Genomic DNA, 72,089 nt, shown 5'->3' with positions numbered 1-72,089 from the left:
GAAAATTTTAAAAGAAAAGGAAAAAAGTGCAATCATTTGTGTGTAATGTGATTGCATAAAATTCTAAAAGAGTAAATAGGCAACTCTGTTTTAAAAAGAAAAAGATTTATTTATTTATGCATACAAGAGCTGGGGTACAAGCCAGAGATGGGGGGGTGGTGAGAGGATTCACCAGAGACAGAATGGGGAACAGAACAGGCAGACTTACTGAAATACACTGCCGAGGGGAACAGCTGGCGAGTCAGGAGAGGTCTGCTCCGCCATGGGGGCAGCTCCCTGACCGGCGGGGGATCGAACTCGTGCTGCAGAGGCTGCGGACAGCTTAATAGTGTGGCACTTAACCCCTTGTGCCACCAGGGAGGCCCAACAACTCTTAAAAGTAGTTTTGGAGAACATAATGTTTGCTAGATACAAGTCAATGTAAAAAATAATATTTTTATATGGCTGCTACAGCCAAATAAATTTTTTTTATTTATTTAAAGGAGCAACAAAATCTATCACATGCTCTGGAAGCCAGAAAACACTTTTACATGATGATTAGGCTCAGTGGAATCATGTATACTGGGTTTCAATTTAGCTCATTTAATTAGTAACCTCATTACATTGATCAACTCAATCTCCCTGGACATTGATATTTTCATCTGAAAAATGGAATAATAATTGGCACTTTTCTCAGAGAGTTAATGTTCATTAAATGAAATAATTTGTACAAAACACCTAAAATTATATAACCAACTCAATTTGTATAGTAGGAGTAGCATTTTTTAATATACACATAAGAAGAAAAGCACATGAAAACAAATTTCATAATAGACATAAAACAATTGACTAAATAGAAAAATATTTAGGCAAATATGACCATTATTTTGAAAATGTTGGATTTTCCCATTTTTAAAATTTACTGAGGTAACATTGGCTTACAACATGGAATTGATCTAGAGAAATGGGACCACACATTCAGGTGCAGGTTAGCACACTACACCCTCTGCCAGTCACCATCAGTCCTCCACCGACGCCCACTGTGCTCCCTCCACACTTTGTTCTCCTCCCCTCCTTTCTCACTGGTCCAACTGTACAAGTAGATTTCCAGGGTTTGTTATTGGTTTGGTTTAATCTAATCCTTTATTTTGTTGCTCTACATTCCTTATAAAAGAGACACAACACAGCATTTGTCTTTCTCCTTCTGACTTATTTCTTTTTTTTAATTTTCTATTATTTTCTTAATTTTATATTTTTTTACATCATTTTTCATTTTTCACAATGTATGCAATTTCATCTTGGTTATAGTCCCCATACAATTCCCACCCCCTCTTGTTTTGGTCCTACTCTCCCTCCCCCCCCCCATAGTGTGTCTCGTTTACAGTTGCTTGTTGATTTTGATTTTTTAAAGATTTAGTTATTTATGGAAGCCAGAGGTGTGTGTGTGGGGGGGGGGGCATGTGTGAGAGTATTCACCAGAGACAAGAGTGGGGAACAGAACAGGCAGATTGACTGAAATACACTGCTGAGGGGAACAGTAGGCTAGACAGGAGACAGGAGAGGTCTGCTGCACCATGTGGGTAGCTCTCTGGCCAGGGATCAAACTCATGCTGCAGAGGCTGCAGGTAGCTTCATAGTGCTGCACTTAACCCCTTAGAGCCCCTGGAAGGTCCCTAATATTTATTTAGTGCAACACCCTCCATCCTATTGATTTTGTCACAAAAGAAAAGAGTTTATCATATTTTTTACAGCTGACTAGTATTCCACTGCATACATATATGCCATATCTTCCTTATCCACTCATCTGTCTTTGGGCACTTAGTTTGTTTTCAGAACTTGGTATTGTAAAGAGTGTTGCAATGAACATAGGAGTGTATATAGCCCTTTGTATTAGTATTTTTGCATTCTTTAAGTAGATACCCATATGTAGTATTGATAGATCTCTGGTAGCAATATTTTAATATTTTGAGAGACCACAACGCTGTTTTCAGTCTACACTCCCACCAACAGTGGTGCGAGGGTCCCTTTCTCTCTACATCTCCATCAATACTTATTCCTGGTGTTTGTTTGTTTGTTTGTTTGTTTATGCAAGCACAGTGTTCAGTCAGAACCATGGAGGGTGAGAGAATTCACCACAGCAGCCAGAGCGGTACACTGCTGAGGGGAGCAGCGGGCGGCAGGAGAGGTCTGCATGCCTTGTGCGACCCTCCTCCTGTGGCCGGAAGAAGCCGGGGATTGAACCGGTGCTGCAGAGGCTGCGGGCAGCTTCGAAACCCAGCGTTCAACTGCTATGCCACCGGGGAGGCCCTGCTCCTGGTGTTTTTGATTCTCATAGAGCTGAAGTGGTTTTGATTTGCATTTCCCTAATGATAAGTGATAATAATGAGAAAGAATTTCCTTTGTATATGTGAACTTGAAAAAATATCATTAAATAAATGGGGATCATTTCTTCAATAAATGGGTAGACAGGTGTTCGTATGTTTTACAATCTCCAGAGTTCCCTGGGCGAAATTTAAAACTGGCTCACCTACATGGAAGGCAAGAAGAGACAGAAGAGGCAGATCACACCAAATTGAGACATAGGCATTTTGATAAGAAAGGGAATTACAGGGCCTCCCCAGTGGCACAGCGGGTTGAGTGCCACTCTCTGAAACTGTCCACAGCTTTTGCAGTGCCAGTTTGATTCCTGGCCAGCCAGGGAGATACCCACATGGTTCAGACCTCTCCTGCCTCACCTGCTGCTCCCATCAGCAGTGTCTTCAGAGCAGTCTTCAGTCCATCTGCCTGTTCTGCTCCCCACTCTGCCTCTGGTGAATCCTCTCACCCTCCGGCACCTCTGACTATACCCCAGTTCTTATATAAATAAAGAAAATCTTAAAAAAAAAAAAGAAAGGGAATTACATACAAGGTTTGTCTAGGGTGACTATAAAACAAGTAGAACTCCACATCTACCCACCAGAATCTTAAGCATTTATGTTGAAGCCTTAAAAAGATTCACTCACTATATATAATATATACTAAAGGGGGAGAGAGAGAGAGAAAGAGAGAAAGAAATATTTTTCTCTCAAGATTGCATCTTTGAAGTGGATCCTTTCTGGGAACATAGGCAGAGCATATATTCCAGGTATACATGCGAAGGAGCTTCCAATTGCCCAGTTCTACTTGAAGGTCAAATATACATCCTGTCCTCTTGCTGACATCCAACACTATGAAACATTACAAAAGTAAGTATTTAATTCACAACAAACATATTTAGCATTTGAAGAATAAATTAAAGATAAAACATTCAAACGATTAAAAAGGAAATTACCTTTCCTTATTGTGGTAAAGATCAAAATATTTTGAAAAAAATTGGATGAATTGATCTATTTGCATAAAAACCTTTACAAAATAAAATTTATGCAGCTTTTTTTAAATACACACAACACAATACTTTCTCCCTTTATATTTGTGTATCTATATAAAAGAGATAGAAAACACATCAAAATCATATTAATGATTTTCCAAAGAAAAAATATAGAAGTAGCAGATAAAGAGAGATTTAGCTTTATGGTTAGTGTCATCTTTTAATAATACTGTTGTGGTTTTGGAGTCTGTGGGTTTGGAGTGCCAGTTGGGTTCACTCAGGGAAAGGTTTCCCCAGAGCTCTCGTTTCAGCGACACGCGGCGACTTTCCCAGCGAGTTTCTCCACGAGACAGACAGAGATATTAGTTATATTTAAAGGGCAGGTTTATTAGGGAAGGGATAAAACAGACACTTGCATAGACACCAGTGGGCAGGAAGAGCTGCCCCAAAGGGGCAGGTTTGTTAAGAGAGGCCTGCATAGTTGCAGGCGGGCAGCCTTGACAGGTCATGGGCAGGCAGGAAGGCTGCTGCCCTGCGGAGGGAGAGAGTTGGTGAAAAGAAGCACCTGCAGAGTCTCAGGTGGGCAGTGGGAGTGCTGCCCTGAGCCTGTGCAGAGACTGAACTGATACAGTCTTCTTCTGTTTGGGAGGGGTCACTCCTTGTGAGTCATCAGTTGGTTGCTAATTTTGAATAATTATGTAGAATCTAAAAGGGACCTGGAGATTCTACAATGGAGATTCTCAATCTCCATATCTTTACCTTTGAGGTCAATCTCCATATCTTTACCCTTGGGCCTGCACTCTACAGAGCAGTCTGATACCTGCTCAAATGTTATGCTTTGTAATCTAGGCATCCACGCCTCTCCTGGGGATACTAGTTTCTGCAACTGTGTTGATGGTTATGCTAATCTCTTCTACCCCCACCTCCTTGTGAGCCAGGTTTCTGGTCTTGTGGCACACCTCCTTTTCAGTTGTTTTTTCTATTCTTGTCCTCCATCAATACCATCAGGGGAAAAAATGATAATCAAAACAAATTTTTTAAATCTTCACAAAATTCACCAACAGAATCACCAGTGCTTAAAATCTGCCACTCAAACTTCAGATAGGAAGGGACAGATAGGCCATGCAGCCTAGCTCTGTTCCCTACAAATTTATTTTTCTTTCAAAATTTACATCACCCATCACTATGCAAGTCTCAGTGGGAAGATTTGCTTCTCCCTCACATCGGCTCAAACAAGAACACAGTTTTATTTGACTACCTGCATCATGACTAATTTTTTTTAATGTGAGAGGAATGTGGTCCTGCGAGACAGCAAAGAGAAAATCAACCTAGTTCTGTGCAACTGTCTGAGTAAAATGGCTCCAATCTTATATCCCTCACATCCCCAACAACTGAATTGCCTGCTTTCCGCTTTCCCTCTGGTACAATGGAAGGAGTGTCATGTCAGAAAACATCCACCTATCTACCTATGACTGAATCCTATCTCTTCCCTTTCTTAACAAGGACTCTCTTCCGTTGGAGCAAAGGGGCTGCTCTATCCCTGACAGGAGGGCAATATATTAACTCCTTCGACATGAACCACAGATCTGTAAGTAAATCTGGGGAACCAGGACTAGATTTTTGTGGCTAAATTTCACAGAAAACTGGAGTGAATCATTTTTTTAACTTACTTGATAAAAATTATTTTCCAGATGATACCATGCTGAATAATAAGGGCAGACACATTCTAGAAAGTACACTACATTCATTCTGATCTGGAAGTATTTTTAATATAGATATATCCATTTGTAAATATTAGCTGAAGTTTCTTTTCTTGTAGGCTAGATGCTAAAAAAATGGTCTAGATAGGTAGCTTGCCTGTTGTCTCCTAACAAAGCACACAGCATCCTTTAAGCAACAAATCACTGTACTTTCAAGAGGTTTTTCCTTTCTATTATAACAGAGAAATCTGGTAGCATTTTTTCCAGTTAACTATCTCTTTCTAATTGGACAGAGAATTTCAAATGATTCATAACAAAAATTTGACTTCAAGAAAAGCAAAAAGCGTAGGCAATTGTTAAATGGTGTGGTTTCTTTTAACAGTTAATACTATTTTCATGCTCATAAAATTCCAACTCTGTCAAACAAGGAAGGTGGCATAAGCCAAGAAATACATATCCTACCACTTTCACTTTTATGATTTTGGAAACCATTAAATACTGGGGAAAAAAAAACTGAAATGCAGCCACATAGGAGAGAAAATGAGACTCTGTGTCTTTAAGCTAGGGAGAAAAATAAAACCCAATCATTCCAAATGTATTGCTTTAGTCATCTGGTTTCATTCTATTAATGACCTTTAACATCTGCAAAAATATTGTGAAAAGCTAATTTTGTTTGTACTGAGGTGGTGCAGAACAGTTTCTGGCTGTCATTCTAGGATGTGCTATAAAATAAAATTGTCTTTCTGGGAGTCTGACAAAAACCTACTGTACAGATACAGTTTATTTACAACATTTAGGAATGAAAAGAAAACACAATTTTACAACACGCCAACATGTGAAAAATGAATAGATCTTACACATTTGTGTGTGTGTATTAGCAAATCCACATACAGATATCTTCCAAGATTGAAGTTTATTTAATAATATTTTATGGCATTCAACAAAAATTGTAACCAGCAAAACTAGTTCTCAATAAATGTTATGTTGCTAAAAATATGAGAAAATGTTCTTCAATATTCTATGTTTTGATTTACTGCAGGAGCTATTTAGAAAGGAGAAATTGCCTCATTTCCTCATTTTGACAAGCCTTATGCTTCTATTAATTAAATCAGAATCTTTGGAAAGGAGGTGGTGTCATCAGGGTTAATGTATTGACTTTACATCCTTAGAGGCCAAGGTTAAAAATATACCTAGTGGCCATCAAAAAGAATAAATCTAGTCATGCTGGCCTTGTCTTTATATTCATTCAATCTCAACGACACTATCCAATTTTGTGAATGATTTGTGTCTCCAGGCACAGAAATGACTAGGCCTGAAGAATGCAGGAGTTTCATGGTTCAAGGGTTTGATGAGCACCCTAGGCCAGGCTCAGAAACCATAGAATAGTGGATCTCAATGTTGGAAGAAGTCTTGCAGCCAGAAGCCAAGTTTCCCATCTGACAATTAAGTCTTTCTGACAACATAACTGCCATGATGTCAAACACTGACACTTGATATCTTCTCATGAAAAGGAATTCATTACTTCTAAGGTAATATGCTGTTTTGAGAAAGCTTGACTTTCAGAAAGTTTTTAAAACATTTAGATTTTTGAGGCATTTCTTCTGAAAGATCTCCCTTGGGTCCTCAGAAAATTTCCTTCTGCATCATTGAAGACAAATAAAAATTGTCTAATTCCATTGATAGGTGACCTATGGCATGACTTCGGATCTCATTGTCTGGGGTTTTCAGTTATTTATACATAGAAAGCAAAGACGGGGATGGATAGATGATCCTGACAGATAGATAGATAGATAGATAGATAGATAGATAGATAGATAGATAGATAGATAGATAAGAAGACAGACAGGCAGGCAGACAGATAAATAGGTGATAGCTGTTGATAGATTATGACAGAGAGAGAAATAAATGGAAGACAGATAAGTATTTTTCTACAGATGTCCTAAAAAATTATAACAGAATTTAAAAACACTTTGATCAAGATTTTTATCATAATTTTGGTCATGATTAGATCATAATGCTTACCAATACTGAGCATTCCAGCTTAGCAAAGATTTTAAGATTTTCCTAACAGTTCCTCTTATTTTAAGATTTCATAACAGTTCCTCTGAATTTGCAAATATGGTTTTAAGAACCTAGCTCATAGCTTCATATCATGCGCTTGAAGCTTGATTACTTTTTTTGTTTTTTTTGTTTGTTTGTTTTTGTGGGACCCTCACGGAGGCTGGGGAATGAACCGGCACTGCAGAGGCTGCGGGCAGCCTTGCAGCCCAGCGCTCAACCTCTGCGCCACCAGGGGAGGCCCTGAAGCTTATTATTGAACTTGTCCTACAATTCCAACATACTGCAATTCTTAGAAAAACTTACAAGGAAAAATACCAATCTTTTTGGTCATCCAGCAAACGGTCAAAACCACCCAAAGGAAGGGTAAGGAAACCAAACCCTCCCATTTATACTTGCATAAGAATTTTGCTCTTGTTTTTAGCTGATCTTATTTCAGTCTTTTAATGTCATCATGGAGAAAGTTTCAAATTTATACTAAATTGTGACAAATAAATACCCGATAGGATAGAATTCTCTCTATAGAGAAAGTGGTCTATAATCAATTGTCAAGTCACTTGACATGATTTCAAGATTATAAAGTTTTATTTTAACCTTTCCTTCTGGTTACCTATTCTCACCCCACTCAGTTATCATATCCCAACTCTTTTGCAAAAGCACTTCAGAGTGATGTATTTTCTTTTCATCTCCAAATATGTACCATTCCATAATGGACCATATGTCATTTTGTGATTCCATGTAGCAACAATGCCCTAAAGGTTTGTTGTCATAGTAACCACACCAAAGTCTCCAAGGCAAAGTCTGCAGTCATTTCTACTTCCAGATTCTATCCAATACAGAGTGAGAGTCGGGGCTGAAGTTTCAGAAAATTTAAGTACCTAATATGTGCTACCTGTTTACAAGCTAGCACACATCAAGAACTAGATGCTTCAAGGAACTAGATTGCAATATTATTTAGAAGAAGGAGAGAAAATGTCATCTTTAAACTATGACTTATTTTGCTTTAGGTTAGTTTTGTTAGAAGGAAGTTAAGTCTTGCTTTGAATTCTGGATAGATACTGAGATGTAGCAATCAAACCTTTCTTTTCACTTTGCTGAAGAGCAATTTTAGAAGAGGCAAGAAAATATTCAGCTCATTGTTCATATTCTTGTCTCCTATCTCATAGTATTCCAGTGCATCTGTGCCACATTATAGCAGGATAAAGGAGCCAAAAGTGGATTCTGTGAAGAAGGGGAAAGCACCAGTTTTTAATCTTGATTTACTTTATTTCTTTTCCTTAGAGACTATTTTTTACTTATCTTTAACTTCATTCCTGTCCCATAGGCATGGAAATGATTCATTTTCTTTCCTTTTTATTTGCAATCTCTAACAGCTTTCTCAGTAGGTATATCTGGCTGGCACTGGGTGATATTGTTTCATAGGGAAGTAAGTTAAATCTCCTTGCTCTTCCTTCTACTGCCCAGTGTCTTACAAGCACTTTGCAATTTACTAATTTTAATGTGTTTTTTCTTTAATTAAGGGACTGAGATTCAATTAGTTTCAGTGACTTGTTACTCGAGTAAGAGGAGGAAAGGAAACAAGATGTAAGGATATTAATTAGGGGCTATTGCAAAAATCTGGGCAAAGAGAAGTTGGGGAAGAATTAAGAGAAAGATAATGATTGCAGAAAACAGCTTAGGGCATCATTTAGTCATTCAACAATATGGTAGGTCCCTCCTGGTTTACTATAGGGGAAGGACTGAAAAAATGGGTAAATTATAATCACTACACTGAATGTGTGGGAAATGGTTCTTTCACATGCAATGGACAAGGAGAAAACATATACTATCTGATAGGGCAATTAAGCAATAATATTCTTTGAAGTGTAACTAATTCATTTCTCTTTTATTATGTATATAATACATGTTCATTATTCACAATATTGAAAATATATATATTTAAAAATTACTGTTTCACCACCTATCATACTTAAGTGTTATCATGCATTCTAGTTTTTGTCATGCTGCTTCTACATAGCTGTTCTACATACATATTTATAATATATGTATTACTTTTCCATAATATCTCCGTAAATGTATGTATATTTATCAGATTATACAAATTGATATATATGTTAACATATTTTAAATAAATATTGTATGTGAATAAGTGTAAATTGAAAATCTATGATAAATATACATGTATTTAATTCTGGATTACCTTCCTATTGCCATAAACACCTTATATATTAGCACAGATATTTTATGATATTATTTTTGAGGACTTTAAAGGCTATGCTAGTTTTAATAAACCAAATGACAAACATTGAAGAAATAGTATCTATTAGCTTTTCCACATTTGAATTTTTAAATTTCTAGGATATAAAAATCAAAGCAGTGGGTACCAATTTGCATTTCACAACAATTTGTGATTATACTTTAGCATTCTGTTTGTTGTTCTATGGCTGATGTGTGATTTACTAAATATTAGAATTAACAAGCAAATAAATCCCTCTGGGGTCTTCTTGTTCTGCAGTTCCTCATACTTGACCATCGGTTACATAAACTTTAAATGTGTCCCTTATAACAATTTTCTCAATCAGGTCACTGAATGAAATAATCTCAATATTTCATCTTCTAGTGACTTTGAAAAATTCTGTGCCTATTCCTTCAAGCTTCACTGAATAGTGGTGACTTTTCTGACGAAAACTGATAGAATTCTACTATGTTAATTCCTGGATGATATTAGGCCAATTTAATCTTAATACTTTCAATATTCAGTCCCCAATCCAGCTCCCAGAAAGTGTACTATAATAAACCAGACTTTTTTTTATAAAGATTTATTTATTTATTTATACAAGAACCAGGGTACAGGCCAGACTCGCAGGAGAGTGAGAGGATTCACCAGAGACAGAGTGGGGAACAGAACAGGCAGACTGACAAAATACCCTGCTGAGGGGAACAGTAGGCACGACAGGAGAGGTCTGCTTCACCATGTGGGTTTCTTGCTGGCAGGTCGGGATCTAACCGGCACTGCAGAGGCTGTGGACAGCTTCACAGCTCAGTGCTCAACCACCTACGCCACCAGGGGAGGCCTTAAACCAGACTTCTTTATAAAAGTGCACTCTTTGCAGTAAACGCAAGTCCATTTAATAAAATAAAAATTATGTTTTAGACTAGAATAGGCCCCTCAAAATCCAAATGTTGAAATGCTAACCCCAATCTAACTATATTTGGAGAAAAGTTATTGAAGAAGTTATGTAAGGTTAAATGAGGTCATAGTGGTGGAGCCGTAATCCAAAATGACTGGTGTCCACATAAGAAGATGAACAGACTCCAGAAGTACATACACACTGTGGAAAGACCACATCAGGACACAGTGAGGAGGTAGACACCCACAAGTCAAAAAGAAAGGTCTTACCAGAAACCAAACCTGCCAGCGCTTTTACATTGGACTTCTAGCTCCGATAACTGTGAGGAAATAAACATTTGTTTTTAAGCCATCCAATCTGTGGGATTCTTCTATAGCAACCTGAGAAGTCTAATATAGATGTGTAAGGCTCTGTCCTCAATGTGTCTGCAATTTAGTTGTGAAATAAATGTTTATTCCATATTGCTTTGAGCCTAATAAATTCAGTCCATTCAACAATATATAAAATAACGGAACTTTAGACATTTTCCAGATGAACTTCCTATTGCAGAACATGGTAATTCCATCCTACCTTAAATTTATCCAAATAACTGAGGAAATCCTCAGGTTCTGCTGTGATATTAAAAAAAAAAAAAATTGTGGCTATTTAAACTAACCAAGTTATGGAAACCTCCTAAGTGCCCAAGGACAGATAGTAGATTACATGTTATATATAGACAATGGAATATTATTCAAGCATTTAAAAAATATGAAATCTTATCATTTGTGACAATGTAGATGGATCTGGAGGGGATTATGCTAAGTGAAATATTGGCTCTTTTCACTTATATGTGCAATGTAGAGAAATAAAACAAAGGGCCAGGCAAAACTGAACCAATTAAAAAACATTAGAAATCTAACTGTAGAATTGAGGCTCCCAGATGGAGAGTGGAAGGGGAGAACAAAGTGGGGAGGGGGCACAATGGACTACAGTGGAGGACTATGGGTGCTTGGTGGTGTATGTGGTGACATACATCTTGGGAGGTATGATCTTATGCCTCTGGATCACATACAGTGTGGTAAACCAAAGTGACTTCAATAAAAAGAAAAATGTGCTTGAATATCTCATTCTACTGGAGATGCCATAATTTTTGCATGTATGTGGCTACATGAATTCTATTAAATTCTCTAATGTCTGCTGATATCACAGCATAGAAAGTGAAGTCCAATACCAAGGTGTCCAGGTCCAAGAGATGACCAGGACCTCCCCCTCTTGTTAGAGTTGGCTATATGCCATAGGGAGTTCTCTTTGCTCCACATGTGCCATGATGCTTTAATAGTCACTTCACTAAAATGTAATGGAGAAACATTCTCATCCCAATAACATTGCCATCTGCAGACTAAGGCACAAAATCTTACACGTGCCTCTAGGTTATTTTAGAGATTTCCTTGATATAGCCCTATTGTTTATATAAGTTATGTATCAGAAGTCACCTATCACAGATCTTAGGTTAAAAACTTCATGAGCTACATGGATTGGAAGAATTAACATTATTAAAATGACCAGCCTACCAAAAGCAATATACAGATTCAATGCTGTTCTAATAAAAATTTCAATGACACTCTTCAAAGAAATAGAACAATTATTGATGAAATTCATATGGAATCACCAAAAACCCCAAAGAGCCAAAGCTCTCCTGAAAAAAAAAAAAAAAAAAGGGAATGGAGACATTGCACTCCCAGACTTCAAACTATACTACAAAGCCATAATCATCAAAACTGCCTGGGATTGGAACAAGAACAGACACACAGACCAATGGAACTGAATAGAAAATCCAGAAATAAACCCACAGATTTATGGTCAACTAATCTTTGACAAAGGAGCAAAGAATATGCACTGGAACAAAGAAAGTTTCTTCAGTAAATGGTGCTGGGAAAACTGGGTCACTACATGCAAAAGAATGAAACTTGACTTCTACCTCACACCATGCACAAAAACCAACTCAAAATGGATTAAAGAACTAGACATAAGACCTGAAACCATAAAATACATAGAGGAAAATATAGGCGAAACACTACATGACATGCACCTCAAAGACATCTTTACAGACATATCACTCAAAGCAGTGATAGTGAAGGCAAAGATAAACAGCTGGGACTACATCAAATTAAAGAGCTTCTGCACAGCAAAAGACACAATAACCAAAACAAAGAGAAACCCCACTGACTGGGAGAAAATTTTTGCACCCAACACTAATGATAAAGGACTGATCACAAAAATCTACAAAGAGCTGATGAGACTCCACAAAAACAAAGAAAATAGTCCAATCAAAAATGGGCAGAAGAGCTAAAAAGAAACTTCTCCAAAGAGGAAATGCAAATGGCCAACAGGCATATGAAAAAATGTTCAACATCACTTGCAATCAGGGAAATGCAAATCAAAACTACAATGAGGTACCATCTTACACCAGTGATGGCACATATTAAGAAAACTAGCAACAACAAATGTTGGTGAGGTTATGGAGAAAAAGGAACTCTCTTGCACTGCTGGTGGAAGTGTAAACTGGTCCAACCACTATGGAGAGCTGTGTGGAGATTTCTTGACCTACTAAACATAGAGCTTCCATATGATCCAGCAATTCCGCTCCTAGATATTTACCCAAAGGACACAGAGACATTAATTCCAAAGAGTACCTGCACGCCTATGTTTATAGCAGCACTATTTACAATAGCTAAGCTATGGAAACAACCCAAATGCCCCAAAATAGATGACTGGATCAAGAAGATGTGGTACATATACACAATGGAATATTACTCAGCAATCAAAAACAATAAACACATGCAGTTTGCAGCAACATGGATGGAGCTAGAAGGGATCATGCTCAGCGAAATAAGTCAGAAAGAAAAAGAAAAATACCAGATGGTCTCACTCATAGCAGGAATTTAGAAAACTTAAATAAGAGACCAGGGAAAAGACTAATCAATATAAAGTAAAAATCAAAATCAACAAGCAACTATCAACCAGAGACACACTGGGGGGGGGGGAGTAGGGAGGAAAGGGCAGGGGGAGGAAGGACAAGAGTCAAAATAAGGGGGGGTGCTATTGTATGGGGAATATAACCATAATGAAAATGCATACATTGTGCAAAAGTGAAAAATGATGTAAGAATTATATAAAATAAAATATTAAAAAAATAAATAAATAAAAGCTAAAAAAAAAAAAAGCTTCATGAGCTAGAGGACCATTTGAAAAATGCCGTATTTAAAATTTCCACTTTGTGGAAGTTTACTTTCTTGACTTTCACCGACCATGACACATTCTTTCCCTTGAATCTCTTAAAATTCTACATGAAAAGAGTTACTTGAAGTGCTGGCCCCACATACCACTAAATAAGCTTTGTCATGATAATGTATTTTTGAGCTGCTGCTCAAGGACACCCATTATGTAAAATATATGCATATCTGTGTATACACACATACATAAGGAAGTCTACACAATTCAGAAGCACAGTACATATTTGGTAATAGCAAAAGCTACTTTTTAATGGAACACTTATCATATATCTTTACTTGAATGCTTTTTCTGCACTTGACTAGTTAACCCTCACAACTTCCCTTCAAGAAAGCTAGATGATGTACAAAGGACAGAAGTGAAATTTAGACATACACAACTTGTCCAAAGGGAATGACTAATTCTGATTCAAATCCAGATCTTCTGACTACAGAGGCTACACTATTACTCTACAATGTATATGGCATGTGCTAAAGATGGATTATGAGTTAAAAGGAATGAGAAATTGGTAATTCTCAGAATAATGGTCTGTTAAAGAGGTACAACTTAAAGTGGCCTTTGATGAAGGAGTACATTTCCAAGATATGGAGACTAAAGATAGTTATGTTAGTTTAGAGAAGAAGATTCTGGTTAAAATCTTGATGAAGAAGGGATTCTTGGAGATTTTCTAAGGGATGTTGAAGTAACTGATATCTTCAGGTTTTGTCAACAATGGTTAAGACAATCATGTTATAATTATCTTCCCTTCCTGAACAGTGCTTCCATAGAGAATAAGAAAAAACATGGTCAAATATAACACATTGGGAATTTCAACCTCTCATAATGATGAAAAAGAATGATGAAGTAACAAAATGCTTTACCAAAGATGACTGTATTGTCTTCAAAAGTTTAAGGAGAATAGGCATTCTCTATTGCCAGTGGAAACCTGGAAAAGTTACTCTTATGGGGTTATATTGGCCCATTTTCTAGCTCATGAGTGAAATTAAGTCTTCTTTCCATACAAATCAAATTTTTTTCTTTAGAGATGGAAATGTAAGGCAGAAGAATCTGTTCTAAAAGGATATGTTTGAAATTTCACATACCTGAAGTTCGTTTACCTGAAGCTGTCAAGTATGTGTTTGTGTATGTATATCTTTGTATGCATGTTTATATATCTTTGTGTATGCAATTAAAAATATAAATGACTCTTTTTTACTTTCTTTTACATTCATAGCTTGGTTTAAAGATGATAGTAACTACCTAGGTACTATTCAGTCATTGGAAAAGGCTTCTCTCTCCTTGATAATCTATAACTGAAGTAGGGAATGATGAGCAATATAAGAGATCTGTTAACCTCTAAACCTAGTTCTGCATTCTGAAAGAGAAAAATAAAGGCTGCTGAACACATTCCTCTTACTGCCTCAATTACTTGAAGTGGATAATCAGCTTAACACTATAAGGAAGATGTTGAATATGTGTTGATTTTTCTTTGGTATTGATTGCTGTGCTTTGACATACTGTTCTCATTATTATGCACCAAGGCACCACCTGGCATCATTGTTTATCTTAACTACTCACACATCAAGTGATAATCCCTTTTGCAGTCTTTTTTTTTTTTTCATTATTTATGGTTGCCAAGGCTTATGTCTAGAGCTTGAGACAAGACATATTGGCTTAAGAAACTTAGTTTATAGTTTAATGTATTGTCTGATGAAAACTATACAGTTTTATACAGAAATCTTTTCTTATATTTAATGGCAGATTTTTCTACTGTGTATTTTTCTCAAGTTTCTCTCAAGAAAAGTGCCATGTTTCATTTTAGGTAACAGCTCAGTTCCTAAATAGGTCCAAATAAAGTTACAAGTGCTCGATGACACACATTCTTTGCATAAATCTCTTGATGTGAACAACCATAATATGTTATGTTTAGTCATTAGTAATTATAGTAAGATTATGATTGTCAGCTTCCAAAGAAGCATATGCTTAAACAGGAAACCGTTTCTGCCTACCCACCTGTCTACCTAGCAACAAGCAGGCAAAATGTGGCCCCCAATTGATCAGTAAAGGTTGTTTCCTGCATTTAGGATACCTCAGGTCCAGGCATTCCTTTTGTAGCTCCCACATCTGAATCATTCAAGAAGAAAGTGCACTAGAGGGCCTCCCCTGGTGGCGCAGCAGTTGAGCGCTGGGCTGTGAAGCTGCCCGCAGCCTCTGCAGCACTGGTTCAATCTCCAGTGAGGGTCCCACATGGTGCGATAGACCTCTCCTGTCTCCCCGGCTTCTCCCCTCAGCAGTGTATTTCGTCAGTCTGCCTGTTCTGCTCCCCGCTCGCTCTGGCTCTGGTGAATTCTCTCACCCTCCCACCCTTCTAACTGTACCCAGTGCTTGTATAAATAAGTAAATAAATCTTTAAAAAAAAAAAGTGCACTACAAACCTTGTAGCTGTCCTTGTGAGCAGCGCCCAGAAAGTCAAAATCCTGCCAAAAATCCTGCCCTAACCAGTTCCCTAAATTCAATTAGATGTGCAGAAACACAGAAACACTCTGTTTCCAATAGTTCACATTTTATTAAAAGATTGATATGGCAGTAAATAATGTTATGCCTTCTAAAGTAGAAGAAATACACCAAGCTGTTATATTTAATCTAAAATATATGTATTTAAGGCAAGAATCTCATTTATTGGTGTATCCCAGCAGAATAGACTAAATGCTTATTGTTATGTGCTTTCTTCCAACATGAAGTGACCAGATGGTTGCCTTAAAAAAATTAATTTTCCAAGCTAAGGAAGAGCCTAGTTTTAAATAAAAAGTTTCACATTATTTAGCCATACCCCCCAAACACACACACACACACACACACATACACACACAATGCACAAGTACTTCAGTTCTCTTTGGAATTGGCCAGCACAATAAGATTTGTACTTTCAAAAAGGCTAGTACTATAATTTCATTGTTTTTAAAATCAGTATAATCAATAAATTAACTAATTTTTTATTTTCATGTAGAAAAAAATTTGGCAATGTTTTTCTAAATGTATTGTTTTTCTTCTCTCAACAGAGAGAAAAGAAAAATTGCCTATTTAGCATTCAGGCCTTTTATTATCCTCTGTATAACTCATAAGTTTCCAACCAATCTATGATTACTAGATAAGCAATGAGGAAGGTGAATTTTCATAGAAGGACCATTTTGATTAAAAGGACCATGACAGTCTGAATTGCTCTTGTCCAATTTGGTGCTTGCAGTGAACCAAGAGCTAGAAACTTGAGTTGAAAGCCACATTGCAAGAAAAAAATATAGAAGTTAATGAAAAGAATGTTGCAATGGGTTTTCTCTGTTGTGCCTTCTCTCCTCAAAACATCATTCTTTTCTCTCTGGCAGAAGTAGATCTCTAGGTTTCCCTGCAGCTTTGACCCAGATTCTGCCTGCCCTTTTCTATCAAATTACCAACATGCTAGGCAGAGATTCTCTGAGGTCAGCACTGGCTTTGGCCCATAGTGTGTTATTACATCAGTGCTGTTAGCTATAGAGGAGGTCCTAACGAAATGGAAAGTCAGATCTTGATATCTCTTTCTGCTAGGACCTTCTGTGAGGGATCAAGTCACTTATTATCTGATTAATGTACACTGTTCACAATACTGCAGAAAAAAAATCTTCAGTTTTTATCATTGCCATCTCTTTCACTAGTCTTGTTTCCACCCTCAAATCAGGGTCAATATGGAGTTAAAATCTGCTAAGGCCCAACTAATGTCTTCTTACATGTTGTCTTGTGGCACTGGTTTATTTCCTCTTTTCTCCCCCCACCTTTTTATGTTTTTCTTAAACTGACTCAAGAGCCAGATTCATTTCCTGGTAATGTCTCTTATTAGCTGTGTACACTTGTGCAAGTCACTTATTGTCTGTAAGCTTCAGTTTTCACCTGAGAAAACTGAGGGAAATAATGCTTGCTTCACAGAGTAACTACGGAAATTAAATAAGATGTTTCTAAATGAAAGCATTTTAAGGATATAGAATGTACGCATACCTCCCACAATTTAGCTTACTTCTTCAAATGTGTAGCCCTTCTCTTTTCTGTCCAACCTCAAAATACCCTTAATAAATTACATCTTTAACAAAATCCATATGACCTATATTTATTCCCCAATAAGTGAGATGCTTATTAGTATGCACAACGGGGACCAAGAAGCTATTTTTTCTATGTTTGGATTTTTTAAAACCCTCTACTGCAACAGGGTGGTCCCAGGAAAGGGGGAGGTTCCCTGCAGGGAACCTCCCCCTTTCCTGGGACCACCCTGTTGCACTACTTATTTTTATAAAAGAAATCTCTTTTCCAGAATGAAAATTAACATATGATAAAGCAGTATGGCATACACATTATGCCTCCCACTTTAGTCCAGTAGTAAATACAGATCTGGATCCCATCTTAACTAGCACTAGCCTCTACTTGGCTTAGTAATGATGCAGTCAGGTATAGAAAACTAAAAGCCAGGAATTTGAAGAGGAATATTGTTGTTGAGCTCAATAATGTGAAAGAATGCATTTTGGAAAGTAAAGAGTCAAATCCCTCCCCTGCCTGAGTTATCAAGCCAGCCCATCACTACCTCTTGCTGCTATTAGCCTCTCATAATGTAAAACATTTCTTCATTTCCAGCAGATAATACTTTCAGTGAAAAGGTAATTTTTGAAGTCTATTACTTGCATTCTTAGTGAAGAGCACAATGTAGCATTTTGTTCTAATATGCCATTGAAATTGTTTGAGTAGGTACACCATAGAATCAAATACAAAATGTCAAAATGGTTTCCATTAACTATGCACATTTGCACTGCTTCCATTAATGGCCATGTTTTTGTTCTTTTCCTTCATCTTTGCATCTATAAGATGAAATGATTCAGTTGATGTAACTGAAAAGTACATTGAAAAGGTAGAGAGCAAATTACAAAAGCATCAAGCCACAATTCCACCCACATACTTTATTTTATAATGAAGTTTAATAATGATAGAAACTGTCGCTAGATTTAAACATCAGTCATTTCAGCAATTGTAGTTAATGTGAATATCTCATACCGAGTAATGTTTTATAAAAACATGGCAAGGATTGTGTATTATATTAAACTGAAATGTCATAATGAAATCTTAACTAGATGCTATTATTGTAATATATATTATGTTAAGAGAAATTTACTTCAACTTGAAAAGATAAAATAAGTACTGTGTTTCTTTCAACATTGTAAGTTCAGATAAAATCATTTTACTTGCAAAAAAAGATTTTTTCCTTATCTAGATGTAATATTAGCACAAATAAACACCCACTCCTTATTATAATAGGTACTATGTTGACATAGCTTGGTGGTAAATATACAACAAAAATATAATTATTTTTTCTTCAGAAAAAAAATCTTCAGAAATCTGTGACTTTTATACAGTACAGACTTCTGAGTCCCCAAGGTATTTGAGTTGCTCCTTCAATCTATCTTTAAAAAGAGATGATATTCCCAAGGCAAAACCCTAGTCCCAAACCCTCAACAAGCTCAATTACAGTTAGGCAGAGCCCAGGGCCAGGGCAGCACCAGGTGGCCAGGCCTGCTGAATCATCTGCTGTGGCCTTCCTAGCTGCTTCCTGATAATATGGGTTCTTGCTGATGATTGCAGAGCCAGCATTGTGATATCAAACGAAATCAGCACCTGAAGGCTCTCACTTTCCACTGCATACCCACTTTCCACCTCACTCACAGAAGTCTCTGCCCACATCAAAAAAAAAAAAAAAAAAAAAGTTTATCTAATCTCTGAGAGTGCTGAGGAACATTTCGCAACTCTGTATTCTTATGATGGAGGAAGACGTGAAGAAATTTTGACCTCTGAGTATGAGGTCCTTCTTCGTAGTCCACCTGCGTGAGTGGATGAGAGCATAGGCAGCAGCTGTCCACAGCATGTTTTTCTCGGTGCTCCACAGAAACTGAAGTTGAGGAAGAAATAAGGAAAACGGACCACCGGGCCTTGCACAGTGCGTGCAATTAAGTCATCTCATCACTTTCACATCATGAAATCATTGTTCTCGCCAGTTTTGGTTCCTTGTACTTCTTTTGTACTTATACGTATACTGTCATATTTTTAACAATTTCACAAATGCGTCTAGATAAACCCACCAGATTCCATGAAATCGCCAGAACATTTAGTCTTTGCCACCAGATGGCAGTGTAGTACCATTCATGTATCCAAGTTAAAAAAAAATGGGCTTAAGGGACTTCAGATAAGTACTACTCACTAAACTCCCTTAAAACTAGATATCATTTATTTTAAATATACAATACTGTTACATTTAAGACAAAGTTATCTAATAGCTATGGTGGAAGATCTATGCTTCATTTACCTACTGCTGTTTGACAAGTCACCTAATAAAACTTACTGGCTAGAAGGTATAATATTTATAATTTATCACAATTATATGGGCTGACTGCACACAGCTGGGCCATTCTTATGGGCTTATCTTCTTATTCATGTGAGAGAGGTGAAATCTCTCATATAGCCACAATTAGCTGGGGCTGGGGTTGTGGCTAGAATCTCTACAATGGCCTCTCATTGCCGGCTTCTCTCCCTGCTTGGTTTCTTGCTGTTTGAATCTAAGACAAGCTTTCCTATAGTATAACAAGTGATTTTCAGAAGACAGCTTTCCATGGGGACAAGATCCATAGTTCAAGTGTTTATAAAACCTCTGCTTGCTTATATCTGCTGGCCAAAGCCACAAGGTAGGGCCAGCAAGGGACAGCCTAGCATAGGCCCATAAAAGCATCCATGGTTCAATTAACTCAAAGATCATAAAATGCTCCAATTTTGATTCACATTAGAATGGTCATAAATAAATAACTTCTTTTTTCAGTGAATCATAGATAAGACACATGGTGCTGACAAGTTTTTAAAACATCAGGATGATAGACCATATGACCACTCCTCATTGCACTTCACTTGTCAGTGGAAGAGCTCAATTCCAGGCGTTAGGACTGCAAGACAAAAACTCAACTGACTGCAGATACCCATCATTAATAAAGCTTTAAAGAAACACAAAAAGTAAGTTAACTTACAAAGAACTTCATCAACCAGATGGAAATAGTTTACAAAGCTAGGTCTACTTGACTTATGAATGAAAGTTATTTACAAACCCAATTCTGGTTGAGATATCCCTTCAGGAAAACAAATTATAAATGCAAAGATTGCTTTATGAGCACCAATTTGGAACAGGGAAGCTGAATATTCTTAAGACTGATGAATTTTCCTGTATTCCACCAACATCTCTATTTTAAGAACTTAGTTCTGTTGATTTGCAGCAATATCACCTCTTAATAAGACTAGAAAAACACTGATAATATTTTCACATTGCAGAGATTATGAACAAAATTAAAAATGAAAATCAAAACTTTTTATTTATATTGAATGTTTCATAAAGCCAGTAATTTGTTCCTCCAAGATAATATTCCTGATTGCAATGCATGACCCAGAAAGCACTGTTGACATAAAAAGTTGATTCAGTAATGAATGCACTTCCATTTTTAATCTGATAATCCCCATGGCTAACAGGTTGCCACAGCCAAATAAAGCTTTAGAGTTTAGTTAACATCTGCCAATGATTGAACCTAAGAACAGACTCCATCAACAATTCCAAATCTACTTACCAACATTAAGATTAAAACTAAACATCAAAGCCTCACATGATCTAAGGCAGTTTATTAAGTGCATTTACATATACAATTCATATACTCTGAAAATGTAACTGATATATGCTGCCATTATTCCTGAAATTTCCATGACCTGAAGACAAAACTTAGTAAGAGTTTGTGTTTTTGTTTGGGCATTAAGATAACAAAAACACAGTTGCAAAATGGATTGTGTGATTGATACAGATAGCATCTCTTCACATGTAGGCCAAAATTAAAATTCAGTTTTCATGAGGGAAATGTATTTTTTTTGAGGATTGTTCTTTCTCCCATGGCAAATATTCTTCATTATATTACAGACTGGGGTTAAATGATTCATTAAATGAAGATAGATAAATATTCAACCAATTAACCATGTGCATATAAAAAAGCTTTGTCTCTTAAAATATTAAATTTCTAATGCATTAATAACAACATGCCAGCTCTCAAAAACATTGCTACACAAATTTCTCTCAATGTATTTATTTGAGCATTTATTTACTGTTATATTCAACACATGGAGAGTCATAAGTGGCTCTGCATTTTGAATCACATTAATTATTTCTGACATTTCTTGAATTTACAGCTCACAACAAAACATCTCACATTTGAATCTTTGCCATCATCTCAAAAGCAACATGTTAGGTTGAAATTAATCAGTAATGTATGTAACATTCTCTGAGAAATGCCAGGGGGTTCTCAGAGCTAACCAGGAAACCAGGTATTATACATAGAAATCAAGGCCCTGCCAATTTCCTTTTAACAGACAAATTCTTCATTCATTTGTTTTATAAAATGATCCCCTTAAGATAGTATTGATTTTGATAAAAAGGAGTCAATGTTGAGGACATCATAATTGCACAATAAACATTTATTTTTTGTTCCCTTCCTCTCACAACCCAGAATACAGTATCACCTACTAAACTGTCCTATTTCTATTAACAAATATACTTTCCCCTAGTCTTATGTGTAGAGACCCTGATTTCCTTCTAAACTCTTCCCTTTCTATACCTACCGATAGCCAATTTTATCTTTGCTCCATTGGTGATCTTTCATATGTCTCAAATTCATTCTCATTACTCTACTCCCTCTACTATCATGTTCTAACATATTTTTTTTCTGGAAGTTCAGTGACAACTTTAGATTTGAATTGCCTACCTTTGATCATTCATAGTCATCATGACAGTGTGGCCATCTTCTGCATTTCTCCTACTATGAAATATTGATACTTCATGCATTCTACTGCATGGGCATATAAAACATGTAGGTGTAATATTTTACATAAACAATGTTTGAAAAAATCTACAGTGATGCCTACTTCAACACTGTTGTGAAATTAACTTTTGTAGGGCACCTACAGGATATTAGCTATGTCGATGACCAAAAGTATGGTTGACATTGTGATTTCATTTGGTTGACATTCGATGCATACTGTAATCATGCATTCCCTAAATATTTTCCAATATACTTGCTCAAATAGTCCTTAAAAAAGAAAGTGAAAGAGAGAAAAACCTACATTTGTTTAATAAGCTTGAGAAAACAATATATTATGCTCTTTAATGTAAAAATGAATATTAACATATAAAACCTCCAATAAGTATAAGAATCCACTTAATTTTTTTATCTTATTATTCCTCAAACATTTAAAAATTAAATATCTCTTTTTTATTTGTATCTTTAGGGATTTATTAAAACCCTACATTTTTTCTTCTAAAAAAATTGATAAATGTGCTAAAGGCAAGATGGTGGACACAAATATTCAGTAATAAAGAATTCTTATTACCATATTACTTCTATTTCTAAGTGTTTCATAAATGAAGCCCAAAGTCCTTATTCTATAATTCAAGATCCTTTAACACTACTTCTATTTTATGCAATCCCCATCCACCTTTCTGGGGTGGCAGTGCAGTGAAAGCCGCCGCCTTAGTTCTGCAGTTCAAATCCTAGCTCTGCCACTTATTTGCAATTGAACCCTAGGTAAATTTCTCAGTCTCTGCCTCAGTTTTCTTATTTTTAAAAGAGGAATAATTACAGTACTTATATTCTTGTGTAGGTTGTCCTAACTCTAACACAGATCTACTAAATCCAGTGGTCTGGAAAAACCACTTATATGTTGACTTCCCTTAGTGAGTCTCATGTACCAGAAATTAGAAACACTGATCTATACAGTCTAAAAGATACTTAGTTTATATAAAATAAGAAAACTGCTACTACTTTCAAGTATTAGTAGTTTTTTAAAAATAAAAATCCAACCGAGCATGTTTTAAAGATGATTTTGGCTCATTTAATGATTGAGGAGTTGTGCAACATCAGTTTAATAGATAGAAAAGAGCACCAAGGAACTGTACTTTTAAAACCAGAAAGAAGCAGTATTGAGGGAGTTATACTAGACCAAAAAAAATTTAAAAAGTAAAACAAACCAAAAGCTGGTTATTACAAGATCACTTTCTGTTAGGGGATTGCAGGGGTCTGTCAAGCAAGATTGCCTACCCAACTTAATCAGGTGATGGCCAATTGATTGCTTTAAAGTTCCACTGTTGGGTGAGTCAAAGACATAATTGAATTAAGTCTCAGTTTGGTGACATGGAACTTACCATAAGCCTCTCCATTTGGGGCCTGATATTCCATTTTTTTTAAAGATTTATTTTATTTTTATGCATACAAGAGCTGGGGTATAGGCTAGGTGGGGGGGGGGGGGTGAGAGGATTCACCAGAGACAGAGGGGAGAATAGAACAGGCAGACTGACTGAAATACACTGCTGAGGGGAGCAGCGGGCGAGTCAGGAGAGATCTGCTGCATCATATGGTTAGCTCCCTGGCCGGGGATCGAACTCATGCTGCAGTGGCTGTGGCTAGCTTCATATGTTGCATCTTAACTCCTTGCGCCACCAGGGAGTCCCCTGATATCTATCTATTTTAACATGAGTGGTAGTGTGCAAAATAAAAGATACCATTTTATTTATACCCCAAAACAGAACTAGAATCTTGGTCAAAGTGAGAAGAGGGAAATATTAGCTCAGTATAAAGGACTTTCAAACAGCAATGACTATGCAGAAATGTATAAACTTTGTGAAAATTAGATTTCTGCCCTTGGTGTCTGGGATAATTTATTAGAGACTTTTCTGGAAAATTTTTAAAGAACATCTTTAAAGAATATTTAAGCATCTCTTGAGTTTCTTACACCACATGAATATCTTTCAACCTTATGATTCTGGGGGCACATATTTAATAAATAGTGTTCATGTCCAAATGCATTTGGTTCTTGCTCAACTTTGCTCTGAATGCTTTATCCTAAGAAGATTTTTCACAAGTTTTAGTTTAGGGAGCATTCCTTGGAAGACAGTTTCAAACCTTCTCAGAGCAGGATATTAAATCATATGTGCTAGAAATATTCCAAAAGCATAAGCATATGTCTTAGCAAGGGAAAGAACTAGGATATTATGGAAGAAAATGCAGGAGCTTCCACTGAGGGTTCAGCAAGCATTTCTTAAGCAGAGTTTTGATAATTAATCCCTGAGTCCTGAAGGAACCATTATGCTCCTTCTCACATCTGCTACTATAAGTCACATAAAACACTTTGGCTACAGAAGCAGAACTTAAATCATATGTTAAGACTAAAAACATAGCTTAAAAAGGCATAAAATCCCAATTGTTTCCATGCTACTGTAGCAAGTATTAACAAAAATACCTACACACTTTTCCAATGTAGATTTGTGGAATGATGAAAATGCTGCTATCATTTATAGTTTCCTTTCAGAATGGACACTTGTTTGTAAATGAATGGTCCTGTAATAACCCAATGGCACCTTCATAAATCTCTCCAATGTATGGGACTCTGTAACACATCTGATGAGAAATGTGTTTACTCTTTCAGGATTAAAAATAGAAAAACACAATAGAACAAGTTCATTGGCAGGTTCAGGTGGCCACTTAGTTTATAATAGAATCAGGAAATGAAAGTGCCCCGTGGTGCTGTAAAAAATTCCACCATAACCCATTTTTAGCTAACACAAGCAAAACATGTGAGTGAGTTTCCTCAGTTGTCAGCATTAAAAAAAAAAAAATTAACTGTATACCTCCTTTCAATCAGTTAAATATTTATTCAAATCTTCAGCTTGTTATTTCTTCATTAACAAGGTTTCCCCTGCTGCTCAGCAGAATATGTGAAGAACTTTGCAAATGTCAGAAGCACTCAAGTTGAATCAACCAGGGGAAGTGATAAAAACACTCATAATCAAGTGGAACTACAATAGTGTCACATTTCAAGCTGGGAAATAATAGATCAATACACATGGCTTTCTCCCATGGGATAATACTGCTATTTGTTCTTATTTTGTGATTTGTTTTTACTCATCAAATCACAAGTACAATGCATTTCTGTGTTAACCTTCAATTTGTAAATGATCATTTGTATTCTAATCCTCAGAACACTGCAACAGAGAAAAGAGGGTGCAATTTTGAAAGAAAAGCTGAGTCCTGTGAACAATGGAGAGCAAAAAAATAAGCAAAGCATTTTAAGGAAAGAATTAGTGCATTAGGAGCTCCTGGTTAGCATGTGAATATCTCCTTCCAATAGGTAAGTCAAGCCTAATGGTGCAGAGTTTGTGAAAAATGGACAAATATCTCAAAGGCGCTCAAAAACAAAAACAAAAAATACTTAAAACTTCAGTTTCATCTGGCATTAGGAAAATCTAACATGTTTATTTGCCTGTTTGGAAAAAAAAGTTTATCTTCAAATTGCAGTCCTTGTGATTTAGTAAAGATATCAGTTTGTGGGATTTTTTCCCCTTCTACCAGTCTAATACAAAATCTTATCACACTAATTTTTTATACAATTCCAATAATAAAACTTACTTCCATCAATTTACCTTATAAACCAGTTTCTTTATGTCATTTCAGATCTATATTATAGTCTAACGGTTCTCAATTATTAGAAAAATAACCTGGCCCATGAATATAAACTATCGATGTAAACCACAGATAAATACGTGGACTATTATGTCTTCATAAAAGATAACAGAACTTTAAAATATGTTCCCAAAGTCACAAACAAAGAAGCGTCAATATACAGATAAATAAATGAACTACAATGATTTTACATTCATAGTACATGTCTTCTTAGGTTATAAAAATATTGTACATGTACTTTTCTATTTCCAGATATAAATAGACACGTCTACTAAAAAAGTGCCATTTTAAAAATAAGTATGTGAACCACCATGAAAAGGAACAAGTGGCTGGTCACCCAAGTGCTTTTCATTGCTAACTGATGAAAACTTCACAATCTTCCAGAAGAATCCCTAGGCAAGAAGGATGAAGCATGGAAAACCAAAAATACGTGATATCAGTGTTTTAGCAGGACTCTCACATCTTTATCGGCAGCAGGAAGAAAGACAGTCATCAACCAGGGGCAGGCAAAAAATCTTTTTTTTTTTTGCATCCATACATTTATTCTTATTTTATCCCTGGAAAGGGAACCCCAGTGCCTGTCCATTGATAGCACCTATAAGAGTTACCTGTGCCCATCCCAGCTTGCCTTGATTCCTCTGAAAGGTGTTACTACTATCCAAAAGGGCAAACTGTATAAAAGATTGACTTGAATGAGTAGAAATTTTTATTGTTTGCACCAGGGTGCCATCTGAAACAGTTCATACAATTGGATATATCAGTTCAATGTTCCCAGGCTAATGTAATTATTTATGAGATTAATGTATAGATTGGGAAGGAGGGCATTGATGAGGTAAGGGATGAGTTATTTAATGAAAAAGGAAAAAAGTGTTATTCAAGGAGCAAAGTTTGTTTACTCTGTATCATACAGACTATTTTGACATATAAGATAAATAAGATGTTAATAAAACTTCAGAATTAAACATTTGCAAAGTCATGTTAGGACAAAGTCTTTGTACTGTACTACTTTGGGGACTACAGGTAAAATCATAAAAGGCTTGGATTAATGCTATCCTTTCCTTTATATCAAAGTTGGCTCAAGATATCCCATAAGAACGATCATTAGACATGAATTTTTTGCCCAGCATTTCCTAAAAAAAAAAGCAAAGATGTTTTACCTTACCCCAATGTCCAAGACTATCTGCCTTCACACAATGTTACAAGTAAATTTGTAGAATAAGTGGGTTCTTTTGTAAAATGAGTCTTCCTTCAAGCTGGCTGAGAAATTTTTACTTCGTATGAAAATTCTACAGAGAGCCTAATAGCACAGAATAGAGTCTGGAAATCATTTGTAATAATCAGTCACAACATGGGTTTTATTTTATGCCTCCTTCTAAGTAAGTTTTTTTCTAAATATGTTTTTTGAGGACTGACAGCACATAAAAGGCAACTATTAAGGAGAACCATGGGGTGCCCATGATGGGAAGGGCTGATTATCCCTGACAGACTCCAACTTTGGAATTCATGGAAAGGCAAACAACAAATATTTTAGTGAGACAAGCATGCATGCAGATAAATTTTATGCCACATTGCCCTCCTCTTCTTTTTCTCTTCTTTCCTCTCCCCTTTCTTCCCAGTTTCTTCTAAACTGATACATCTGTTACAGGGTGTTTCTGGAAGCTTTATGTCATCTGAATCAACAAAATAGCAGACACATCGGCATCTTTTAAAAGATGAGCTTACTTCGTCTTACAGAACCCTTCTAATTAGAATGCACTATGTTTATGTATACACCCCTTTGTACTGCATTATGAAGTATTATTCTATTATAGGATACTCTGGGAAAAGCTCTGTGCTTTCCAAACATTGAATTTCAGGGAGGTCCTCAGTAAAATCCTAAAATGAATTTGAATCTTATCCTTCATTCAGGTTTCAGGCTGTGACCTTGCACCCAGATTCCATGAATAGAACATTGTCCTCACAAGGCAGAGGCTCAATAACTGGACATTTTCTGGGTCCCTGAATTTATACAATGAGATATCAACTCCAATCTGTGAGCACAATGCTCCAGTGACTGCCAGGAATGGCTCCAATATTGATGCCTTTCAGTGTAGATCACATCATTCACCCAGCAGAGCTCAATAAAGTGATACTGTAGTTAACAAGTTTTATAACACAAAGTTACTTTAAAACATGGAACTAATCAGAAGGAAGCCTGTTTATGCATGTCACCACGACATTTAATTGTCAATAAATAAACAAAGATTTGCTTCACCTATTGTCATGTATATCAAGTAAGTCATTAATCTAAACTAATGAAGCTTAAGATATATGACAGACAGTTTTTATGGAGCGCCTTCTTAATGATATGTTTGCTTTTCATTTCAATGCCAAGAGCCCATTATCAAGAAAGCAGCACATTATGGTCCAAACACATTGAAATCTATGGCACTACTCTTTGTTCAGAGTTCACAATAAGCAGCGCTTGCACTTACATATTCATGTACTCTCTGAGATGAAAAGCATTAGTTAGAAATGAATAAGGGGGGGGAACAATGCATCTCATGCTCTTGCTCTGTTGTGAGTTTCTCTCTTCAGATTTTTAAGCTCACCTGGAAAGAAAAAGAAATCTAAATCCAATCCAATTCATGCATACATCCATTTTGAAAAATGTGAGTGAGTGTGTATCATAAGCACAATGGTCCTAATCACTAAAGAACACCCTGAATCTCCAAAGAACACAAACCCAGAATGCCAAGCTGCAAACAAATAGCTACTGGATAATAAAAGCAAGCATTCTACAATTATTTCAATGTTCACATTAGTCCTAAAGCTTTGATGGTTTCCAAAAATGAAGCAATTATTTCTTATTCTTCTTTTAGTTTGGAAAAGAATAATATGGATAAATTAACATCTATCAAACCATAATACTTTCTATACCTGGTGACATGATAAGTTCAAAATAGTTCATCTTTTGAGTCAACACTGCCAAGAGGCTGCTGCAGGCTCTAAAGACCAAATGAAAGATTCAGTCATGTTGCACTTTGGTTTACTTAAATCTGGAAAAATATGTCGTAAATGGAACAAAATTTTTAGAGGACACAATATGTCCATGTACAGAGAAGGGCAAAGGAAGATGTTCTTAGGTATGGCCAAGAATCTTGACTGTTTTCTTTCTTGACCTATTTCCAGCATCTTCCATAGTCTCTGGCCTCTAGTGGTACTTGGTAAATATTTGTTAACTCTGTGAAATCAACCATGATATAAGGATCAAAATGAGTTTTTGAAAACTAACTTTTCAATTCTCTTGCCTCCATGGAGGAAGGCCGCCACTATGAATTGCTTTCTCTTCTGTGTTTCAGGGTCATGCAAGAAAGAACTTTATGAAGTCATAAGTCTATTACCAAAATGACACTGATAGAAAGAAAGAATGATCAGAAAGTTTTTCCCAGAAACAGTAAATTCATCAAAGGACTCCCATCAAAAGTCCCAGACCTAGAACTTTAAATGGAATTCTACTTACCCTACAAAAACTAGATGACCTCAATGCTTCTTAAATTATCCAAGAGAATAAATTTTCTAATCCCTCTCTATAAAACAAGTGTAATAAATATTCCTAAACATGAATAAGATTATAGACATATAAACAATCTCACATATAAATGTCAATGAAAAATTACTAAATAAAATATTAAAAAACAAAATCCAAAAGCATATTTAGAAAAATTTTAATATAGCTTAACTAAATAAATTTATTCCATAAATAAAAAAATTGTTTATGCTAAAAGATATTCAATGAAATTCAACACTCATGTTAAAGATCATTATAGGGCCTCCCTGGTGGCGCAGTGGGTTGAGCTCCGTGTTTTGAAGCTGTCCGCTGCCTCTGCAGCACCAGTTTGATTCCCAGTTGGCCAGGAAGAAACTCACATGGTGCGGCAGACCTCTCCTGCCTCACCCGCTGCTCCCCTCAGCAGTGTCTTCAGTCCGTCTTCCTGTTCTGCTCCCGGCTCTCTCTGGTGAATTCTCTCACCCTCCTGCACCTCTGACTTGTACCCCAGTTCTTATATGAATAAATAAATCTTAATAAATCAATAAAAATCATTATAGACCTTTTGTCAAGGACTAAGAGAGGGAGACACTGTCAAATTTGTTTTTTTAATTGATAAATAGGAAGTGACTTTAGAATGAGGATTTGCCTCTATACTTTCTTAACAAGTGTGCCTTCAGATGTGGCAGAAGTGACACAAATGCAGCAGACATGGTGTCTGCAGAGATGGTAGTGAGAAGAAGCAAGAGTGCGTGGTTTCCACTGGTTCCAAAACAGTGAAGTGGTATCCCCCTGTGGAAGCAGAGGCAATACCAGTGTCTGAGAGAGGCTATGGGTCTCCTCCATTGTAGGTTACCTGACTTTTTCCTAAACGTAGAGCAAAAATCACCAAGTGGGCCTCCCTGGTGGCTCAAAGTGTTAAGATACAACGTATGAAGCTGTCCACAACCACTGTAGCACAAATTCGATCCCTGGCCAGGCAGCTACCCACATGGCACAGTAGACCTCTCCTGAATCACCCTATGCTCCTCTCAGCAGTGTATTTCAGTCAATCCACCAGTTCTGTTCCCCACACTGTCTCTGGTGAATCCTCTCACCCCCTGCACCTATGGCCTGTACCCCAGTTCTTGTATGCATAAATAAATAAATCTTTAAAAAAAATCACCAAGACGATGATAGAGGAGGTTCCCATCTTCCCTACCAAGAATAACATCTAATACTTAACAAGTGGTACAGTGCACAAAGAAAGTCCCACAGTTGGAAATGAGACTTGATTACCCATTGGATATCAGAGACCTGGGCAGATTCACTATAAGTGACACTGAAAAGATACATGCTTAGCTGAACAGATAGGTGGAGAGGGGCATGGAGGTCATTGTTGGGCAGGGAACATGGATGGCAATACAGTTAGCTCAGACAGGCAGACTAGGGAAGGGGGAAAGGAAATGATTTACAAACATACACCCTTGAACAAGGGGAAAACCATAAGAGGGATATGGTGCTACACATCAATTGGATGTCCAGTAAAGTTAAGAGGAGTGTAGGCCTGCACTTCTTTTCCCCCAAACCCCTGGAATGAGTATTAATCTCTTGAAACGCACTGAGAGAGCATGGACTACCGAGACTCTGACCTCAGACCCCACAGAGGAGAGAATTGGTGGTGCCACGAACATGAGTCAACATCTTCCCAGCTCATTTACACCAACAATTGGATTCCTTCAGACCCTTTCTCCATCTTGCTAACACAGCAACAGTGTTGCTACTAAATATACACATCCAGGAAAATAGTTCTAACTACCTACAGATGTCTGCAAAACCAAGAAAATAAAATCAAACCAAAAACAAACATACAAACAAAAAAAGCAAGACCACAGTGCCACCTGAAGGAACAGAAAATTAGTTCTCTGTAGGTATGCAGGAGGGTGTGTGCACATAGGAGGGTATGTGCACACAGCTGCTTCACATGCCTCCGGGGCATCTGTGGAGGACAGAATAGTCAGAGCCACATGAAACTGTGAGAACAGGTAATGTGAAAGAGCCTTGCTTCCTTTTAGGAGACAGTACACAATGGATCTGCTACTTGTGACTTACATGGCAGCAAAGGAATGTTCTAAATATGTTTTTATACTAACACCAGGTTCTGCAGTGAGAGAGAATTGCTGCATGTCTGACCAGGTCCTTGGAATCTCCCTGCTACTTAAAATTTTCTGGGTCCCCTTTTTATAATGAGAGATTCATAGCTTTCAAAATGGAGTCCCAACATATTCCAAGCAATGGGAATATAAACATCACATGGAAACTCTCTTCCCACTGGCACTCCTACAATTTTTAATAAACTACAAATGTTTTCTGTATAAGGAAAAAAAAGAAAAATTAGTTCAACCCTACATGTTACTGTTACAGATCTTTTTTAAAAGGGGGAGGAATCACATGAAGTAGTAAAATTGGTAGACAAAAAAATATCACACATAGCAACTTGAACCCTCAAGGGAGTATAAAAATCTTAAGGCAAAAACAGCTCTCCAGATTCCAACCACAAAGGCATGGGAGATTATATTTTCCTATCAGATAGAAAACTCAGAAATGCTATAATAAATAAATACAAGAAAACCGACAAAAACTTAGAACAGTATGTCAAAGTTATACAAGACAACTTAGAAAGAGATAAAATATCTAAGAGATACAACAAAATTTATAAATAGAATTGAATTCAGAAATAAAATCAATAAATGAAGGTAGAAATTGAAGCTTTGAATAAGAGAGTAGCAGAAATTCAGCATCTAAAGAGCTCAAGAAATGAGATGACGAAGTCAAAAGAAAGCTATAAAAAAAGAGACCAAATGTAAGAATGAATAGGAACGTCAAAGACATAGTACACAAAGGACACAAGGACAAGAAAAGAGAGAAATGAGATATGGGGGAGAAATGAAGAAGCACTTCAAATCAAGTACACTCAATTAGGTAAACCAACATGAAGGTAATGGGTATCCCAGAAGAGATGAATAAGGGACTGGAGAGTTTATTTGAAGAATTAATAAAGGAAAATTTCCAACAACCTGGCAAGCTACTAAATGTACACATACAAGAAGCTAAATGAAAACCTGGTTATTTAAATGCATGAGACATACACCTAGACATATAGTAGTGAAACTACCAAGAGTTCAAGGCAAAGAATATTGAAGATGATTACTGTAAAGTAATAATAATTAAAGCAGCATCGTACTAGCACAAAAAGCAGACAAATAGACCAATGGAATAGAATTGAGAGCCCAGAAATAAATCTACATCTATATGAACAGTTAATATACAACAAAGGAGACAAGAATATACACTGGAAGAACTGTATGTTCTTCAATAAATGGTGTTGGAAATATTGGACAGTTATATGCAAAAGAATGAAATTAGAATACTATGTCACACCACCCACAAAAATCAGTTCAAAATGGATTTAAGACTTAGCAAAATAACCAAACAGGACTACATTATAGAAGGGGGTCCAGGTCTACATCACCTGGAATACTTGTAAGCCTTATTTCTACTTTGCGGTGGTATGGGAGTGGAAGGGATATAAGCCACAGTATTTTTTTTCCTTTTCTCATCATTTATCCTACTATCAAATTTAGAAAGTATGGTTCCCAGAAAACATACTTTTGTTAGGAAGCCTTGAATTGAACTTCATAAAATTAAAGCACATATAGATAAAAATTTAGCATTTTTAAAGTGAAGACATCAGTGCATAATTCAAAAAGTAATTTTGAATGAATTGTTTCTGCTACACACCAGAAAACCCATATATAAGATAAATGCAGAGAGGTGAAAATTGTGGTTTTTTAAAAAAGAAAATCATATTAGTTTTATAAAAGACAAGCCTTAGAAGTATTTCTGAAACAGAGAGAACAAAAATGTAGGGAGATAAGATAAAATGAAATAACAGATGTTGAGGAAAATAACTAATACCAAGGAAAATAAGTGATAAACAGAAATGAAAGTGAAATAAATCCACAAGATACAGATCAAAAGTGTCACTGTGTTCTAGAAAAAAAAACAATGGAAAGAAACAAATGCCCTGACATAATATTGGGCATAATATATTTCAAGAACAGAAATAATTCTGTAAGTATTCTTTTAGGGGAGAAAAGAATACCTTAAAACCATGAAATACACCCAGAACCATGACTAAAATTTTATGATAGCCTGGCTAAAAGTATAAACTTTGGTGGATGCAGCATGGCACTGACTTTCATGATAAGCCTCTTGGACACTTTACATGACTTGGGCATTTAATATATCTATTCTTTTATTTCCTCATCTGAAAAATAGGAAGGAGTAATACTAGTGGTGTTAATTTCATTAAAATTTTGGAAGAATTAAATGACATGCTTGTGCCAAGTGACAGTGCTTGTCTATAATAAGTATTCCAGTATGGGTGTTTTGGTGGTGGGAGAAGTATGACCATCCCTAAGGGGAGACGTCCCGTATTTTCAAAATATTAACAAAAGTGTAAAACAATGGTACTTCATTGACAAAAAAAATTTAAAAATAAAGATTTAATCAAATCAAAAAGGTACTCCATAAAAGATAATGAATGTTCTTCTTATTCCTAGTGAAAGTGAGGTAAAACAGACCTCTTACACACAATGGTTTAATAACAATTTTTCAATATGGTATCAAAATTCAGTCTTTATATTTTTAAGATTAAAAATTTCTTTATAAATTTATCCCTAGGGATTGGAAGAAACAACATTGTCAAAATGGCCATCCTACCCAAAGCCATTTACAAATTTAATGCACTTCAACAAAATGACAACAAATATTAGTGAAGTTCATGTGGAAACAGAAAAGATCCCAAACAGCCAAAGCTCTCCTGACTAAAAAGAGGAAAGACAGTGGTATCGAACTTTCAGACTTCAAACTATACTAAAAACTATAATAGCAAATGGCATTGTATTGGAACAAAAACAGACACACAGATCAATGGAATAGAATTGACGACCCAGAAACAAGGCCACACATTTATGAACAACTCATCTATGACAAAGGAGCAAAGAAAATACACTGGAACCAGGAAAGCCTCTTTAATAAATGGTGCTGGGAAAATTAGACTGCAACATGTAAAAAAAATGAAACTAGACTCCAACTCATACCGCACATGAAAATCAACTCAAAATGGATAAAAGACACAGATATGGTACCTGAAACCATAAAATACAAAGAAGAAAACAAAGGGAAAACACTCCATGACATAAACTTCAGAAATATCTATGAGGATTCATCTCCAGCACAAAGAAAACAAAGGAAAATATAAACAACTGGGACTACATGAAATTGAGAATCTTCATACAGCAAAAGAGATGGCAACCAAAGTGAAGAGACACCCCACTGAATGGTAGAAAATATTCACACACCAGACATCTGACAAGAGACTGGAATTGAAGTTCTACAAAGAGCTCATACAGCTCAACAAAAAGAAAACAACCCAACCAGAAAAAAGACAAATAGGCACTTCTCCAAATAAGACATATACATGGCCAACAGACATATGAAAAAATGTTCAGCATCACTTAGCATCAGGGAAATGCAAATCAAATCCAAAATGAGACCTTACCTCACATTTGTGAGAATGGCCCATGTCAAAATTACCAGAAACAAGTGCTGGAGAAGGTGTGGAGAAAAAGGAATCTTCCTACATTGTTGGTGGGAAGGTAGACTGGTCCAGGCCCATGGAAAGCAGTGTGGAGATGCCTCAAAAGACTACAAATGGATCTGCCATGTGACTAGCATTTCCTTTCATAGGTATCTACCCAAAGAACACAAAAACACTAATTTGAAAGGAAATCTTCACTCCTATGTTTATTGCAGTACCTTTTACAATAGCCTAGATATAGAAACAATGTCAATGCCCCAAAACAGATGTATGGAACAAGATGGGTATATACATACAATGGAATACAACTTAGCTATCAAAAGAGATAAACTCATGCCATTTGCAACACATGGGTGGAGCTGGAAGAGAGTATGCTCAGTGAAATAAGTCAGAAGGAGAAAGACAAATACCAGATGGTGTCATTTGTATATGGAATATAAGAAAAACCAAGCCAATAGTCAAAGAAAGAAAAAATTTTAAAATTAACGCTTGAACACTGAGACATCCAAGAGGGGAGGGGAAGAAGGAGGGAGAGAGGAAAGTATGAGAAGTGGTGTTGGGAAGGGGGAGCACAACAGACTGCAGTGGAGGACTGTGGGTGATTTGGTGGTGGGAGGGCTACAATGGCCACTCCTGAGGGGAGAAATCCTACACTGTCAAAATATTAACAAAGGGGCCTCCCCCGTGGCTCAGCAGTTGAGCGCTGGGTTGCGAAGCTGCCCGCAGCCTCTGCTGCGCCAGTTCGATCCCCGGCTGCTCCCCGGCCAATGGAGGAGGGTCCCACATGGCGCACAGACCTCTCCTGCCTCCTGCTGCTCCCCTCAGCAGTGTACTTCTGTCCTGCCTGCTCTGCTCCCTGCTCTGGCTCTGGTGAATTCTCTCACCCTCCCTCGCTTCTGACTGTACCCAGTGCTTGTATAAATAAATAAATACATCTTTAAAAAAAATTAACAAATATGTAAAATAATGATGTTTCATTAATAAAAGGAAAAAGTAGAAAATGAATTTATCCCTAGGAAGAAATATAAAACAAAGGAAGATCTGTGTACAAAGATATTCATCACAATATCTTGGTCACCTTTATTTTGGAGTATGTTGAAATGCATAATAAGAAAAATACCTCTTTTTACAAGTATTTTTCACAAGTATTACAAATTTTGTTATATATAGAAGGCTTTTCTTCTTTTGTCTTAGCAAATAAAATATTATGTGTAGTGAAATCTCTCCTTGTTTTCTCCTTTCCTACCTTCTTAATAGTACCACTATTCTAAAATTGCTGATTATCAAGCCCATGCACATGTTAGCTTTCCTAAGATACATACACAAACCAATGTTACTGCAATAAATAATAAATATTTTTTAATTCTTAATTTAGAAAAATTAAAATCAAAATAAAATATTTTATTTTTAGAAAAAATAAAATATACATTCAACAACAAAAAAAATGTATGTGCTCAACAGTATTGGTTGAGAGTCTACTATTGAATGTGGGGTTTGCTCTAAATGTCTGAGATATATCAATGAAGAAAGAAACAGTAATCACTGCTCTAATAGAGCTTAATTTCTAGTTAATTTGGGACACAAAGTAAATAACACATTTAAATATATTCTATAGCATTTTGGAATATAATGGGCAAAATACAGCAGAAGAGGGAGTCAGAGGGTTGCTGAATTGGTTATAGAGACTAGTGTGATTAGAGTGGGTCTAACTGGGAAAATTTCAAGTGGATAATTGGGAAAGATATTGCACAGATTGAAGAACCAGAGCAAAGAACAAGCCTAGTATGTTCAAGAAGCAAAGGGCTCAGTGCAGTTTCAGCATAAGGAGTGAGGGGGCCAAAATAGTAGGAGACATAGTCAGAATGCAACAGCAAGACAGACTGTGAAAGATCTTTAAGCCTTTGAAGGACATTTGACTTTAACTCTTAGAGAAACAAGGAACCCTTAGAATGCTTTGAGCTGAGAAGTGATGTGATTTGGCTGACACTTTAAAGGATCAGTCTGGCTTTTGTACTGACTGGAGAGGCAGAGCAGAAACAAAGGCGCCAGGTGGGATGCAGAAGTAGTCATCGATACAAGAGATGGTGGCAAATTGGAACAGGATAGCAGCAGTGAAGGGGAGGCATGTGGTCAGACACTGGCTATTTTAAATGCAAAGTACCCAAAAAAATCCAAAAAACTGAATATGAGTTATAAATTAACAATGAGAAGGATGGAATTATTATTCATTGGGATGGACATCATTATGGGTGGAGGATATCTTAAGGCAAAGATCAGGAACATTTTTTTTATTTTTTATTTTTTTAAATTTAATGTAACGTTTTGTTCTTTATTTTTTTTAAAGGTTTATTTATTTATTTATACATACAAGCACTGGGTACAGTCAGAAGCGCGGGAGGGCGAGAGAATTCACCAGAGGCAGAGCAGGGAGCAGAACAGGCAGAAGGACCGAAGTACACTGCAGAGGGGCGCAGCGGGCAGCAGGAGAGGTCTGCGCACCATGTGGGACCCTCGCCCAACGGCCGGGGATCAAACGGGCGCTGCAGAGGCTGTGGGCAGCTTCGCAACCCAGCGCTCAACCGCTGCGCCACCGGGGAGGCCCAGGAACATTTTAGATGTTAAATTTGAGATGTCTCTGAGACATCTGAAATGTCTAGTAGAAAGAGAGACATATAAGTCTTCTGTTCAATAGAGCTGCCTAAACTGGAAATATTCATTTGCATGTCATCATCAGCATAGAGATGACATTAAAGTCAAGGAACCAGAAGAAAACAAAAGGAGTGAGGCAGGCAAATCAAGGAAGTCTGCCTGAAATTGAAGCCTGAATCGTCCAACACTGAGAGGCCAGATCGTGGAGGAGGACCGCAAGGAGACAGAGAAAGAAGAGGACATACACAGGCCGCAGATAAGTAGAAGGAAAGAAGGAAAAACAAGAGAATGGAATTTCTTAGAAGGCAAGTGAACAGTGTATCAAAGGGAAAGAATGACAACATGAAGTTGATTAAAATGAACTTGAGCTTTGAAGAGCTGTTTGAGTGCAATGAGGAAGATGAAGACATGATCAGAAAGAATGGGAAGAAAGAATTGGATGCTTTCATAGATTTTGCTGCAAGGGGATACAGAAATAATATGTTCTAATGATCAAGGAAAGTAGGATGAGCAGACTTATTTTTCTTATTTTTAATGATGGAGGTAGTATAGGAGAGCAGGAAATTTGGGGAATGCACAAGAGAGAATGGAGAATTACTAGAGCAAGTCCCTGAGAAGGAAAAGTGGTAGCACTTATGTACAAAAGGGGGATTGGCTTTAGGCTTTAGATAAAACGAAGATATTTTATTTCTAGCATCAGTTGGGAAGGCTATTAGGTAAGTAGATGTGCTACCAGGTTATCCGTATAAAGCAATGTATAGAATACTTATGTTTTAAATTTTTTCATAATGCACAAGCTATAAATCCTCTGTCACTTTCTTTTGATCCTAAGCAAGGTTTTGGGATTCATCCACATTGACTCACTATAGATATAGTTTGTTCAATCTGTGCTCACTGTATTATACTATTGTGTATTGTACTTATTGTTCAAGTCTATCCATTATTCCAAGATATAAATCAACCCCTATGTATTTTGTAATGCCCAGAGACAGATCAGCTATTGTAAGCTATGCAGCAACATACACTGACATGTACCACACATAGGAAAGAGCTTCTCTCAAATGTATACATCTTAAGACTATAGGATAGCACAGCCAGTCAGCCTCAAGATTTTGTTTAAGATTATCATCCATATTATATCTAAGAACAATAACAAAAAGAACTTTTCTCTTTTAGTGAATAAACATCTAACCTCAATTCACAGCAGGACTGTAATCAGCTTCTAATTCTTCCGTAGCAAATGATTCTCTAACATGTTAAAAAGTTAAGGTAGAAGAAACTACAAGTGCCCAGCTTAACACTGCAGTATTTCCCTAGAAGGTGGAAGCTGGTCAAAATCTAACTGATTCAAGTGAACTCTATTAAAATCCTGGGTGCGTGTTAAAGCTGCCCGAGTGACATGGTAAGGGCTCTTTCTTCAGAATCAAAGTAATGGGGTTTTCATTCTATCCTCAACAAGAAGACTACACCTGAACTTGAGATGATATCAAGGAATAGATAAAGTTCAGATGGCTGAATTCCTTCCTTCCTTCCTTCCTTCTTTTCTTTATTCCTTCCTTTTTATTTATTTATTTATATAAGAACCGGGGTATAGGCCAGATGTGCAGAAGGAGAGAGGATTCACCAGAGACAGAGTGGGGAATTGAACAGGCAGATCTACTGAAATACACTGCTGAGGGGAGCAGCGGGCAAGACAGGAGAGCTCTGCCCCACCTTGCGGGTTGCTCCATGGCCGGCGGGGATGGAACCAGCACTGCAGAGGCTGCAGACAGCTTCACAGCGCTGCACTCGACCACCTGCACCACCAGGGAGGCCCTGAATTTCTCTATTTAGAAGTACTTTATCCTTTAGTCATTTATAGAATATATAAACTCATCTACCAAAAAATAAAGCAAGCACTACTTATATCTCCATTTTTTTTGATACATAGAACTTCAGTTATTTTTAAAATCAGCTTTACTTTGTCTGTCAATTTTCTCCCTTCACCTTTATTTCTCAACCTCCATAAAAAAATAAGGAAAAAACCTCTGGATTTTTATAGAAACATTTACACACAATCTTGAAGTGAACAAGAAGGCCACAGAATCTATTTCCTTTAGTGCAAGAAACAAAGAAGGGCTTTCAACCTAGAAATGTCAAGCACCATTACTTTTTGTATGGTATAAAAATACTACATCTGTTGATGTCAAAGAGAGCAATATATCCATCTACATATGAACGTTGATGATGTGGTATGCTTCAACAGCCTCCTGGCAGGTCACAGATAGTAATTGTTTTCATAAATGGCCAGCATGAAAACAAATGCAGGGTAGAATTTTGCAGCCAAATTCATCTATATTGACTAAAAAAATTACCAATGAATTTGCATTTGTCAGAATACTTTTCAAATAATCAGTAATAAGTGGAGATGTTCATACTTTCAGAATAGCTAATTGCATCATGATGGGTTTCATTGAAGGTGTGTGTTTGTGTGAGTGTGTGAGTGTGTGAGTGTGTGTGCATGCACACGGGCACAGGAGCAAGAAAAAGAGAGAGAGAGAAGCAGAACTTATGTTTTTACATGACATCAAAATATGTGATACAATAAAAATGCTTTGATATAGGTCTAAATCTTTGTTGGTTATCACAGCAGGAAATTATTTTTATAAAGATAAAGCTGTAAATAAAGAATGATAACTAGCAATACAAATATACACACTAAAAATACATAAAGGTCATATTTTAAGTTGCCTTCCCTACAGCCAATTTGTTTGCAATTTCAGTTTCTGCCTATAATATCTACTGCATATGCATGATATTACTTGCATCTGAGTGAAAGACAAATATAAATGGGTCTTTTAAAGCATCATTGATAAACAAAAATAAGCAATCTAAGGATTGGACTCAATTTCAGAAGATAAATTTCTTCGAATTTTCTAAAGTTTCTAAATGAAAAATATTGCACTGTCTCTATACAATCAGAAATACATTGTGATCTTATCTCAAAGATTAAGGTTTTAGCATGGTCAATCCTAATCTTAGCCTAAACAACACTGGCTCCAGCTTCCTGGAATAATATGCCTAGCAATGGTTCTCAAAGTAATGAACCAGGAACTGGAACACTTACATAACTGTTACTCTACTTATCTCTTTTGGCAGTACATTACCTCCTATGCAATCCTACCTTTTCCACACATGACTTCCTACAACTCTGTAACCCCAAAATTACTATATTTCTGTCATTAGCGCCATTGTTTCTAAAAATTGCAGGGAGACAGATTTGAGTTAGTTTGGGCTATATTACCTCACCTTGGAAAAGTTGCCTACTCCTCACCCAGCCACTGTGGCTAGGAAGATAAAGTACCATAAAAAAAATGGTGGCATCCATTGAATCTTGTTGTAAAAAATTGGGGGAGGGCACTTTTCTAAGAGTGTGAGTACTTTTTCCAGAGCCTGGGAGAATGCTGGCAAACCTCACCATCTTTCAATAGACCAACACATTCTTTCTAAATTCAGCTTATCAAAATAAATCTTCATAAAATAATGCTGAACTGTTTCCTTCCAATTATTCAGGTTCATAAAGAAGTAAGGAAATTTCCTTACTTCATAAAGAAGTAAGGAAATTATTCAGGTTCATTGACTACAAATTAGTCTTCCATAGGCAACTCTTACAGGGCCAATTTTCAGAGTCTAATTTAAACTGAGTCAGATCATAATTATATGGTCTAGAAAAATATAAATCTCATATCTTCCCCATTCCTTAATCTTATTTACTTCAATTTTTGTTTTTCAATCTAGTTCAACAAATCTCATTCACACACTTACCTAGAAAATGTAAAACTCATAGATGTATTAGATATCCTAAATGATGTTTCATAGACATTACTCATAGAGTTTATTTTGAAAATATCTATGATTTCAACGATGTTTACTCCCATTTATTGCAAAAGCATTTGATGAATATAATTGCCACCATGACCACAAGTCATATCATAAAAAGATTATTTATAGCTGTGAAATTCAATTGAATTGTAGAATCTTCATTTTAAATATATTCTCCACTGAAAATTCTTGCAATACGGTTGTGACCAAAAAAGTCAATAGGTCATATTGTTTTGCAGGTGAGAAAAATAAGTTTGCTTAAAAAAAGAGAGAGAAATATGGTATTGATGGACAAGTTGCTAAATATAGGACTGTTTAGAAGTTTAAACAATCCACAAAGATCAAGACTCAGAACTATCAAGTATTTGTTAAATACATTCCTAAAACAAATAAAAGGAGAAGCAGGGAAGCCACATATCTTTGCAGCTGGTTTTTGTTTGCTTACTGTATCAAGGGAGTTTTTTAAATTATTGTTTTGAATAGCAAGTGCTCATTTGCGTACATCTTTAACCTTAATTTTCTGATTTTCTCAGAGATGAGTACAGCTAGTTAGAAACATCTGTGAACACAGAGGGAGTAAAAATCTCACTTTCAATATTATGGTCTATCGTCTCTCCATTATAATTCTATCTCAGAATCAAGGTCATACGGGCAACCCAGCAGGTGTGACTCTTCCTCTCTGATCAATTCACTTTGTTTTTCTATTTTATGCTCTCATGAACACTGTATAATTAACTTCCTCAATGACTCTAAAACTACTAGGTAAATATATTTAACTAGCTTCTATCCATGTTGATGGAGAGGAAATATGATGACTATCAGATTAGCTTCTGAGAAATGCATCAATACAAATAGCCTATTGGGAAAGTCCTGGTCTACAGCATTGTAGACTCTAAACTAATTTGACCACTTCATCTAACCGTAAGCCTTCCAGAGAAAGGGTGATTAAATATAAGTTACCACAAGCTTTCCTGAGAATTTCAGAGACTTTTCTTAGATTATGTAAAGACTTTGACCCAGCATGACCATGGCACCAACCCTTTATGCTCCTAAAAGTGGAAATGATTTTATATAAGATCAAACCAAATACTTGGTAAACCAGCAAGTATTTATCAAACACCTGTTATGTGCCAGAATCAGCCTAGCACTTTCAAAGATTGTCATAAAACCTTTTAATAGCCTCTCAAATCACTCAAAATAATGGCAACATCCTTACAGGGATATAGAAGGGCCCTCTGGAAACTTATCCCCACCTTATTCCATTCCAGCAACAAATATGTCTCCTTTGTATTCCTCCAAAACACCTTGCATGACTCCTTCTTAGAATTTTGGCACATGTGGTACCCTGCTCTTGGAAGCTCTTACCTCTGATATCTGTGAGGCTTGTCCTTTCCTTTATTCTAGTCTTTGTCCAAATATAACCTCACTGAGGTCTTCCTTGACCATATTTGCAAACTGTCAATACTCCTATGAACTTCCCAATCCTTCCCTCCACTTTATTTTCTGCCTTAGAAGTTGTCATTTTCTTACATAGTATATATTTCACCCATTAATGGCCGCTCTATATCATTAGAAAATAAGTTTTAGGCAGGTTGCTAGCACCCCCCAAAAAAAAAAAAAATAAAAGTGATTTTCAGGTAACAGTTGCTCATATATGCTTTTGAACAAATTGGTTAATTAATAAAATTATGTTTTATAACAACTCTGAAAGATTGGTATTATTTATTCATAACAATGAGTAAATAAGGCACAGAGATTAATGTTACCATGTTTCTGGAACACATAAATGGCAAAGCCCATTTTTATCTTCAGATTTCTAGTCTAGGACTCATTTCTCTCTGCACAGCTAGCTGGGAAACGTAGTCAAGGTGGGGTGATGTGAGGACAGATACTAGAAATGGACAAAGAGAACATCTTTGTCCCAAAGAGTAGGTGGGGCCTGGGAGGCATACATTATGTGGTAAGATGGATGAATAAGACTTTTCAGATTCAGAGCCTGCGTTTTTTTGTCAAATGGCTATTTCTAGCTGCTATCTCAAAAGATAAAACTATTTTAAAATGTATCAGGGCCTCCCTGGTGGTGCAAGCGGTTTGAGCACAGCGCTGTGAAGCTGTCTGTAACCTCTGCAGTGCCACTTCGATCTCAGCTGGCCGGCGAGATACCCACATGGCTAGGGAGACTTCTCCTGTCTCACCCGCTGCTCCCCTCAGCAGTGTATTTCAGTCAGTCTGCCTGTTCTGTTCCCCACTCTGCCTCTGGCAAATCTTACCCTTCTGCATGTCTGGCCTGTACCCTGGTTCTTGTATCATGAACAAATAAATCTTTAAATAAATAAATAAAATATATCAATATGCCCTTCTCTGATTAGTAAACTGATTAGTAAACATCTATATACAATCTAAAATTGTTCCCAGAGAAATGGAACTATTGTCCCTCTCATGTCTTGTGTTGAATGAACTCCTCTGTGGTATGCAGTGGTGCTTGTTTGAGTGATATCCTGGTTGCATTAGAATTCTTGTGACTATCCAGCACATAACTCTTCTTTGAGTTTCATTCCAATTGAATAATTCCACATGACAGGATGGGGAAAGGTAAACACTGACATGAATAAAATAATAACTTCACATATGTGGTAGTTTTTTAATTTAATATTATTTCCTAGATGCTACACAAAGATTCCTGCAAATAATAATCAGGTTTTCATCATACTCTTACTTTCTCTCTAATATTTTTCAGAGTATCACTCCACTCAGACATGTGGGCCAACTCTTCCTAGTGAAGCAACCTTATTTGGTTTAACAGAACCAAACAGCTTTTTCCAGTTCTTAAATACTTCTCTCTGGTTCATATTTTCAGACTCTATGAGTCAAGAGTCTTTGCTTAAAAGTGGCAGAACCGCAATCAAACTAGTTTAAACAAAAATGGAATCTATTAGTAGATGTGTTTGCAATAAAAAGGCTAAAATGTATCTGGCCTTAGGTACAATTGACAAGAGAAGTGAGTACCCTCCTAGGCTTAACATCTCCTCTCTGTGATTTTCTCGACCTGAGTATTTGTTTCTTCTGGCCAACTTCTCGCATATACTGAAAGTAGAGCAGCAGTCACCTTCTATCACAGCTTTGCTATCATCTGGGGACTTGACATTTTCCCCTGTTTTTGCTTGCAAAACTTTCAGGAAAAGATTCTGCTTTGACAGTTTTGGAAGTTTATGCCTGGATCCCAATCATATGTGACCAGATTAGAGTCAATATAAAATGGCCAGTCCACTCAGATGCCGTGATTGGAAAGGCCATTGCCTAATGGAAGGGATGGCGCTGCTCCCACCAATCTCAGGAGAGGGTCAAAGGGCAGTGAAGTTTCTGGGTGGCAAAGCAATGCAGGTTGTATACACAGGTTTATGTTTCTGTGTCCCATCATGCACTACATACTCTCTTGTTAAACTTCCCCTCCAGATTTTCTACAGTCTGCTGAATTGCATTTGCATTAAAGGATCAGAAAAACATTTTGTCAGAACCAATAAAATAAATCAATAAATTGAGTTACTGTGAGAATTTTCAAAAGCTGGCTTCTAAATATGTTGATTTTGCTAGAGCCTTTTAAATCCATTTTTGCCAAAACTTGGCACAAGTTAACTAGAATACAATATACCTGATTTAGCCTAAACTTCTTACTGAAACAAGCTTTTTATCCTGGTGAAAATGATTATATAAATGTTTACATACATATACTCATTTATGCTTTGTTACCTCTAGGTACATTAAAATTGACCCAGCAGGTCTCCTAATGTCTCACTGTGTAAGATACCAGTCCCTTTGGGTCATGCATTCATTTCTCAAGCAAGCCTGCTGTTGGTTGATACTCATGAGTCTTGAGCCTCATAATCTTCACATTTTTAGAACATTATAAAATTGTAAGGTTGGCCCCTGCCTTACTATCATGTTTTTATGACTTATGTGGTCAATATTTGATGCTGGAAATTTGAAAAGACATGCAAAATTGTATTCCTATTTCACCATAAATGTGACAGAGTAAATCCACATTTATATATGTTTATACACACATACACACACACATACACACTCTTCTGTGTTTCACAATGACTGCAATAAGGAATTTCAGATTAGCTTGGAAGAAAATCAGTTTCTAAGTGGAGGATTTGAGGACTTTTTCCAATAAAAATCTGCATAAACATGCTTGGCTTCTGATAAAGCTAGTGTTGATTCTATTCAATAACATGATTCACCTTATCCCAGAGCACATGAGGAATTGGAGTGCAACAATAACTGCATATTTATAAGATAAGGTGTCACGTACCAACAGAAAAATTGCACTTGTGTGCTACAAATGACTACCCTTCAGAATATAGTAGCTTTCCAAATAATGGTTACCCAACAAAGCATGGAAAACTCCATCTGTTAATCAATACCCAAAGAATGCATTCCATTTCCATCTCAACCACAGAAATCCTCCTATTAAAGGAAGTCTCAGACACATTCCCAGTTATTGGTGACCCATCATTGCACAACCAGTATTCATTGTTTGTCTTTCACTAACCTCTGGATGCAACACATTTGCTAGGAACTGTACAAAAGCAGGTCTGACAGTTTCCCACACCATGCATGCACTTACAATCAAAAAAGAAATGGTGAGGAGTTAGTCAGTACAACAAAAAATGAGATAAAGAGATGGCACAGGGAGAAGTAAAATTTAAAAAGGAAATCTAAGCCATGGAGGAAAAGAGCTTGAAATTGGAATTCTTATGCAGGATTAAATTCACCATCAAATATTAAAAGAACTCAAGTACTTCAGGAAATATAAATTTATAGTGGACTAAAAAGAAAAGGGAGAATAAATAAACAAAATTGCAAATTCCTACAGGTAAGAGGTGATGGTTTTATTTCTCTTTTTATTCTCCATAGTCCCTAAATGAATAGTACAAACACAAAAGACATAGTAGACTCACAATAATTATTACATTTAATAATGTATAAAATGATTATTTAAAGAGGACTTGCATTAAAATATTTCTAAAACTTTGCCAGCTGTGTGCTTTCTGAAGCACATGGTACATAAGGAATTTTGTGGTCAAGTAATATCACCAGTGCTGTTTAATACCACTAATAATAGGCATAAAGTCAATAGATAAAGTTCCTGGAATTATCATTGTTGGGAGGAAGAAGTAAGAAATCCTTAATATTGGACTTGGGAATGCTTTCTTGGATAAGACACCAAAAACACAGGGAACAAAAGCTGAAATAAGTAGAACTATATTAAACAAAAGAATTAACTAAAATACTATATAGTTCCTATGGAAAAGGAATAACATAATGGACAGAATGAAAGATCTACAGAATGGAAGAAAATATTTTTAAGCCACATATCATACATTAATCTCCTAAAAACTCAACAAAATCAAAGAAATCTAAGTCCTAACCATTTAATCAATTTTAGGTCAGATGCTAGACCTCTGAAAATACAAAGCAAGTTGAAGAAAAGGTAAGTCGAGATGATTGCTTACCATAGTAAGATAGAACACTAACTTGACAAAAAAAATTAATAGCATCTTGGAGAAAAGAGATAAAGTCAGGATATGTGTGAGGTTTGGGGATCTAGTTTGGGACAGCTCGTTCAGTGTGGGGGCTTGACTGAGATTGGGTAAAGATCATGATATAGCAGTTTAGGGTTGGTAGATAAAAATGAAGAAGACATTGGTGCACAAGTGGAAGAAACTTGGGACAAAATAGTCTTTTGAAGATAACTAGTCAATAGCTGAATAATGATGTGGTCATTTAAATAAAGTTGCCAACCAAGTTCCTAGTATGAACAATAAAAATTATTTTATCATCCTGGGTAAGAATTTACTATAATAGAAAAATTGTGTTGATGAAAATAGTGAAATAACAAATTTAAGTTGGTGAAGAGACAAATAGAATTATATTGATATAGAAGACAATCTGTGTATGTATGATGGTTCTGTTATAGAGCAACCCCGATATTAAACGGGTTCCTGGCTGTGGGTCCTCACCCGCGCGCTTTAAAGGGACTTATGAATACTCTACTACAGACACATGCAAAAGGGTTAATAAAAGGTTTATTTACAAGAGAAAAAGAAATAAGGAAAATGTACAACTCAGGGAGAATATAGAGAAATAAAGTCTTTAATGCGTCCTACCCGATCCGACGACCTGGAAACCCAAAGTCACTCTCAGAGCTGGCCGGACGCCGCGAGCTGGCCGAGAGCCCAAAAATGGAGAGCCCCCCAAAGCCCACGTGTCTGCCTTTTGTATCCACCTGGCTGCTTAACCCCACCCTCAGGTCCCAGCCACCTTCCCTTTGGTGGTGATAGGATTTGGAGTTCCCAGTGTCTTTGGCTTTGACCTGGGGTGGGGGTGGAGTCCACAAAGCCTATATGGAATTTGCTTTGGGACATCCTTTTCCCCCTAACAGTTCTAGTTCTCACCACCAAAGTAAAATTGTATTGTGAAAAGGACAAATACTCTAGAGTGACCCAGGCAGGTTTGTCAGATGTCAGCTCTGTGAACTTGACCAAATTATTTAACCTCTTTGAATACCACCACACAATGTAATCTCATTTACAATGCTTTATGGAGAAATGCAATCCACCAGAGCCTAGAAAGGAAGAAAATAAACCAAAATCAGAAGAATTTTGTGACAAAGGTGAAATACAGAGGTGGATGTAATCCTACAATCTCTTGATGAAAACATGATAAAGGAAAAATATCTTTGTCAATAGGCAACAAATAGCCTAAGATGCATGTCTATTTTTTGTTCCCTTTGAGTATTATTTTTGGTGGAATGACATAAGAAATAATCATTTAACTATCATCAAAATTGGAATAAACTGGTGAAGTTATCTATTTTAACTTATTGATAATTTCTTCTCTGAATGTATTTAATTACAAACATTGTAGTTAATTATAATCATAATAGGCACAACCTAAGTTCTAACAATGTACTACTAAGACTCTAAACTGTTGAAGCAGCCAGTACTTCCAGGCAGTCAAGAATATGCAATAACTACATCTCCTTTGAAATGTTAAATGAGCTAGAACAAAATTCCCTTATTCAAAAGTACAAATTTACTTATTTTTTAAAATGTGGAAAACACACTGCAGATCAAATATAAATGCCATGAATATAAACCACAATTAGATGCTTCTTACCTGAAAGAATGGTCCATATCAAAAAGACCAGAAACAAAAAGTGTTGGTAAGCATGTGGGGAAAAAAGGAACTCTTATATGTTATTGGTTGGAATGTAGATTGGTCCAGTTCTGTGGAAAACAATGTGGCCATTTCTCCAAATAATAAAAACAGATATATCATAAAATCTAATATTTCCACGCCTAGGTCTCCACCTAAAGAATATGAAAACACTAATTCAAAAGTTTTTACACTCCTATGTTCATCACAGCACTATTTACAATGGCCAAGTATGGAAACAACCTAAGTACCTAAGGACAGATGAGTGAACAAAGAAGATGTGGTAATAGACACATTGGGATGTTACTCAGCTGTTAAAAAAAAAAAAAGATAATAGGAGGAAAGGAGGCCCTATATACTATGACAGAGGATGGGTACTTGGTATGTGGGAGTGATTTCATGACGTACATCTGGGGAGATGTGAACTCAATAAATCATAAAGTTTTGCCATTTGTGACAACATGGATATAGAGGGGATTATGCTAAAAAAAGAGAAAGAATGTGTCTCCCTGGTGGTGCAAGGGGTTAAGACGCAACCTATGAGACTGTCTGCAGCCTCTGCAGTATGAGTTCAAGTTTGATCCCCAGGCCGGTCAGGGAGCTGCCCACATGGCACAGCAGACCTCTCCTGACTCACCCGCTGCTCCCCTCAGCAATATATTTCAGTAGATCTGTTTTTTTCTGTTCCCCACTCTGTCTCTGGTGAATCCTCTCACCCCCCACATCTTTGGCCTGTGCCCCAGTTCTTGTATGCATAAATAAGTAAATCTTAAAAAAAAAAAAGAAAAAAAGAGAAAGACAGAAATTGGGTAATTGAACTTATATGTGAGATATAAAGAAGGAAAACAAAAAACAAAAAAAAAAAAAAACCTAAACTAGAACAAATTCTAGAAATATTACTGTGGAAGGAGTTCTACCAGAGGGTTGGAGGGTAGCAGCAAGGAGGAAAGGAGGCCCAATACACTATGACAGAAGATGGGTGCTTGGTATGTGGAAGTCATTTAATGACATACATCTGGGGAGATGTGAACTTCAATAAATCATAAGGCAATTAAATATATATATTTATAAATTCTGTGATCATCAACTGAAACATGAGAAACTTAGAAATACAAAATGACCAGCTTAATGAAAATTGAACAAGATAGTAAATGAAAAGACATTTCCGTTTTCAGTGAGAAAAACTCCATGAAGAACAAACATAAGGAAGTTAGTTATTTGATTATTGAAATGGTATCACTTGTCTTACACACTCAAAATTGAACAAAATATCCTGTCATACTTTGAAGAGAAGAGGAAAAGCAATAAGTAAAGCAGTTTTGCACTATAGCAGGCTATCACCAAATAGGAATCAAAAGCAATTGGGAATATGGACTTTAGAAAATAAAGCTCTATTACCATCGAGAAAACTAAAAGTTTAGACACGGAGACTTACTGGATTGACTTTGGCAAAACTCACATACTTTTGTCATGACAATAGTGTTATTAAAATTGAAAGTGAAATTGGAATTGAAATAGTACAGACACAAAGAAACCAGAAAAACATTACAGAAACTAAGAAACCAAACTTTCCCCTGGAGAAAGTAAAATTGAAAGTCACTGCTATAATGAAACGTGAAGAGATGATGTTTGGAAATATGTCAAAGAATATTTTTTTTTATTTTTAAAATAGTCTTAACGCCTGTTTAGTAGAATAGAATATCAACTTTCTGGGAAGAGATATTCCCTGAGCTATAACCATAACATATTTTTCATGGCAATCAAGTGTTGATTAATCTTAAGGAGTACAGGCAAACAATCTAAATAAGACTTTTTAAATTAACTAAATATGAAACAGGGCTATAGCAATGCTACAGCAGATCAAAGGACAGCCTGGTAGAGGACAGGTCACTGTCTATGGATTCTCACATACGTGCCCAGTTGCAAGACGACTCATCCTCAAGGAAAAGCAACAATGGGTTTTTTTTTAACAAACGGGAAACAAAGAGCTTCTAAGGCACAAGTGGCCAGCTCTCTCACCTCAATAGTATACACAGTGTCCAGAAGTCCCAAACAAAAGGCCAATTGTTCAAAATGGTACTGTCCTGTCAAGGAGGGCCTGGAGCACGTGACACACTGGCAAGCAGTGATCCAGGACACAACTCATGGTTGCAACTGGAGGAGATCACAGGTGGGGTCACTGAGATTATACCACTGCAAGCTGCAACAACAGTCTGAAGGCTGGGCTATACACCACCAACACTGGACCAGACAGCAATGGGGGCAGCAGCACCAAGAGAGAGTGTTGGATGATCAGAGGTGGTGGACAGCTCTCAGAGGTGACCCAGTCACCTGTCAACAGTGCTGGACAGCACTGGCCATTAGTGCTGGTCACCACCAGTCACTAGGAGGCAGTGTCAGATACATCAATGTTAACAGCCCTTTGTGAGTTGTTGGCCTACACCAACAACAAATAACTCTTTGAGACACAGGGTCAAGGCCTATGGTGCTCCTTTAAGGTAATGTCAGAGGCAGGGCTGGAGGCAGGCTGGAGGCCTCTGGAAAGGTTTTCAGCCTCTCTTCTTTCTTCGGTAGTCATTTGTTGGATGTTCTTTCTTCAGAGGTTGGCTGCTGATCCTTCTTTCTTCAGAAGCAAGCAACAGAATTTCTAAGCTGAGTCCTGCCCTGTCTTATATCCTTTTCAGGGTTTTCCCATTCTGCAAGGCTGACTTGTCCGTTTTCAATTCCAAGAGACTGACTGTGTCATTTAACATCGATCCTTTCATTCTTATTTTTCAATCCAAATAATTAAGAAATGAGCTGGGCTTGAAATTGATTTGGTTCATTTAGTGCAAGGTTGATTGGCCCATTCTATGATCCAGGAACCAAATATAAACGGGAAAACATGGTGCCTGCACACACCCCACCTGCTCTGACCTTAGGGCAGGCTTATGGGCTGGTGGGCTCCAAGAAGTTACAGTCAGAGTCAGTCTAAGTGGGGCCCAGGGAATTCTGTACCCAGTACCCCTTCAGCAAGGCTGGGCATAATACAAAAGGGGGTGGCTGCAGGAGCACTGGAACATGGGTCACAGCTACTGCAGGATGGGCTCTGTTGGGAGCCTGCCATGTTGGCCCAAAATTCTTTGGGCCTCTCTACTACTTGTGGCTCTAGCAAGACCCAGCTCTGGAGCTGGCCTCCTGCTATCACTGCTGGCTTCTGTTGGCAGCCTGAGTCCCAGTGGTGCCACTGGCAGCCAGTGCCATGGGTAAAATGTCCATCATCCATTGCCTCTGCCTGCTGGTTGCACTGCCTGAAAACAGCACACTCTGGGGCCTGCCACCCTAAGGGAGAGAATGGCTCTGGCACTCAAACCCAGTGCCAGGGCCAGTCATGAAACCTGTGCATTTGTTAAGCCATCCTGCAGCTTCCCCTGTAGGGTGATCTGGGTACTGCCCAGAGGCAGCATTTCTGGGCAGTCTGCAAGGAAAGTCCTGTGGGAGCCACAAAGACTCTGGCAATTTACACTGGGTGAGGGGCTGCCTGCAGGCAGCATGCCCCTGCAGCCACGCCTGCTGCAGTTTTTAGAGCTAGTGCACCAGTTACGCCCTCCAAAGACTGGTGGAACAGGACATAAAACCACTGCTGTCACTCAGCCTCCAGGGCCTGCTGCCCAGGTGGTGGGCTACTGCAAAGCTCGTCAAGCAGGCGGCGGTAATCTGGTCTCAAATCAAGTTTCAAGTGACCTGAGAGTGCCAACTCACTTCACACACTGGGCTGTCTTAAAGAAAATACTGCCATTTCTCTCCATGGTGCTTGCTGTGTCCAGGGCGAGCCATATAGCAGTTGCATTGCTACTTATCCATGTGATCTGATGCAAAGAAATTCCAAGGCCACTTGGCAAAATGTAGCCGAATTAGTCTGCCTGCCATTGCCTTATTCTCCTACTCTCTACGGCCCCAATGATTTCCCTGAGGTTTACTTCATAAATTCATTGACCTTATGATTTGGAGGAGCGAAGATCATCTTACATGTGTAATTCCAACCAAAGACTTGAATGTAGAAATTGAGAGTATTCAAATTGAGAACAGTGTGCAGTTTCTCTCATCAGCTGTGGTTAAAATCTGAGTATTTTATGTGTTGGGACAAAATGCTCCAACCTTCTCTTTCTTTCCCATGTTACTAGTATCCCATCATCTAGTAATCTCTTTCCTCCTAAATGACTATGTCACAATTTCTGCTCTGTCCACAAATCCCCCACATAGAATATATTTCAGAGTCTATTTTGTGTGGTTGTAGTCAAGTTCTAATGCAATGAAAATTATGATTCCAAATTTTCCTACCAGGCAAATTTATGTAGGCAATTTGATTGCCAACATTATGTCATCAGATAATGGCAATGTTTTACATCCCCTAAGGAGAAGGCAATTTACAAGAACTGTTACTTAGAAGGCATATCTTCACAGCGGTTTTACAAATGTATCATGTCACTGGGTCACCCTAGAAATGGTTTGAAGGACCAACTCATCATGCACTAATAGGAGCTGGCCAGAAAGCAGTCTCAGATATCTCTAAAACACATTTGAAAGCTCTGGTCACTTCTCAATATATTATTATAATACATTTATTTCAGCATGAAAATCATCTGAGAATTTGTTGTAGCAAATCAAATCTGTAGCATCATATTGTAAGAGCTCAGATAAACTTTCAAATCTTTAATTATAGTAAAATAAGAATTATTTAAAATTGACATTTCCCTGGGAAACTTTTGAAATTAATAATAGGTATAAGAATATAATTTGTGTGCATTTGTGTGTATGGGTGTGTAAAATCATAGATGACCCAGAGAAACTATTTTCTTGGCAATTGAACATAAAAGAATTCATTGTGAAAAGTATTTTGTAAAAGTAAATCATTTCTGATATAGATAGCATAAGTGAAAGCTTGTGACTAGCTTTCTAAATTGTACACATAGAAAAATGAAGGGGACAGGCATGGGATTATTTCCTAGTAAGTTAAATGTAAAAGCATCAGGAGTAAGTGAGAATAGGTATAGAAATACTGTATAAAATACACACATTAAAGTTGTACAAAAAGTAGTTTTAGGTAAACAAAATTACTTGCTCATAAAATTGAATTCCACTCTTCAGAAAGAAATCTCTCCTAGATTGACAGGAATGAATTTAAGGAAAGTAGAAGAAAATCCAAATACAATTACCAAAGCATAATCCACTCCAATTCCATCTATGTTGTCACAAAGGGCAAGAATTCATCTTTTTATAAGTTAGTATTCCGTGTGTATATATAAAACACATCTTTATCCACTCATTTGTCCTCATACATGTAGGCTGCTTCCACAATTTGGCTATTGTATATAGTGCTGCAATAAACATAAGAATGTCAGATAGGGCCTCCCTGGTGGCGCAAGGGGTTAAGCCCCACACTATGAAGCAATCTGCAGCCTCTGCAGTGCGAGTTCGATCCCTGGCCAGCCAGGGAGAAATCCACAGGGTGAGGCAGACCTCTCCTGTCTTGCCAGCTGCTCCCCTCAGCAGTGTATTTCAGTCAGTCTGCCTGTTCCTGTTCCCCGCTCTGTCTCTGGTGGATCCTCTCATCCCCTCGCATCTCTGGCCTGTACCCCTGCTCTTGTATGCATAAATAAATAAATCTTTAAAAAAAGAAAAAGAACGGGGGCCTACCTGGTGGCGCAAGGGGCTAAGCACCACACTGTGAAGCAATCCGCAGCCTCTGCAGCACGAGTTCAATATTTGGCCAGCCAGGGAGCAACCCACATGGTGCAGCAGACCTCTCCTGATTCTGCCGCTGCTCTCCTCAGCAGTGTACTTCAGTCAGTCTGCCTGTTCTGTTCCCCACTCTGTCTCTGGTGAATCCTCTCACCCCCCACATCTTTGGCTTGTACCCCAGCTCTTATATGCATAAATAAACAAATCTTTATAAAAAAAAAAGTCAGATAGGATGGTAGATACATATACACATACATACATAGTTCCTTCAAATGAGTGTTTTTTGCAACTTTTAGGTAGCCACTTAGGAATAGTTATTTGGTTTCTTCTCTATATTCCATTATCTGCCAGTCCTAATTCAGCCTATTCTGCCTTGCCTGTTCTTTCTGTGAAAGCCACAATTAATGTTCTAGTTTTTTTATCTTTTGTCTTGACCCAGTTTTGAGACCCTGACTAGAGGCTGATCAGTCCTCCTTCTTGGAGCAGCTGATTAAGTCCACATTTCCAATCCCTTCCTCATCAGGTGCTCACACTACAGACCACTAATACAGCACCTATGCCCCACTCAAGGCACCATACAACCAGGGAAGTCCCTATTGCCCCAGAACCTATTAAAATTACCTATTTTTATTAATCACATGCCATTATTTTACACCATTTGTTTTTTCACAACATTGAATTTCTTCCCTCAGCTGCAGTCACCATAGTTTCCCCACCACGAAGCAGCTTCAGCCCTCCCCCATAGTTCTTTGCATTCTTCTCCCTGCCTCCTCCCCTCCTGGAGGCCTCTGATCTATGGTCCGCTTTCAAGGGTCAGTTTGCAAGTTTTAGATCACAGTGCTATGGTGATGGCAGAACTATGGGTACTATACCAGAGGAGAGAAATACAGAAATGAACAATGATGTAAGAAAATAAATAAATAAATACATTTTTAAAAAATGAAGTTTGCTTTTGTCAGATCCTTTGTTTGGTTTCTCTATGTTCCATTACCAGCCAATCCTAATCCTGCCTCCTCTGCCTTGTCTACTCCCTCCCATGACAGCCACATGACCCAACTGACCTCTACTCAGGTCCCAACTCCGGCCTCCTCTGAGTGGCCCTGAGTGGCAGCCCTGTGCCCTCCCCAGGGAGCCAGCTTCAAAATCTGGAAAATTCTTTCCAGTTTTTCTCTTTCCATCTGCATCTGGCCTCATGATACCACCTTCTAGGGCATAAGGTGAAGACTGGATAACCCTGTGAAAATCTAAAAGGTAAACCTGTATTTAGTGGTTAATTAATCAAATTAGATGACAGGAAGAAAATGATAATAGAATTCTGTATGTTGCTAATTTAGTGAGAGTCTTAACTTATTAAAAACTCATAGGAAGTGGAGAATGAAAAAAAGTTGTTGCAATGTCCTTTTATATTAAATTTGCAGACAAGAAGCAGAATTATTTGATCTGATATTTATTTCATTTTATTTTTCCTGTCCATCATCTGCCAGAGATTCCATAGAACAATGAACAATTATGTGTTCAAAAAATAAGCAGAGAGGGAAGGAGGAGGAATAAAAGGCCTGTTTAATCTTAAAAGTAGATAAGTACTATTTGAATAATTGTGCTTTGACTAGAATAATAGCACAGTTCCTGTCCATAGCAGGCCTTTGATAAATATTTTCTTGAGTGACTGAAAGCACTGACATCACATTTTAATTGAAAAAACTCTTAAATGAATATTAATTATAAGTTGGAAAGTGCATATAAAATATATAACTCAAAAATATGTTATATTCAAGAAAATAAGACATTTCCCTTTGACATGTGTTCATCTGTTAAGAATCCTAGAATTCTAGAGTTGTGTTCACAGTTTAATCTGTCTTTCTAGATCTACATATTCATATATTTGAATAATTTTGCACATATTCAGTTTGGGATGTATTTATTCAGCCTGATCATATTGCAACATCTGAAGCATTTGAAGAATATAAACCAATAGCAGCACATGGAAGATAAAATCCGTATTTCCAAATCTGTTTGCGATTCTAAGAAATTTTGGTTTGTTGTAAAGAGTTACTTCTGATGACTGGGACATTATGACATATACATTCTTAACAAATTAATGCAGAAAGACACTGGATCTAAATAAGAATGTCAGAATTAATTGAACACCATTCTAAGGATAAAATTTGGTCCTACCAGAGTGAATCATCTTTAATATTCAAGGCAAGAAAGATAACATCTAATATTTTTTAAAGATTTATTTATTTATGCATACAAGAACTAGGGTACAGGCCAGAGATGCAGGGGGTGAGAGGATTCACCAGAGACAGAGTGGGGAACAGAACAGGCAGACTGACTGAAATACACTGCTGAGGGGAGCAGCGGGTGACACAGGAGAGGTCTGCCTCGCCATGTGGGTTTCTCCCTGCATAGCTGGGGATCAAACTCGTGCTGCAGAGGGTGCGGATTGCTTCGTAGTGCGGTGCTTAACATCTAATATTTTAAAATACCTCTAAATAGGATTTCTGCACATAGAAGGAAATAAAGTTTAAAATGTGGTTCCTCGTGCTTTGAAAGAACTCAGAAATAGCATAATTAGCTAAACATTTTTATAGACTTCGGTAACAACTGATTCCTAGAGTGCTTGTACAAAGGGTACTAATGATTGTAACCACATCTGATCATAAAGTTTCTTTCTAACTTGAAAGTTAAGTTATGCACACCTGTTAGCTGATACTGTGTTTGACTCTGGCTAGCTCATTTGAATAGAATATGCTGGCAACAAGTGCCACAGGGCAGCATCTGTTCTTCTTAAGCAGGTATGCTTGCTTTATCCTTGTCACAAAGTACAACCACCCCTTAAAACCATGCCTTTGGGCTTGTATCCCAGCTCCTGTATGCATAAATAAATAAAGATTTAAAAAAAAAAAAAAACATGCCTTTGGTCACAGGCTATCTTGGGTTAATGAGTTTGGATAGCAAATCTCTCAACCAATTAAAAAAGCAGTTCAGGTTTTCTCCCTACAGATAACAATGGCATCATCCAATAATTGAAAAACAGCTCCACCTCAGCTCCCGTTCTTGCCATGCCACCAGCTCTTAGAAAATAAAAGGTGAATCTGATCAAACAGCACAATTTCATTTAAATATGAAGATAAAGAAACACAAGTAATGAACAAAGGAAACCAACCAAATCAGAACTCTTATAGAACAAAATATTGGTTACCTGAGGGGGGAGGGTATAAGCAGGTAAAAAGATTATGCCTATGGTGTATGGTAACTGCAGTTTGGGTGATGATCATAATGAATTATGTTGTTGTAAACCTAATATTATAAGCCAATAAGCCTCCAATAAAAAGTTTAAAAAGTTGTGCGTGCTGTGTTTCCAGGACTAAGCAGAGCTCCAAGCATTTAATGGAACTTTAGTTAAGTATTTGTCAAATGTTTATGATGTTCCCTGCATGTAAGCATTAGTGTTAAAGCCTGTCCGTGAGGCACATCTCTGTGTGTATTCTTTCAGGGCACAATTTTTAACAGGCAACAATGCCAGAAAAGACTCCCCTTTTAAAAGTGTCCTGCCCCTGCTTTCTCCAGCCCTTTTTCCCGTCTCTCTCCCATTAATACTCATAATTTACACCCTGCAAACGCAACAGCTCTTTCTTACTATGTAGCTGTAATTCCTTTCTCTCAACTTTTCTGCCATTCCACTTTCTTCACCTTGCTATTTTTCACTCATTCTTCAGATTTCATATAAAATGTCCCCTCCAGGACCTCCCTGGTGGCACAAGGGTTTAAGGCGCAACCTATGAAGCTTTCTGCAGCCATTGAAGCACGAGTGTGATCCCCAGCCAAGGAGCTACACACTTGGCACACAGACCTCTCCTGACTCCTCTGCTCCTCTCAGCAGTGTATTTCAGTACATCTGCCTGTTCTGCTCCCCACTCTGTCTCTGGTGAATCCTCTCATTCCCCTCACCTCTGGCCTGTCCCCAGTTCTTGTATGCATAAATAAATAAATCTTAAAAAAAAAATTCCCCTCCTTGGGAAAGTCTTCTTAGGCAACTCTCTTTGTACCCTTCTTGAACAAGTCCCCTTCTAGTGGCTTCTGTACCATATTGTACTTATACATATCCTATCACTTATCAAATATTATGAATCTGAATCTATTTCTAAGTATGATTTTGACTGAGTAATATATCTTATTCCCATAGTAGTACATGGTAACCTCCTAATAATATATAAATAGCCCTTAATAAAAAACTTAAAATATATAGGCAAGTATGTTCTCATAATCTATTAATACCAAAATATAAGATACATCCTATAACATAAAATTTTAATCACTGAATAAAACTGGACCTATTTTCTAAAGTCTTTTTTATTCCCTTTATGAGGAAATAACATAAAAGACACTATATTGATGTTAACACAGACAATCATAGCCAGTCAAGCTCATGGAGACCCAGCAGGTGTCAAGGTCATCTGTCAATAATTATCAACATCAAAAATTTACTTCAATTGCTAATGATCTAAATAGTTCCTTTCTTTTCTCTAAAAGTCACATTAGATATGCAACCGTGCCACACAAGCTGGCATGTGCCAGTAGATAAAATATCCAAGTCAATTCTCAGGTGATATTTTTGGTTTCCTTATTAAATATACATAGGGATGATCTGTAGTAGCAGTTCTCAGGGCTTTCCAATAAAACCCAAAGAATAATGTTCACATTTCTGATTATTTGGCCAATTAAAAATGTGTGTACAACAAAAGTGAAGGTTATGAGCAAAAATATTAGTACACTCTAGAGAGTGCTATTTATTTATCCAAATTACATGAATTTTTAGATGGATGTAAAAGAAAGTTTTGCTGCAACAGCTCAAATGTGTTATTAATAAAGATAGAAATATAGTTATCCTGGGAGATGTTGGGAGGAAACATTAAACCTGAGGGGCTCCTGGGTTATTCAGGTAAAAATCTTAGCCTAAGAGGTTTCAGCATTGACAGGAGAGAAAGTGTTAAGGGAATGCAAATAATAACTCAAACTCAACTAATGGATATATCATCCTACTTCTCCTGTTTAAAATTCCCATCTTAGATGTTCCCATTATTTCTGTCCTTCCTAAACTTCATTTAACTAGAAAAGTAGAAACTTCATAAGAAATCGAAGATACTAATCACAATAATATCTAAATAAAGTCTAAAAATGAAGGAGGTTAAATAAATTTATTGCAGAAACCATTTTGCAAAATATATCAAATAATTATGTCATACACCTTAAACTTATACAGTCTTATATGTCAATTATATCTCAGTAAATTTGGGAAAAAGTCTATGTACTGAAAAATCAAGAAAAAGGATAAATAGTAAAATAAAAGTAGAATATAATAAAAATAGTTCTTCATAGTAGTAAAATAGTTTTAAATGGTGAAGCAAAATTTAAAGTACTTATAAATTTAAAATAAAAATTAATACATTTAGAATACACAGCACAAATAAGCAGCAGACACTGTTAGCTTTTTATGCCAGCATTACGTCTCCCTTTTCTGCTTAGTCACAGAGCCCTAGTTTTCAATGGGCACATTGTCCCCCTAGAACACAAGACTGTATTTACTAATCCACATGGCAGCCAGTTGCAGTCAAGTAACTGTGTTTTGATCAATGAGTGTAAGCACAAGAGCTGTGTGGGACTTCTGGAGAGTTGCTTGAAATAGTTAATCTGCTGGGAGATGCTCCTTTTTCAAAATAATTTTATTGCTTTTCCAAGTTGGAGCTGCAGCTACCATGTTGGACAGGAGTCTGTCCAGGAACAAGGAAAGCACACAGTACCATAAGCAGCAGAAAGAATGGAGCCTGGGCCTCAGTCATAGTGTACCACCTTAGAAGCTGCCTGTGGGTTTCTCTGACGGAAGAGGGAAGTCAGGTCAGCTTCTGTCTTCTGGAAAGCCACTGTTATTTAGGATTTTCTCTTTATGTCTTTGAACATAACCCTAACTAAAACAGAAAATTCAAAGAAACTGTGTGTCATGTAGGGTAAGGAAAAATGTCAGGCTTTTCTACCCTCCAGCCATCAGGACAGATGATGGATCTTTGCAGTCCTGAATGCATGCCTGATAGCGTACACCTGGAGTAGGGTGTCGGCCATAGGTAGGGCATAGGTAGGGTGTAGGGCATAGGTAGATGGGATTCACCTGGGCTAAGACTGGGCTTTTAAGGGTGGCATCACGGGGACCTCAGCAGAAGGCGAGAGAGAAGCAAGAGAAGGAGAAGCCGAGAGAAGGCTGGAGAGCCCATAGAGTGAAGACCTGCTGGGGGCCCCAGCCCCTCAGCCCCCCAGCACCTCTGCCTGCTGTGTACCTGGTAATCCCAATAAAAATCTGCAAAACCACTGAGGACTCTGACTTCTCCTTTACCTGGTCTGTTGGATCCTAGAAAACCTGCACTGTGGTCTTCCTGACCCTACAGTCATCAGTAAAGATTAGAGCTCATATTGAGCACATGCATAGAACTTTAAAACAATCATCTATAATAATCTGAAGAAGAGCCCTTAAAATGAAGAAATTGATAAACAAAGATAAAGTAAATTATAGTGCATGAAAACTGTTCAATATATAAGAAAATGCTAAAATAGAAAAATTTAACAAAAGGCAGTAGATGAAAACAGATGTGCTGAGTTAAAAAGGTGAAAGTGGCCCAGTTACCCAACAGGTGTTACAATTCTACTTCCAAGAATCTTTTAAAAGGGTTTCTGTTAATTGAGGTTCCCACATAAATCTCAAAACAAAGGCTTTCTCTATAGCATCATGCAACTGATGAATAAAACTAGTTATTTCCCCTTCACAGCAAAGTCTTCCTACTATGTATGAGGTAAAGGGATGTGGTCATAAATACAGCTGCTCCAACCAAGAATATATCAGTACAAAAAAAACTCCTGTCTCTGGCCAATAATGCCTTGCTATTTTCTTACCCCAGCAAAGATAAGAAAAAACTTCCAGGCAATTGGAAATTTTCTTTCATGGATATTAATGCTAACACCTGTAATGTTTTAACAATATAAACACTTGCTAATTAGAAGAAACTCAAAATTTAATATGTTCTTTATTTGGAAACAATTTATTTTTTAAAGATCCCAGAAAACAGTCTCTTTTTTTTTTTTTAGATTTAGTGTTTTTGAAAATTGGAGTTGAAGAAAATGTTTAATATGAAGATTTTGGCATGACTTTTCTTTCAGTGTTAACCTATTTACTCCGAGGTTTTAGACAGAATTGCCTTTCATGGGGGTAAGAAAATGATGGAGTCTAAAGTGAAATTGAGTTGAAGTGTTTAGCTATTCCTCAGCATCCAGAGATCCTGGTCCCTCTCCCAAGGCCCAAAGGAGATGATCAATAGCCTTTTCAAAAAAATTCAGGCTCTATTAAAATATGCAATTTTTCCTCTAAGTGTCTCCAAGATATAATGCAAACAACAGATATGTCACTAAATTCGGCTGATTAGCCTACTTTAACTCAAGATTCTCCTTTGTAGAAAAAAATCACAATAATTTCTGCATAATGATTCTCTTGTTTAAGATTATCAGAGCAATTTTCCCAACAGTTCATTATTAAATGTGCATACCCATACCAGTGGTTGTAAAGAAAAATTCTCACCCACTCTCCAAGCTCTTACTTCAGACTTCAACTTACACAATATTAGTGATGTTGAAGAGTCATTATCCCTAAAACAGAAAAATAAAGCCATAAAATAAATATACCAATGTTCCATTAAGCTACTTGAAGTCAATGCAATGTCTTCAGCTCTAGCCGACTTTCTCCACTGCATCTTCCTCCAGCCCTTTATACCTTTCCTCCCTCAGGCCAGCTCACTGGTGACTAGAAGGTGTTTGTGTGATTTTTATCCCATTGCATCAAGCCATTATGACATTGGGTGATGGTAATAGGCCCCAGCAGCCATGGACCCAGCCAGGTGGCCTGCAGGTGGGAGGGAAAGGGCAGGATAAAGGGACTCCCATAGGACAAACAAGTGGCAGTGAGAACTCACAGAGAATTACTAGAAAATTTGCAAATTGCAAGTCAGATAATCCTCAGATAAACAGAACTGATCCAGGGCCTCCCCTGGTGGCGCAGCAGTTGAGCGCTGGGTTGCAAAGCTGTCCACAGCCTCTGCAGCGCCAGTTCGATCCCCGGCCACCGACGAGGGTCCCACATGGCGTGCATACCTCTCCTGCTCCCTCAGCAGTGTATTTTGTCCATCTGCCTGTTCTGTTCCCTGTTCTGCCTCTGGTGAATTCTCTCACCCTCCCTTGCTTCTGACTGTATCCCGTGCTTGTATGAATAAATAAATAAATATTTTTTAAAATAATAATAAAATAAACAGAACTGATCCAAATGGAATGTTCAAAGACCCAGCAATATTTCTTTGTTAGGATGTATATTGCTGTGTGTATGTTATGTGTGTGCAAGTGCACACACGCATCTAGCACTTTTAGGGAGTGAGCGGAACAAGAAATTTTCCCAAATAATTCTAGCTTTATTTCCTTTAGCAGTGATTTGTGTGTGTGTGTGTTAACCAATTACAATTAAATCTTAAAAACGTATTACACTTTGTTACATTTTATAAAGCAAGCACATTGGAATATAACCCCCTGGAGACATGGGACAAGCATTATTAATATAACTGGATCTTTGTCTATAATATTACTATAAATGTGTAGTCACTGAAACTGCAAAAATCACATGCCCCTCTCCCAAGAGACCCAGCCTGCAGCACCGCTCCATCTCCGGCTCTGTCTCCCAATCATTTGGTTCTGCCTTTATTTTACCTTGTCAGCTGCTCCTCTTCTCTGTAATTGCACACCTGGATCTACATCCCTGTTCCTGAAGGTGATTCCTTGCCTGATATAAAAGCAAGAGAAAGGTGATTTTGACCTATTTTTCTATTTCTCCTTTACTATATCTTACCTTTGAAATCACTTCTGTGTTCAAGAGACATGGAGCTGATAAAAAACCCAGTGTTCCTGATAAATCCATCTCTAAGCTGTAATAGTTCTCCTCTAGGAAGCCACAGATAATTTGACTTTAATTTAGAAGAAAAGTAGTCTTTTGTCTAAAAATATTTTTCCAGTAGCCTAAAAATTCCATCCCCAGTGATATGCATTTGGGTAACACATTACTCTCATTTCTGATTATCTCAGAGGACTGCCCACTCCAAGTGAAAGGACAGCTGAATTTTGCTGGACTATTCCAGAATATTTTCTAAAAGAAAGAAAAGAGACTGAGAGGGAGATGTGAATGGCAGCCATTAGGGGGTCAAGGGCAACCTTGGCAAGCATTGAGCACCTGAGAGAAATCACAACAAGAAGGACAGGCAACAAAGACTCAGGGGGTTACTAGTTCCAGTATCCACACACCTGTGGCTCAGGAATTCTCTGTGAAAAACAGGTAAATGCTTAAAAACATATCAAAATGTAAATGCATCAAAAATAGGTTAAATAATGATAGAATCCCTTAAGCCTTTGCCTGTGGTACTCTTGCTGGCCCAGAGGCAGTTGCAATAAGGACTTAATAGCTGCAAACATCACTACCTAATAGTTCTCTTTAGAAGGAATTATTGCTTAATTCAACCATAGTTTATTATTTTAAAAATCCAATTCACTCACAATATATAAAGTCATATTTTTGGCCTTGTAAACAGCTAGACTGGTAAATGCTGGGGGAGTGCTGGCAGCAAAAACCTACCTTCAATATTTTGATTAGTTCCACTTGGCTTGTGCAAAATTGCACACGTTAAATAGAGCAATGCCTTCATAGTGACTTAGCAATTATTCTGCCATTATATCGTCCCCCTAAACCTGCAGATTTTTCCAAATAAATGTTTTAAAGAGATCATCGTTAGATCTTAACAATGTTATTCCCAGTAAATGCTGTGAATGCACTGCTGTGAATATCTACGAATATCACATAGCCTGAATCCATAAGCAATATAATTGTTTTTAGGCTCTCTGAGAAAAAATTTATTCCCAAAGCCCACACGAATTCAAAGCATGAGACAAAATCATTCCGGCCTGAAAACTGGGAATGTGTATGTTCAAAAATAAGGGAAGATAGTAGGATAAGCCTGTTCAAAGCAGACTGAAATTAAAATCTGACAGATATACAAGTGGAGTAGAGACAGCACTAGTGACAAGAAAAAAAGCTTCCCCTCATAAAATTCTACACACACTGTCTTATCATTTGACGGTTACGTAATGAAGAACATACAAACTACCTGAGTGTTTCAGTGACCAACTTCTGTGTAACAAACTTCCTTAATGTTTAGTGATTTAAAACAATCACAATGATTGAGCGAGAGTCTATGGATGGTTTAGTCCTTCTTCTGCTCCATGAGGCTGCTATCCCTGTGGATTAGACAACCCAGGAAGGATGGAGTATCCTCCACGTGGCATCTGTCCTTCCAGAGCTTCTTCAAGAGACTTCTCTTGCCAACAGGATAGTCTGAGTTTCCTTACAGCATGGCAAATGAGTTCCTGAAAAATAAAGAAATTTCTAGGCCTTATAGGGCCTAGTCCAGAACTGTATAACATCACTTCTGCCATAATATGGAGCTTAATTATCTACATCAGATAAGATGTAGATAATTAACAAATTCAAAACCAATGCCTTATACGATTTCCTTTTATCTATGTAGACAAACAAATAGGAAACAAGACTTCACAATAACATCACAATCCAAAGACAAGCAACGACTTACCTCGGAATCAAGGGAAGTTTGCAGAATATCAATGGGAGGAAAATAAAATATATCATTAATGATTAATACATGTTAGTCTATACCATGAGTCAAAAAGATGAGCCAAGGAAATGAGAGTTCTCAATTATAGACCCATCACTAAACTTGAAACAATGAGTACAAAAACAGAGAAAAAGAGAGAGAAATCAAATGAAGTGACATACCTAGGTAACAGAACTAAAGATTTCTCTTTTGTTGTCTGCTATCTTTCTCTGAGCCAAGTACTTTCAGATGTACTAAGTACATGCATGGTCTGTGAACACAGATTATGTAGATGTGGGATGAATATATGTTATTATGGATAGCACTCAAGATAAACAGGGCAGAGGAGAGAAGACCTGCTGTGGTGTGCTGGAGACTTGGCTTGATTATGTAGAGCCTTAAATCGTCCTCTGAAAGCATTCCAACCTGAGATGAGGGGAGCAGGACCTGAGGCCAAAAGCCTGGTTTTGGAGAAAGACTCTTGAATTGAGGCAGAGGACTTGACGTGGAGTGTATAAAATGATGTGCTTATAACTGTGTTAATTCCATTGTATATAAATTTCACTACATGAAAAACTACATCCTCCTGGAGAATGAGGCTAGCACACTGGTGAAATGAAATCTCTGTATATTTCATGCATATTTCCTCTGCAAATTTGAGCTGAATATAATTGCAGCATTTTGCACTAATTAAAGTTACTTTACCTTCCATGAGAAAAAAATTAAACAAAATTTTATTTCAAAACACCTATAAACAAATATTTTATTTATAATACAATGGTTTTTTACAAGAATGGGTATAGCTTATGTAGCTTTTTTGCACTGTAGATATCATCTATATTGAATAATATGCAAAGTGAATCATTTGAATTTGAAGAGCACTGATATTGTCAAATCAGTTTGAAAACATCAAAAACAAGATATACTGTTTGATAGATAAATGCGGCAAGTTTTAAGTAAATGTAACAAAATGTTACTGTCAGTATATTTTAGGTATTCACTGCAAAATTGTTTCAACTTTTCTTTATGTGTAAATAGTCTCATGATAAAACATTAAGAAAAACTTGCTTCCACGGTGGTTCAGTGCATTGAGCGCAGCACTGCGAAGCTGTCTGCAGTCTCTGTAGTGTGGGTTTGATTCCCAGCTGGCCAGGGGGATACCCACATGGTGTGGCAGACCTCTCCTGTCTTGCCTGCTGCTCTCCTCAGTATTGTTTTCAGTCGTCTGCCTGTTCTGCTCCCCACTCTGTCTCTGGTGAATCTTCTCACATTCCCCTGGCCTATACCCCAGCTCTTGTATAAATTTAAAAAAAAATTGTTTCAACTTTTCTCTATGTGTAAATAGTCTCATGATAAAACATTAAGAAAAACTTGCCTGCCTTTTTCATGGCATTTTGTTCCTTTCTTATGTTTTAATTCTGTATTTTATGTCTTCAATTATTTTTAAAATTTTTTCTTTCATGATTTTTATTTGAATATTCATTTAGAGTCCCAAAGGATCATATTCACTTGGTGATTATATCTGATGACTAACTTACAGTGCTGTTTCCTGTGTACTGTGATTGTATTGCACACTCACATTTAAATCAGCCTGGGTTATACACTTAGATTTAGATGGGCCTGGGTTGAGGGTGTTTCTGGCAGCCAGATTTTCCTTTTGCTTCAGTCTCATGTTCACAGATTATTTCCAGCTTGGAACGTTTTTAAATTTAATGTATAAGCTCTTACCCAAATGTTAAGTTGTAATAGGCTAGTTTATTTCTACCCACTTCATCCCCATTCTCAGGCCAAGAACAAATTTCATCTTTCTGATGTGGCAGCCAACCATTTCCCTGGTCTATCATTAACAGAGATAAGACATCCAAGAATACTCAACTTCATACGGGATTCCTCTCAAAACTCTACCCTCCATTAGATTCGATGCCTCACCTATGGAGGAGGCTAACTAATGAAACCCAAAATCCTAGCCACCAAGAGAGATGACAGTCCACTGGAGTAGCAAAAATTTTTAATTTCAGGTTAACCATTATATTTGACCCCAATGAATTTAGTTTACTTTTCTATGAAATCCAGAAAGTCTAGGAATTTTGTGGCAGGAGAATTCTTATGCTTTCAATCTCTCATATTGTCAGAAATTGACAATATGCTTGTTAATTTTGCTTATTTACAGGTTTGTCATCATTAACGTGTGATCTTAGATTGTGTCCGAATAATGTCATCAACAGTGTACCTAATATTTACTATAGGTCATCCAATCAATAAGTACATGTGAATTAGTGATTTTTGACTTAAATTGCAAATATATTTAGAAAGTGTAAATCAAGCATTATCCACATCTACTCACTATATTCAAGATCTTATTTATTTCACACAGCAACATTTGCTAGGTAATAGTATTCAAATTTATAGGCTAGAAAACATGGGTTTATAGGGGTTAAATAAACTCCCTGAAGTCATGCATCTAGCAAGCAGCAGATCTGAGTTTCAAACAAGGAGCTCTTTAATTTCAGAGTCTACACTACATTATAAATTATTAAGATGTGTAAAATTATTAAAAATGCATAAAATATTAAAAACAGGAGAATTGAATAAATGAATAATTAAGATATAAAAAATGCAATTATTAAGATATCCTGGAATGGTTCCTTGTAAAGAAACATTTTCAAACTCTCTAGTAACGAATAACTCCCCTAAATTGGTAATTGTTCTTCTAGGCCTTTAAGAAGGAAAACAAATTAACTGATCAATTATTTTCAGTAAATATCACAGATTCACAAAAAAACATATGCATTATATAGAGTTAATACAAAAGCCTGAGATATTATTCAGACTGGAGCGGAGTAAATAAAGTCTTATACCTAACAATCACACCAAGGAGACAATCTCAAATATGAGGAAACTGCATTACAAACAAATTACTAAAATGTTATTATGACACTAAAGATTTTAAGAACATAAATGCTCAATAACAACAGAACAGTAGTTAAGGAAACTGTGCTATATCCATTAAACAGACTATTATGCTGATATAACAAGGGATGTGTCAAAAATAAGACACCAGAAAATTCATAATGATTAAAACAGCAAAAATATCCAGAAAATGTTTACAAGCTGTAATGTAAATTATCTGTCAAAAATATTTTTTTAAAAAGTATGTCAGATATCAATGCCAATTTTGGAGTTTATTGAGTTGAATGTGATTTTTTTGTTCTAAATGTATCTATTTTTCAAATTTATTGAATGAAACTTTCCCTTTTATTAAAAGAATGTTTTTATAAATGTGCATATATATACCCATATATTTGTAGCCTGCCTCCAAAGGCCCCAATTCCTATTAAATTTATGATGGACCTCAATAAGTCAGAATGCTCCTTTTTCAACCTTAATATCAACAATTTGTTAATATAAATTATCAGCTACAGAGACCAAGACTTCCTCATGTTTCCTAAATGCAACTCTTACTTTTCCTCTTTCTACTTGCTTGGATAGTCCTTTCACTCTAAAAGTTTTTTCTCCCCTCATCTTTGCTATAAAACCCTACACGTTGCTCAAGTCCCACCTCAAAAGTCACCAACATGATAAAGCCTCCCTGACTCCTTTACCTGGTCATGCTCACCTTGGTTTGACTTACTTTCACCTTGAAGAACCATTGGTGCTGCAGAGAGCCAAGCTGGTCTTATAACAATTAGCAACCTTCAAAGTCATCAGGGTTCGTGTTTGGTTGGTTGGAGGTTAATTTCACAATTCCAATACATTCGTTGCCTTTGTCATCACCTTTCTCAGTCAACAATGTGTGTTAGGGATAAATGTTTGCAGAATGTTCTTCATTCTTCATTCACAATTTACTATTTAAATTGATCTCTGTTGCTTGTCAGTGGGCACACCCACTATTGCCACAGGTTGCTTCAGAGGACTGCTCGTGTCATTCCATTACCAGGTAATCTTCCTCTACTTTCCCCGAAGTGCATCCATAAGGGAGAATTGCTCATATCTGTGAGGGCCTGATCATTTGTCTGCATCCCCCTCTAAACCTGAGATCTGAAATTCTCACTAATGTATTCCCAAAATGTACACACAAGATAAGTATTTGCTAAACAAGTACATGACCATAGCATGATGAAATCATCTCTCAGTTCAGATGAGCTCAAACAACTGATCATACATTTTGTCCAACTCTCAGGTATCCTGTTTGCAGGAGACCCGGAGCTGCTCTCACCCCAATTAAGGCTGTTGGCATGCTGTTTACTTTAGAATCATTTTTATTAATAATATCTGACAATTTCCATAATAATGCATGACTTAATAGTATGTCCCCAAGGGACTCCCTGGTGGCATAAGGGGTTAAGCACCACACTATGAAGCAATCTACAGCCTCTGTAGCACGAGTTTGATTCCTGAGTTACCCATACAGCGCAGCAGACCTCTCCTGTCTCGCCAGCTGTTCCCCTCAGCAGTGTGTTTCAGTCAGTCTGCCTGTTCTGTTCCCCACTATGTCTCTGGTGAATCCTTCACCCCCCGCATCTCTGGCCTGTACCCCAGCTCTTGTATGCATAACTAAATCTTTAAAAATAATAATAATAAGGGCCTCCCCTGGTGGTGCAGCGGTTGAGCGCTGGGTTGCGAGGCTGCCCGTCAGCCTCTGCAGTGCCAGCTCGATCCCCGGCCACCGGCGAGGGTCCCACAAAAAAAAGAAACCATTATGTAAAAATAATAATAATAATAATAATAATATGTTCCCAAAATACAATTTCTAATTGTAAAATGCATGAAGTATACTTCATGGTTTTTGCACAGGGCAGCTACTCAAATGAAACACAAAGCAAAGACACATTTACATAGAAAAGGTAAATGCTATTCATTTTCCAGTTACTCTGGAAGGGTTTTGGTTCACACTAAGAGACCGGGGAAGTTTTGCTGTACTAATGCATCCTAAGAAAGCCCCGAAACATAGTAGAGGGAGCCATATGATGGGCAACTTGTCTAATTTAACTCTTTTGCCCACTCCTCCCCTCCTTCTTCTTCTTTTCTTTTTATCCCTTCTCCTCTTTGATCATTGCATATGGGAGCTCCTGAGTGAATGCCCACATGTGGTACTTTATACATGGGAGCTACTCGATGTGTGTCCAATTGCATTTTAAATAAACTGAACCAGGTGTAGACCAAGAACAAATTCCAACTCTTAGCGAAACAAGGCTTGTAAAAAATATGGAGCTGCTTAGATGCTCACAAAAAAGATTGCACTAAATCTTTAAATAATCATTTAAAACGTGGCATTATATATTTGTCTGAGACATCACACAGATCTTTCGGAAAGTAAATAATTCTAAATAAATGCTTTGGTCAAAGATCTTTGATCAACTTATCCTTTTTTGTTATTGGTTTTAGGGGTTTTATTGGCACCTCACTGAACTGAAAGAATCCCGCAAAGAAGCGAGCCCAGGAAAACTGCCAAGTAGAAGTTGATCAGAGTGGAAGCCCTCGTTTTCCTAACAAAGCCAAACTGAGAGAGTGCAAAGGTTGTGTTTGTGTCACAGTGAATCCAACTCTTCGACACAATCAATCCATCCACCTAATTCATATTCAGGATTTTCAAAAAAAGCAGTTTTCAGTTTCTCGGGAATCTAAGCATCTGCAATGTACTTTGTGCAATGAAATAAAACGTATTTTTAATATTTGGCCGAGACTTAAATCCTCAAGAGCCAAGATTCAAAGCAAATATTTCCACATTAATTGAAAATTTTATTGTCAAATATATTTCATGGTTTATTCATGCAGAGTAGTGCTTCTTGTCTTCGACCATTCATTCCAATGATTTCACGGAGAAGCCAGAGGCTATTTTCAAAATTGGGGTGACATTTAAAATCAGGGTGACATTGTTTTTCTCACATGCAAAAATAATGATTTCTTCCTTTATGCTGAATATCTTCTCCACTGGGTGAATTTGCTGATAATAATATCTATCCTGTCTAGCTCACAGGGTATTTACAAAGATCCAGAAAGATGTAATACTGTGAATATGCTACGTAAACTATAACAGTTTTATAAATATTGTAGATCATTATTATTATCATTATTATTCATCCAAAGTAAGATTCAAGCATCAGGAACTCAAGGGGATATGGAACCAAATTGAGGAAATTAATTTTGAAATGTACACAGAGATGAGAAAGAGAGAAACAGACAGTCCTTTGATTAAGGCATTATTCTAGGGTTAGATTGCCTGTGTTCAGCTCTGGCTCCCTCCATTACCAGCTCTTTAATCTTGAGTAATTTATTTAACTGAGGGAAGACTCATTTTTGTAATTTGTAATATAGGTATAATAAGAGTACTTTATCAGAGTTCTATATGAGTAAATCAGATAATGTATGTGAAGTACCTGCTTTACAGGAAAGACTCATTTGTTCACTATTATGTCACTGAAATATAAGTATCACAGAAGTAGGACTGTGTCTTTTCCACGCATTCATTTATTCACACTTTAAACAAGTGTCAACTACCAGGCTCTGTCTTAGGCACTGAATATATAGTAATAAAGGCATACAAGAGCTTTTCTCACATATAAAAAAAGAGTTAATTAAAGTCATTTCCGGGAGTTGCAAGCACAGCAGAAGAAGTTAAGATAGGTTGAACACCGAAGGCAATTGAGTGCAGAGCTGGGAGCT

At 37.1% G+C, this 72,089-nt stretch overlaps 1 long non-coding RNA gene across 1 annotated transcript; it reads right to left on the bottom strand.

The window, feature by feature from the left end:
* Positions 1 to 27,401: 27,401 nt before the first annotated feature.
* LOC129145232 (uncharacterized) lies at positions 27,402 to 62,489 on the bottom strand. The gene is made up of 3 exons (XR_008550471.1): positions 62,342 to 62,489; positions 28,531 to 28,647; positions 27,402 to 27,726 (listed from the first exon to the last, which is right to left on the bottom strand). It is a non-coding gene; the product is annotated as an uncharacterized LOC129145232 (long non-coding RNA).
* Between the last annotated feature and the right edge of the window lie 9,600 nt (positions 62,490 to 72,089).

Source organism: Talpa occidentalis, unplaced genomic scaffold (genome assembly GCF_014898055.3).
Source record: "Talpa occidentalis isolate TD23 unplaced genomic scaffold, MPIMG_talOcc4v2.1, whole genome shotgun sequence".
NCBI classification, from domain to species: Eukaryota; Metazoa; Chordata; class Mammalia; order Eulipotyphla; family Talpidae; genus Talpa; species Talpa occidentalis.
This window is presented reverse-complemented; position numbering and strand designations above follow the sequence as displayed.